The 72,089-nt window shown below is 33.7% G+C and overlaps 1 protein-coding gene across 5 annotated transcripts; it reads left to right on the top strand.

The window, feature by feature from the left end:
• The first annotated feature begins 42,344 nt into the window (after nucleotides 1-42,344).
• Nucleotides 42,345-49,336, top strand: LOC131064638 (vacuolar protein 8). 5 transcript variants are annotated; one of them, XM_057998842.2, is made up of 5 exons: nucleotides 42,345-42,377; nucleotides 42,551-42,619; nucleotides 43,847-44,368; nucleotides 46,533-46,953; nucleotides 48,147-49,336. In XM_057998842.2, exons 3-5 carry the CDS (start codon nucleotides 43,908-43,910, stop codon nucleotides 48,945-48,947), a joined length of 1,683 nt encoding a protein of 560 aa, XP_057854825.1. In that variant the 5' UTR covers nucleotides 42,345-42,377; nucleotides 42,551-42,619; nucleotides 43,847-43,907; the 3' UTR covers nucleotides 48,948-49,336. The 5 variants fall into 5 exon arrangements, with proteins under 5 accessions (XP_057854825.1, XP_057854822.1, XP_057854824.1 ...); XM_057998839.2 differs by having other exon boundaries at nucleotides 42,356-42,429; XM_057998841.2 differs by lacking the exon at nucleotides 42,345-42,377 and having other exon boundaries at nucleotides 42,451-42,619.
• Nucleotides 49,337-72,089: the final 22,753 nt, after the last annotated feature.

Raw genomic sequence — 72,089 nt, 5'->3', positions numbered from 1 at the left:
CGCTGCGGAACCTGCATGCACCACAGTGGCGCTGCCCGCGTGGGTTCCCTGCGGCTAGGGTTTGGGTCGCCCAACCCTCCGCGTTGGGAGGTGGTCCCGGCCTTCGCCGCCCTATATTATATATATATATTTTTTTAATTAGTTTTTAAAAAATGTTTTTTTTTAATGTATTTTTTTTTATTATTCAAAAAATTATATATATATAGTATTTTAATATTGTTCGAGGTTAATTTTTAATTGAGTTTTTAATTATGATTAATGTGGCGTAAATCGTAAGTAATGATTAATTTGATATTAATTAATTGTATAAGGGAATTTATACGTTAAATTAATATTCGATTTCATTTTATGATTAATGCAATTTTTTTTAATTAAATTCTAGAATTGCTATTTCGCAATTAAATATTAATTGGTTATATTTTGATTAATCTTGGATTAATAAATATATACCTTGATTAATAATTGTTTGAGTAATTTTCTTTTATGCTCAAGGAAACCATCTGTTATCTGGAAATGTTAGAAATGAATATTTAACCTGGGACATGATGAATTTAAACGATGTGCTTTTGGAAATTTAATTAAGTACCATTTGGGAAAATTGATTAGTTACTGATATTCTCATTTAGTAAAATGAATGGTTAACTTATATTTTTCCTCTGTTTGAGAAATAGATAATGGTACGATTGCAAATTGTGATTTTGTATTCACCTTGCAATGATGATTTCCTGCTAGTGTATTTTGGAAACATAGATCATGTAGAAAACTTGATCGACCTTTATTGGTTTAAGCTATGGGAAAATATTGTCTTTTCCAGTTATTGCTTATGCGAGTTTAATTTCTATATTCGCTTTTGTTTAAAGTAATGGCAAGTCGTGCTTGTTTGATAGGACCCTATTGAATGGATTGATTTGGGGTACCTGTTTCAGTCCTCGGTCCCGAGTTGACTATTGTTTTGTGGTAGTGTCGTATTTGGTCATATCCTTTGTGTGGGTGTCGAATGTTGAATTGTGGTTGACCATTGTTGGTCGGGTCTCTAGTTAGAGTGCTGTCAGTAAGTGTACCTCTTTCGAGTCATGTTTGACCAGATGGTTGTTTCCTCCTTTTTGAACTTCGTTCGTCTGACCATGTGTATTCCTTGGTTTTTGAGTTCGTCTGAGTATAGTCTAGTGTCGTATGGGAAAGTGGCTTTCGATTGGGGGCCGCGCCCAAAGTGGCTGCTGGGTAACCCGTCGAAAGTGAGTCTAATAAGTGATAACCTATCAGTAGATTAGGATGTAATCTCTAAGTAAGATACTTGTGCCTCACACATGGGATGAGTGCTAACACAGACTCGACATGCTGTGAGAAGGCCTGAAATGGCAAACCATCATCCTTGTCTTCACGAGAGGATGTGTGGGTCCACATGAGGCTTGGATGGGCCGGAAGCTCGAATTAGGTTGCCAGGGTAACCCAGTGTATGGGGTCGGGACCTATGAAGACCTGCCATGGTAATTATACCAGGTTGTGTGATGACACTTGTCCCTACGTTCACTAGTGTGTTGTCGTTTTGTCCTGTTAGGAGCATGTTTGTGGGTCGTCCTATTGTCCTTGCCCTTGTGAGTATCGGTTTCATGTTAGACCTTGGGTGGTGATGGCTCAGTGTTGTGGATGCTCTTCTGGACTTTTGTTTTAGCTTTGATTTTTGTTCAGCTGGATCCTTTCCTTTTCAGGGATCGTTTATGTATTAATTGACCGATGTGGTCGTTTGTATATTGTTTATATTTCGCCTTGATGGCCGGATTGTAATGGTGTAACCTCTTGTATTCCTAACTTTATTAATTATCAGAGGGGTCTTGCAGTTGAGCAGACCCGGAGATGTAGCCCTTTAGGGGTGAACTCCGAGATCATTATGGTGTTATGTGATGTTATTCTCTTATGTTTCCGTTACTCAACTTTATCATGTATGAGTAGCTTATGTTAGAATTTATAAGTGGATAAGATGGAATTAACTTTAAATGCTTGTATGCAGTTCTTTCTTGAATGCCTTTTTGATCGAATGCATAAGTGGTTTAGATGAGATTTATCGTAGATGCATGTATGCAATCATCTTTTAAATGCAATAAACTGGAAAATGAAAGAATGTAACTTAAAGTAATGGAATATATTCAGTTGTTGTTAAGGAAATTAAGTATGCTTGAAAAGATCTCATATGTTTATGATGAAATTCTAGTGTGTTAGAATATTAGATGTATGGCTTGTATTTTTTATGAAAAGCTTAAATGTAAAGTATGAATAGATCTTAATGGATGAATCTTTGCTTGTGATTTATATTTCCATCTTCTGAAAGAAATTATCCTGGTTAAGAATTATCTCGTTATTAAGATAATCAGCTTATTGGATTAATTGTGTGAGTTAAGTGAATTGTGAAATTTAAGTAATCTCGTTGGGAAACTCTTTAGGTGTTAGTTGATGTTTTCCGCTATGTAATCTAAATCTTTGATATCTTGTTGTATCTTAATGTGGTGTAACTTAAAAAAAAATAAAAAATTATTGCACTCTAATCTTGTATTTTGGCTTATCCCTTCGGGGTTTCCTGGCGGGGCATTACAGGTACCACGTACATTTCATCACCCCAAATGTGATGTTGAGAAATTAAGGATAACTTGATAGTGCGAGAGTCCAATGTGTAAAATGTGCTACTTCAAAACTTCTTTGTCCATGTTCACCTGCATAACTTTAATTTTAAGCGCTTCCAAGTGATCGAAGCAGACTGCTAACATTGATTCTATCCTTGCCACTTTGGAAAAGTCATATGTAGTTAGAGAATTTGTCTCTTTAACAAGTTGCACCCTTTCTTTAAAGGTTTTGACCATATTTGTCACTGGTTCAATCGTCTGTCCATCCTCCTTCAAGAGTTGTATATCGATGCATTTTAGATCTTTTTGCATCGTATCAATAAGTTATTTTAATCCTTTTAGTAACTTGACAGATTCTTCATGACCATGTTTAATGATAGAGTTCCTCCATTCAACATTCTTTCTTGATACATATAGCACGTTCTCATCTAGGTTATCCACTGGCTTCTCCATAAGAAATTTCATAACGCCAAATTTATGCACATCATTCATCTGTGCCAAGACTGCTACCCATTTAGTTCTTTCTTTATCCAATGTGGTAGCTTCCAGTTCTAATTCTTTACTCACAGTTGTGGCGTTATCATTGTAGACGCCTAAAAATGTCTCCTTGATCATGTACTAATTATTCGTCTAATTAATTAAATAATTATTTAATTATTTAATTAAGTTAATTAATCTTATTCTTCTAATTTCATATTTCCTCACCATCTCACTAATTATTCTATTTCTTATTCTATCATTATTTAATCATTTTAATCATTTTAATCATTTTCTAATATTAATTAAATATTTATTATTTAATTAATTCTGATTAATTCCCCAATTTAAATAATCTTTATTATTTAAATAAATTCTATTTTCAATTTCTATCTCTAATCAATTAATCACTAACCCTTTTCTAAATATTTATTATTTAATTAATTATGATTTAGTCCTTTAATTTAAATAATCTTTATTATTTAATTAAATTCCATTTCTTAAATAATTAAATAGTTTCTTTAAATTATTTAATTAGCTAATTAATTCTTCTAATTCCATTTCCAAATCCCCAAATTCTAATTTCATTTAATTTCAAATTCTTCTAATTTCTTCTAAATTCAATCACATGTGCATGATTTCAAAAATCAAATTGAAAATCAAAGTCAAGTTCTAAATATATTCAAATACTAAATTGAATTTAAAATAAATTCAATTATTTGAATAAATCTCATTCAAAGATAAATTGAAAATCTAAGTCAAAGTGCAAGCACATGCTAAATTAATTAATTTAATCAATTAATTAATTAAATCATTTATCTCTCCAATCTCTATTTTCATCTTCAAGTTAGCTTTTTCTAAATGAAGCTTTCTTTGTCATCAATTAATTATCCTCCAATCATTCTTTTTTCTTCCTTCAATTAGCTTTTTCTCAATCAGTTAACTCATTTAATCTATTCAATCTATTTTGTTTCACCTCCAAATCAATAGTTCAACTATCAATCAATATGTGAGCTCACCTGAGTTCCACCTCTTGATCAATTTGTTCTACCTTTCAATAAATCCTCTCCAATTATCTATAAATTGAGCATTCGATCTCCATTTTCAATCCTCCTCAATCTTGGACAATTACTCTCAATCACGAACTTTGAATCTTTGTGTCATTTGCAAGTTGTCAGTGTGATATCTGAGAGCCACTATACCACAAAGAGGAGAAGAACAATGGAAGCCATGATGCACAATAGGGAGTTTTACATTGATTAATTTTAGTCTATTTTGTATCTATTTCATTGGTTTGTGTTCGAATTGCCTAGATAGTTAAGGGATTCATGATTTTCCTTAATTCCTATTTAGCAATGATGAATTTGAGCATATCACATTTTGGTGAACCCGGCGTGAACAACAACTAATTAACCTTCTCTGTTTTCTGTATTATTTTTGCAGATCGTACGGATTTTTTCCTTTTTTGTAGGTTTTGCATGGATTTCAAAGCAGATCTATTCATCACGCAATCATGTTTGCATCATCACACAATTGCATAGATAGGGCTACACAATCAAGTAGACAGGGTTACGCATTTGTGCAAAACCCATCATGCAAACACCCTTACAGAATTACGCAATCGCCTACACGTGCTCACGCAATCGCTCTGACATTATTACACATTCGTTAGGAATATTGTTGTTCTGTTATTTTTGTTCTTATTTCTTTTTTGTTCTCTGATCCGTGTAATTCTGGATGAAATTGGGTAAATCTGGAAACATATTATTTTTATTCCATGTTTTTGTTATGACAGTTTATGGCACATAAGGTACAATTCAGAATTTCAGGTGCCAGGAGGACAAAGGAGCAAAGAAGACAAGCCAGATGCCATCAACAAATTCTCAAAGTGGAAAAGAAGATACAAGATCTAGAAGACCAACCAACCATCGACAACTACAATATCTTAGTTCTCTCATATAGGGTGAAATATGATTTAATTAACATCGAATGGATGATGAAGGACCTTGCTAGAGCCTCATAATCTATTTTGTAGGTTTCTGATCAAAATTAGCTTCAGTTTTTATTTTTTTGTGTTGTCTGCCCGTGTATCACATAATCATGTTGTTATCATCACGCAATCACTCTATCAGGATCATGCAATCGCCTATGCAGGGTCACGCAATTGCGCAGGTAACATCATGCATTCGTCTATGTCATAATTGAGTTTTTTATTTTCTGTGGATTTTATTTGGTTACTAATCATCTATTTGTAGTCTGTGGTGAATTTACAGAGAGGATCAAATTAGCATTAGATCATAAACACTCATGCTCTCACACTTCATTTTTTGGGCTTAAAATTAACAATGGTTTAAAATGGACATGTATGTGTAACACTTCAGTTTGGGCTTAAAATTAACAATGGTTTAAAATGGACATGCATGTGTAACACTTCAGCTTGGGCTTAAAATTAACAATGATTAAAATTGACATGCATGCCTTCACATTTTAGTTTGGTGTTAAAATTGGCATGCACATGCGTATTCAACACCTCAATTTGGGCTTTAAAATGAATGTGAATCAGGCTACACATAGATTAACTCAAATTTGATTTTCTTAAAGGAAATAACTTTTATCGTGTTTGGGGTGGACCTACTATTGCATTAACTACCTTTCCACCCGCCTTTGGGATCTTGGGAGAAAGGGAGAAGGTGACAACGATGCTCAATTTTATTTTATTTCAAGTAGAGAGGGGTATCTTTGACTAGAGATTTCATCACCCCACAGAGGTACTTCGAATTGGGATGTGTTGGGGATATCATCTCTCCAGGCGTACTCTCGAGCGGGTTTTTTGAGCCGCTATATAAAAATACTAGTCAGGCAGCTAGAGTGTTGAGTGAATTCGACATATGTAGGGACCTTCCCTACACTGATAAGCTCAACTAAATTCTTAAGTGGTTTTCTCTAAGAATCCGTCGTTGGATCGGGGCCCCTCAAAATTTTACAATAAGAACCAGCTTAGTAGCCCAAATCCTAAATTCAGTGATTTTGGGAGTGCAGATCGTACCCCATAGATACCCTTCATGTACCTTTCATTATGATACATAAATCCCTTGGTGATAAGGTCTTCGGATCTTCGGGGTAAGAGAGATTGGCATGCCTGAGAAGTGTGTATCGTGGAGTGGAGCCAATGCTACCAGACTCTCTATCTGTTCATTTTGTTTCAGTATTTTATTATAAGGGCCTCATTTGAATGGTTTCCACTTTCCAGCCTAAGATTGTCTTCTGTGTCTTTTTATGTATCATTGTATCAAACCAGTATTGAGTCAGTTATTAGGGCTATTTCACGCCCTATCCTACGTATCTCTGAATTTTCTAAGATTGTTTGAAAACCAGTTCATTCAGCTATATCTACCTCCAAACAATTGTTCTCGGACTTAGAAAACCACAAAACTTGTCTTACACATGGAATTACTGAAAACAAAGTCCATTTTTGAAACGTCAAAACTCAAAAGTTTACACACTTGTGACCATAGGTAGTCATTGCATAGTCCTCATTTACATCATCCTAGGTCCTTGCATAGTCCTCATTCACGTCCTTATTATTGTCCTTAGTCCTTGCATAGTCCTCATTATCATCCTCATCTGCGCCCTTAGTCCTTCCATAATCTTCATTTACGTCCTTATTATCATCCTTATTATAGTCCTCATTTACGTCCTTATTATCATCCTTATTATAGTCCTCATTTACGTCCTTATTATCATCCTCATTTTCATCATTATTATCATCCTCATTTATAGTCCTTGTCTAGACTTCATATATGTCTATCTTAGTCCGTCATCATTTGCATAATCATCCTAAGAAGTCATACCCCAAACATCCAAATCACAATCAGAGGATCGATCAAAATCAACCTCAACTCAAACAAGTTGGTCAAGTTCAATCAAACATTATCACATTCAGAGAAATGGAGAAAACGTCTTACATGTTGGGATCCTAGGTCCAAACCAATCAAGAAAACATCATGGATTGGCATTATACATTTTGTAGAGAAGGTGGATGATTCATCCCTTTCATTCCTATTCCATCGCCATCCATAGAAACCTTAGCTCAACAAATCAATACTTTGCAACAACAATTGATAGACATGACTTGTCTTAACAACCATAGGGGTTGGTTAGAAAAAATAATGAGAGAAGCGATGACCACGAGGGAATCAGTATCAAGTCAACCTTCTTCTTCTTGTGAGACCATTCAAACATGCCAACCTTCATTCTGCAACAAAATTGTTCCTACCTCAGTTCAACCAACATTAGAGTCATGTAAACCTTCTTTTTCTTTCAACCCACTATATCAATCATACCAATCACACCAACCCAACATTCAAACCTCGTTCAACCAAAATCAAACCCCTTTCAACCAAAGTCCAAATCAAAATTCATAGCAACCCAACATTCAAACCTCGTTCAACCAAAATCAAACCCCCTTCAACCAAAGTCCAAATCAAAATTCACACCAACCCAACATTCAAACCTCTTTCAACCAAAATAAAACCTCTTTCACCCAAAATCATACTCCTTTCAATGAAAATGAAATCCCTTTCAACCAAAGCCCAAATCAACCATATATATCCACCATTTCATCATCCCTTGAAGTCACACAAGACCAATCCATGCCATTTCTATCCAATAACACAACCTCCCGATGGCTATCCATCGTACAAATCCAATCTAATTCAAGTCATGATTCAAAGGATCTCATTCAAAATCCTTTCTGATCAGGCCAATGTGTTGAAACATTCCAAGAATCTCCCATGCATATCCAAACTTCTTCCCCGAGTCAACAAGATGATCCAAAATCAGAAGAAATGAGTCCTGAAACAAATAAAGATCAAGAACAACCACTTCCATCCTACCCAATTTTTCATCAAGATCCCACCAACCAAGAATCTTATGATGATCCCCTCGCTCTTTTCTATTCCATTCATAATGATACCCTTTTATCTCAAGAACAAAGTGTCCTTTCAAGTCCCATCCAACATCCACCTCCTAAGCAAGATCGAGACATCCCTTCTATCCTTCATAATAATCCCTTTCCAAGACAATATCAAAGCATACTGTTACCTTCATGTCCTAAACAAGATCCCATTATTTCTCCAAATCCTGATCAAGATCCCTCCATCCCTTCATTTCCATGTCATAGTCCTCCATTTCTCTCACAAGATTCTCTCTCAAATGAACTTACCATTTCTCCTAATGATCCCAATCCCTCTACACAAGTTGTTCATGAACCTCTTATCAATGAAATCACCAATCTAGATCATACTACACAGAGAAACTTGTCAACAATTGTATGTGTGCCATCATCAAATGCTAATGTAGTGACAAAAACAAGCATAATACCAACTAATGAGATCAACACATGGTTGACTTCATCATCCTCTTCAAGTGCATCAATAGAAACAAGCATAACACCCGCTCATGTCACAACTTCAGAACTAGAATCTATTTGCCTCATATGCCCACACTTGAAAGACTGGGGGCAAGCGAATCTACTACAGTTGGATTTCTTTAAAAATAATTTAAGGCTATAGCTGAATTCATGGGTTCCAGAGATGGATTTCTATCTGATGATCCACAAAATCCAAAAACTAAAGAAATCAACATTAGAGATGTTGAACATGTATACTTAGTTGAGTCCTTATATCCTATTGGAAAAGACATCTTTATCCGACTCTTCAAACAAAGACCAATGAACTATCTACACAAAACTCTCTGACCCTATGAACAACATGCACCTTAAATAATATTATACCTAAGGGCTCGGTTAGTATAGGTTTTACTTTTTGTATTGCATATCATTGACTTTCAAAGCACTGCACCGCATATAGTTTCTTTTTCAAGCACATCATATTCACAGATTTCATGGCATATAGTTTCTGCATTTGCATATAGCAGCATCAATAAAACAAGGCAATTGTCCAAGTTTGTCATTCGTTTGCATTCAAGAGAAACAAGGGTCATCTCCTTTCTTAGATATTCAGACATGAAGTCTTTGAGGTCCTAAGGTCATTCATTTTAAACATTACCCTATGACGATGCTTTACTTATGGTTGGGTAGTATTTCACTATTTGAGACTTGTTAACCCAAAATCTATCAAATGCTATATCTCGAACATATTAAGAAAATATCTAATTCATTCTAGACACCTAGGTGATCATATGACTAGTGAAAAATCTAAAATTTCACTTTAGCATCGTTATAATTGTCACACCCAAGTAGGTTTCATTACTTACAAGTCAAGGCAAGAAAATTAAAAAAATAAAAAAGGGGAAAAAGTGTTATGCCAAATATTCATCTCAAGGCGAAAGAGCAATGATATATAACTGAAATATCACACATACATAGTGCAACAAAAATCTTGACTATGGGAACATGCAAGTAACTCCATCAGGGCTATGAACACCTGTTGGCAATGGAGCAATATTTAAGAAATTACAGTCTATAACCTCGTCGGAGCTCTAAAAGCTTGTTGGCAGCGAGGCTCTATTCAGGATGCTTTTGAAGTTAGGATAATCCATGTAGCTAGTCATATAGGATGCTAAGGATCTTTAGTGAACACAAGAACAAGAATTAACTCATTTGCACACACATGGGAAAAAGAAGATCAAAGTTTCAAGAACCAATGGGGAAGTTTTAAGTGTCTCCATTTGTAAATCCTAGTCACTAAGTGTGTTAATTTGGATGTTCCAAAGGACCTTAAAGATGGATTGATCACTTATCTACTAAATGTTTTGTACCTCCATTTCAATTGGTGTATTACAAAATGCCAAACAAATACAATCATCCTTGTTCGAATAGGAAATGCATCTTCATCATGCATATTGCATTAACATAGGTCATGTCAAAAATTCAGTGTCTCCACATGCATTCTATAGATCATCTTGTCATATAGGTTTGCACACTGGGGGCATAACTTAAAAAAACCTAAAAATCATATAAAGTCCTGAAAAAATCCTAAAAAATCAAATAAAGTCCTGAAAAAAAATCCAAAAACAATGGGAAAACACAAAATATTACAAATAAAAAATGTCTTGAAAAAACCCTTAAAAAACAAAAAATCAAAAACTAAAAAATCAAAGCAAATCAAATCAATAACAAACAAACTCTCAAATTCTACAATCAAACTGATCACATGTCTTGTTAATCAATTTATCGAATAAACTCTATCAAACATCAACATGTCTTATAGAGGGAAGGGTACACTCGAAACCAAACAAATCGGTCTTATACGAGGTACTCACTCTTTGAAATCAGACATTCCTATCAATGATCACACAAATCAAAACAACAACATAGATCGGTATGACTGTTGGATTTTGTCCAAGTTAGTCTTATCTTTATCAATTAATGGCAGGTCATGCTTCAAAAATATCAAAAACATGGGAAAATCCTTCAAAATCCAAAAACATTTGGAAAACGTCCAGACAAAAATCCAAAAACATTGAAAAATCCTTCAAAAAATAAAAAACATTTGCATAATGCCCTGAAAAAATCAATCAAAAACATTCAAATATCGATCCACATAATCCAAAAACATCGAAAAAGCTCTTGGAAAAGAACTAAAAATTGAAAATCAAACAGTAAAAAAACTTGCAATAAAATGTCTCGCAAGAAACAAATACTTGGAAAAGAATTTTTTGTTTTCTTTGAAACAACGTCATTCTGAAATTGTCTCAAAGAGGGGCAAATGTAGACACCTAAAAATGTCTCATTGATCATGTACTAATTATTTGTCTAATTGATTAAATAATTATTTAATTTAGTTAATTAATCTTATTCTTCTAATTTCATATTTCCTCATCGTTTTGCTAATTATTTTATTTCTTATTCTATCATTATTTAACCATTTTAACCATTTTCTAATATTAATTAAATATTTATTATTTAATTAATTCTGATTAATTCCCCAATTTAAATAATCTTTATTATTTAAATAAATTCATTTTTTAATTTCTATCTCTAATCAATTAATCATTAACCCTTATCTAAATATTAATTAAATATTTATTATTTAATTAATTATGATTTAATCCTTTAATTTAAATAATATTTATTATTTAATTAAATTCTATTTCTAAAACTATTAAATAGTTTCTTTAAATTATTTAATTAGCTAATTAATTCTTCTAATTCCATTTCCAAATCCCCAAATTCTAATTTCATTTAATTTCAAATTCTTCTAATTTCTTCTAAATTCAATCACATGTGCATGATTTCAAAAATCAAATTGAAAATCAAAGTCAAGTTCTAAATATATTCAAATACTAAATTGAATTTAAAATAAATTCAATTATTTGAATAAATCTCATTCAAAGATAAATTGAAAATCTAAGTCAAAGTGCAAGCACATGTTAAATTAATTAATTCAATCAATTAATTAATTAAATCATTTATCTCTCCAATCTCTATTTTCATCTTCAAGTTAGCTTTTTCTAAATGAAGCTTTCTTTGTCATTAGTTAATTATTCTCCAATCATTCTTTTTCTTCCTTCAATTAGCTTTTTCTCAATCAATTAACTCATTTAATCTATTCAATCTATTCAGTTTCACCTCCAAATCAACAATTCAACTATCAATCAATATGTGAGCTCACTTGAGTTCCACCTCTTGATCAATTTGTTCTACCTTTCAATCAATCATCTCCAATTATCTATAAATTGAGCATTCAATCTCCATTTTCAATCCTCCTCAATCCTAGACAATTACTCTCAATCACGAACTTTGAATCTTTGTGTCATTTGCAGGTTGCCAGCACGATATCTGAGAGCCACTATACCACAAAGAGGAGAAGAACAATGGAAGCCATGATGCACAATAGGGAGTTTTACATTGTTTAATTTTAGTCTATTTTGTATCTATTTCATTGGTTTATGTTCGAATTGCTTAGATAGTTAAGGGATTCATGATTTTCCTTATTTCTTATTTAGAATGATAAATTTGAGCATAGCACAATCATATACCTTGATCAGGCTAGCAATGTAGTTTGTGCCCTGGTGCACTATGGAATCAAGCCACTCATCAAAAACTTTAGCTATCATGCGGCTTCTCTGGACCTGATCCAATAGCTTTTGATTCACTGGTGATTTGGGGTCAAAGGACAATGTCATCTGTGTCAAGGGCTGAGGACTCGGGTGATGTATGACATTGATATATTCTGCCATCTGAGTAACAACTTGTTTCAACTCCCATTCGTCCTTTTCATCTTTCCAGGTCCTAGATATCATTCTCTTAGTGGAGGATTCTAAATTTTTGGCATCCACAACCCTTGAAGAAACTCCCAGGTCGATTTTCTCAACAATAAAATCATTCTTAGTGGCTTTTTTTGGATCTCTATCTAAGATAGGCTTAGCTACTTCCGCTACCCAGTGGCCTGTTTCATCATCAACTTCCATCATTGCCTGTGTTTTGAGCTTCTTGGGTTTGGATATTTTCCCAAGGCACTTACTTACCATATCCTCCATGGGAATAGTAATAGGGACAATTATGTGTTTATTCCCAATTGAAGCTCTAAGCCATCGAGAAGTACTGGAAGTTTCTTTGGGCAGAGGTGTCTGATCATCAGGTAGGTTGACAACAGTCATAGTGCTCATTGGATTTGGATCTTCTTCAGGTTCTTTCCCTGCATTTGTATCTTGCACTGAAGGGTTATTTGACACTTGTTGATCCATGATCACCTGGGTTTCTTCGCTTGAATCCAAGTCCACAACAATTTGATTTGCCACTAGTTCCCTATTTTTCTTTTTGCTCCTTGAATGGGTGATTTGAACTACTAAAGAACTCAATGGGGATCTCTTTGATCTTCTGGTTTTAACCTCTCCAATTTTTAGCCTTGTGGCACCTGCAACATCAACAATTTCGTTAGAGGATGAAGTGGGAATCTGTGTTGTAGCAAGTGGACCAATTGTTAATTCATTAAGAGTGATAATCGACTCCTTTCTAAATTTGTGGTCCCTTAACCACTTCTCCATTCTTCTTATGACATTGAAAGACTTGGCTTGAATATTTTCCTCTTCTCTCCTATCCCAGTCAATTTCAGGGATAGATTGCCCTTGAACCCTTTCATTGAATTTAGGATCCAATACATCTTCTTATTCCTCTTCTTGTACTCTTGAAACATTAATGGATAACTTCACTGTAACAACTTGCTACAGAGTGAATCTTGATCACAATCTCCTCCTCACTTCAAATTCATCACAATAATTTTCCCAGTAATCTTCTAATCAAGGTTCATGGAAGAAATGGTCATCAACATTTAGATGTTCTACATCATATCCCCTTCTATCAAACTTATGTCTAGCAATGTAGGGTTGCAGATTCATTTTCTTGAACTCTAATTCTAGGTTCAAGGCATCAAATACAGATTTATAACTATAGTATCCAAGTTCAATCGGGAAGGCAACCCTGGATTTACCCTTCATCCCTAACCTTTTGTCAATGTGGGCTAGCTGTCTACAAACTTCAATAAGCACATAACTATCAAAGGCATACCTGGGCAATTTGAATGGTTCACCTTCAAAGCCCCCACTCTAATGTATGTAAATCTGGGAAATTAGATAAAGTAGCTTCCATATATACTAACCAACTCCATGGCCTCAGCTGAGATTCTTTTATTTATGTCTCCCTGCAGCTCAAAGGCAAGCCTTCTTGCAAAAACATCATTCCATCATGTGAAATTTTTTGCAGGTATGGGTAATAATCATAAACTTTCATGTCATCCACCAAAGGCTCATTACGCAACACTTGCCATTCTCTGGTACAAGTAAATATATAAAATAGATATGAGGACATGTAAAAACTGGACATTCCAACAAAGTTACTCAAACCCTCATGGAGCCTTTCAGCAATAACCTACACTCAATCAAGATATTTCTCGCTAGCTAACAACACTTGAATATAAAAGTACATCCAATCTTCCCAATAGAAAGCATGTGAATTTCCTTTGAGTCTGTTCAAAATATTACAATATCCCGCACCTTCATGATGAAATGCTCTCTTGTAAGAGGCATGGATAACTAGGACCCCCCTTTCCGAACCTTTAGAAGCCAATTCCTTGCAAGGTACCAATTTACCAATCTTCATATGGCTCTTTATGAGGGATTCCCATTGCAGCCATCGTCGTTTCTTTGTTAATTTCTACTAACAATTCACCACTGCTGGTCCTAATGCACCTGCTATTAACATCATATATGTTCATACATGCTACACTGATTTTAGACAAGGAGCAACAATTGGGAAAGCAACAGATTCAATCAAGTCACTTCTAACTATTCTTTCCATCATTGAGTCAGCCCTAGGGTTTCTATCTCTTTCTAAGAAATCTCCTAAGTCAACTTAAGCCAAAGAAGTTGGTGCAGAAGCACCTAGTTTTGTTTTTACTCTCCATTTTTAGTATTTTCATGCTTAAGTGTTTGTGAGTCTTGTAATAGGTTTTGAATGTTGTTATAGGTTGTTTTTAGTCATTTCATAAGTGTTTGATCTCATTTTGTGCTTGAGAGATCAAGTTTTGTTTCTTAAGGTTTGTGTTGTCAGTTTTGTGCTCCTAGGCCAAATAAGGCTAAAAAGTCAAAAATCACCTTATAGGCTTAGCCATGCTTTGGAAAGAATTGAAACAAGTTTATAAAGTGTTTTTAGTCATTCCTAGGTGATTTTGGAAGGTTGGTTGAGTTAGGTTGCTCAAATTGCCACTTGGAGCAACAAAAGTTGTCATTTTTGCTTGTAAAAGTTGTCATTTTGGACACTTTTTGTAAAAAGAAGACAAAAATGCCTTATTTCCATACAGGACTTGATAACTACCTCCAAATTCTATATATTTGCCTACCTCTTCTTGGTATAGGGTTGGATTTTGTACTTTCTTTCATAATCAATTAAAGAACAAGCATTTTTATGACTTTTCTCATGTTTTGCACTCCATTTGTATAGCAGTCCATACTAGGACTTCTCCTTTCCATACTGTACCTTTTGGAAAGTGTATCTATTGTATATTCAATTCTCTACATGTAATTAGTTTTGCAGGTTGTGCATTTGCAAGTTGGTTTTGTAAAATTGTTTTCATTTTGCTCCTTGACTGCCCTGTCAAGGGTTTTGGACTCCAAAATACATCAACTTGTCTAAATCCAGGTTTGGGCTCCCATGGGTGGACTTATACAAGTTGTGTTGCATATTTACAGTGTAAATAAGTCATATTTTAGCTAGGGTTGTGAAAAAGAAGTGCTTTTGAGCATATGCTAGGCAAGTTGGAGATGGATTTGGCTAGCAATGTGAACAAAGACCAAACTTGTTTATGCTCAAGGATCAATTTGAGTAAGAAAACTTAAGGTAGAGATCTGCACTAGTCTCCTTGGAGTTTTAGATGTATTTGGAGCTCCAACCAATGTGTATTTCACCTTGCAAATGTGTTGAGTTGTGGATGGCAACAAGTACCCAGTTTTGGGAATTTAATGTCTTTTTGAATCCAAGTTTGCTTTATGAACATATTCATGCTTTGACATCTTGTGAAAAGTGCTAACAAAGTTGCTTGGAGGTTGATATATGCATTGGTGAATTTTTCCATGAAGTTCTAACCTTGCTAAGTGCAGATAAGATAGTGATATAACAGTGACAGTGTTGTTAACAGTCATTTTATTGTTGTATGGCAAGTGTTTGGTGCAATGTCATGTAGGATAGAGTTGAAGAATAGTTCAAAATGATGTGGCAGAGGTTATAGAAGAGTTTGGAATACAACAATAAAATGGAGAGTATAAGAAAAACTAGGTGCTCCTGCACCAAAAGTGTCACCTAGTTCTGGAAGTATACTAACTAGGCATGATGTGCAACCAAGTTTTGGAAGATTTGGCCTCATAAGAGCCACTTTTACGTTCATCAAACAGTTCCTAGAAAGAACAGAATTCTATTCCAAAACAAAGAATTTTCCTACATAGACTTTCTGAGCTAGTAACACAGCAGAGGGGAAATTATCAAAACTCACTTGTTACCACCATCAAATTTGTGAAACCCTCGGAAGTATGGAGTTGAAATTACCGTCTTTCGCTCCTCCAACAACAAAAGCTACCACTTTCACAATTTGAGAATTCACATGTTAAGAAGCGGAAAAGATGAGTAACACCTACACAAGCCTCATAATGATTCATCCAAACATGTGAGATAACTAATGATTTGATGGGAACCTGACAACTTTCTTAATTACACATCAACTCTGCATAAACGGCTTGAGTTTTCATGATTTCTTTTCAAAATTAGAATTTTAAATTATAAGATGTCCGGAATATTCCTTTTGTCGCGCCACCTTTTGTGTTATTAATGTCCTTGGGACCAATCTTGGAATGAACCTTTGAACTTTGAACCATTTCACAAGAAGTTCAATGGTTCAAGTTCAATCCTGAGAAAACAAAAGAACTTCCAACTTGCGGCTCAACACAACACCGGGAACGAGCGAAGACTTTTAACAAACATAAAGGTAGACTTTGAACCTTGAAACTTGAACCGGTTTAGAAATGGTTCAAAAGTTCAAGTTCAAGACCGACTTAACACATTCACGCTCGCTCGCTTAACAACATAACAAAGTCGTGACCCACACAAAGGCATCAATTGAACTTTGAACCTTGAACCAATATGCATGTTCAATTGACGGGTTCATTGGGGCAGAAAAAGTGAAACATAAAGGAACTGTAATGTCCCTACTTAGTACCTTGGAAAGAATACAAATAGTTCGTGAACTAAGACAAGACAAATTACCTTCTTACTTAATACCTCTAAAAATTCCCTATAAATTACCCTGTTAGTAAACATGCAGCAGTGGTTTCTATTTCTACCCTTGTTGTTCGCAATCTGCTCCTTTCCCAGACTTCCTTCTAAACTATTTTCCCTGTCCACCACTTCTCCCCTTATCCTTAGTTGACCTCCCTTTTTATATATCCCGTGGAGGGGGAAGGTTGCATCTCAAAATCACATCCTAATATCCATCGCAAAGAGTACAATAAGTCCTCAGCATATGGAGGGAAAGGAAGTGGAGGTTGAGGATGATTGGAATGTAGATGGAGCCACAGATTGCATCACTACCAATGCAGCAAAGATCATAATATCCAATTACAGCATAAATGACATAATCAATAGTATGAATCCATTAACATCGCTTGCTTTTCTTAATGCAATCAACATAGATGAAGGCCAAGTCGATTATATATTTTAAACTTTCCCTTTCACCTATTTTGATAAGGGATAAAGATTGGATGACAAAATAGAGTTGTGTCTGATAAGATCTTATGAAATATGCCAATTTATGGTACTCCAACCTGCAATGTGTTCTTCCTGATATATCGATGTGTCTTATGTAGTAAAAAGTAGATGATATTTCTTATAGCAATATCAATTGTTGTTACTGACTGGGATCCATTATATCATGCAGTGGCTGGTATATAATACCACTTACAGTGATATAACTGCGGTGTCGAATATGGACGTTTTCCTTGCAACCATGATCTAATGTTATGTCTGATGTGAATTTCTACGCATGTAATTGAGAGGGCCACAGAGACTAATGCTCCAATAAGCCAAGCCGAATTGGATACCCGTAATCAAAACCCCAAAAAACTATATTCCCTTTTTGAATGACGACTGGTCTCTTATATCTCCATCCTTGAATGAGGGGTTACGTGGGATAAGACATATCCCATGTCCTTTGACAAACGCACCCTTCCTAACAATTCTGATTTCACCTCTTGAGTTATTGATGAAGCTTGTACTCTTAACTGATTTTATCTAATGATAATCACATTCATTCATGATAATTATCAATCACTGCACTCTAATCGTTTAGTTTTCCTTATATATCATTGTTACTGAAGATACTAAATTGTTGTCTAGATGTGCCTTTTCGGATATCAACTATAACAGCCTCCTTAATTGATGCTGATAGTAATATTCTCAAATAATCAATGTGCATTAGTTAATATGACAATAATCCCGCTCCTTGGTTTGCTAGATATCATAGTTAATCGCCTTCTCCCATGACTTAGTCATTATCGTATCATAATTGTTGTTCCTCCATATCCATATCGGCTATGATCGCTATATAATCTAACATCATTATCAATGTAATTGCTGCCCAGTCATACGTTGATTTCCGTCATCTTAATCATTGTCTCCAACATATATTTATTGATACTTGCCAATGCTTATCAACGTCTTAGCATATTGTAAAATTTATTTGATAAATATGAAATTAATATTAATATTTAATAAATATAAATTATATATTAAATATTATTTATTATCATTTAGTTCATTATATATTAAATATTGTTTATTATTATCATTTAGTTCATTCTATTCATTTATTTGGTTATATATATATATATATATATTAATTGTATTATTATTTATTATTAAGTTCTATTAGGTCTGATGCATATGGGTTATACAATATGAATTAATAGTCAAACACTTCTGATAATTGATTTATCGGTATTTATAATGATTCCCGTGTTTACCTGTTCTCATCACGGTAAACATTAAATTTTGGCTTCAAGAGATATTTTCGATTTTGCTAATGGGTTCTCAATCTATTCCAACGCTTATTGCATTATAATTGTTTGGTAGTTACTATATAAATAATAATAAATAATAATCATATATAATAATAATAATAAATAATAATCATAACAAATAATAATAAACATTAATAATTATATATATTAGAGGAAAATCGTGAAGTCTCATAAATGAGACGATTTTCCAATATCATTAAATGTTAATTAATAAATGTTTTAATTATAGTATTTATTTAATCCAATGTCCAAAGAGGGGTTATGACAGTCCGCCCTTCTCAAATTTGCTTGTCCTCAAGCAAATGTTTATTTTAATTTCCTCAACTAAGCCATCTACCAACATGAGTTAAACAACACAAAGCATATACATGGGAAACACGAAGCATACATGTGGAAGGCACAAAGCATACATGGAAAACACAAAGCATACATATATGCAAACACAGAGTATACATATGAATACACACATTGTGAAATTTTCTTCTTGTTATGAGTAGAAACAAAAATCAACACCAGCTCGATGTAAGAACATAAACATTCAATCTAGTTTGTGACCTCAGGTAGAGTATTTAAGAATTTCAAATGGAGTAAATATAATGAGTCTGATTAGCCATATCGAAAAAGAGGATAGATAGCACAATGTTTGGAGACTTTCCTCAAGTATTAATTAAATGGACTATGCTTAACTCCCTATTCGCCATTAATGAAAGAGAAAAGATTTAGACACAACGAGACGCCCGTAGCGCTTATCAGGCCCAAGAGCAGTACACTCCCCCTTGGCCCAACTGATGGCAGATTTTTAGTCATCCACAGCGGGTTGCCTACCTGACAGAGGCCTAGTTCCTGGTGACCTCATTGCTCTATCTCTCTCCCACACTAGTGGTGAAGTATACATCTATTATTAGTCAATTTTCTTTAAGATTATACTGTTATCAATGAGATAATTCCATACTCATTCCCTAGTGAGACCAAGGAGAAGTAGGTGCAATAGGATGCCCGTAGCGCTTATCAGGCCCAAGAGCGGTACACTCCCCCTTGGCCCAACGTGTGGCAGATTTTCCGTCATCCACAGTGGGTTGCCTACCTGACAGAGGCCTAGTTCCTGCTATCCCATAGCCCTATTCCCTTGTATCTTACTGGGTTTGGGTGTGCAATTTATCCATTCATCATTACTTAATAATTAATCCATGGTTTCTTTATGGGACTAATCCTTGTGATCTTAAAATCACATTAATAATGCAATTCAATATTGACTTGTAATTTCAATAAATATTTGTGTATGCATTAGCCTTCTCCGTATTCACTTCCTCAGTGAGATCAAGGATTTAGACGCAATGAGAAGCCCGTAGCGCTTATCAGGTCCAGGAGTGGTTTATTCTCCCTTGGCCTCACTAATGGCAGACCTACAGTTGCCATAGCGGGTGATGTACCTAACAGAGGCCTAGTTTCTGCTGACCTCATTGCTCTACCCCATTTCCTCACTAATGGTCCATATGGAATTTATGATTAATTTATTCTCAATTTAAATGCCAACTTATTTGTCATTATTTTTTTAATTTTATTTATTTATTTATTTATTTTTTATCATATATATATTAAGTATTTTAAATGCCACATAGATATGCTTAGGTATCCATATTCTAATTCGAATTACCTTGAAGTCATACCCATTCAATATCTATTTTGGCTAATTATAATATATTTTAAATTCATCTTACGAGATGGAACCCTCGTTGCTTATCGGTCATGGTATTTGCCTTTGTTTATTGACTAGAATAATTTGTTGATTCAATCTTACCCTACAAGATGGCAAGATCATAGCTCTAATACCATTTGTAATGTCCCTACTTAGTACCTTGGAAAGAATACAAATAGTTGGTGAACTAAGACAAGACAAATTACCTTCTTACTTAATACCTCTAAAAATTCCCTATAAAATACCCTGTTAGTAAACATGCAGCAGTTGTTTCTATTTCTACCCTTGTTGTTTGCAGTCTGCTCCTTTCCCAGACTTCCTTCTAAACTCTTTTCCCTGTCCACCACTTCTCCCCTTATCCTTGGTTGACCTCCCTTTTTATATATCCCGTGGAGGGGAAAGGTTGCATCTCAAAATCACATCCTAATATCCATCGCAAAGAGTACAATAAGTCCTCAGCATATGGAGGGAAAGGAAGTGGAGGTTGAGGATGATTGGAATGTAGATGGAGCCACAGATTGCATCACTACCAATGCAGCAAAGATCATAATATCCAATTACAGCATAAATGATATAATCAATAGTATGAATCCATTAACATCGCTTGTTTTTCTTAATGCAATCAACATAGATGAATGCCAAGTCGGTTATATATTGTAAACTTTCCCTTTCACCTATTTTGATAAGGGATAAAGATTGGATGACAAAATAGAGTTGTGTCTGATAAGATCTTATGAAATATGCCAATTTATGGTACTCCAACCTGCAATGTGTTCTTCCTGATATATCGATGTGTCTTATGTAGTAAAAAGTACATGATATTTCTTATAGCAATATCAATTGTTGTTACTGACTGGGATCCTTTATATCATGCAGTGGTTGGTATATAATACCACTTACAGTGATATAACTGTGGTGTCAAATATGGATGTGTTCCTTGTAACCATGATCTAATGTTATGTCTGATGTGAATTTCTACGCATGTAATTGAGAGGGCCACCGAGACTAATGCTCCAATAAGCCAAGCTGAATTGGATACCCGTAATCAAAACCCCAAAAAACTGTATTCCCTTTTTGAATGATGACTGGTCTCTTATATCTCCATCCTTGAATGAGGGGTTACGTGGGATAAGACATATCCCATGTCCTTTGACAAACGCACCCTTCTTAACAATTCTGATTGCACCTCTTGAGTCATTGATGAAGCTTGTACTCTTAACTGATTTTATCTAATGATAATCACATTCATTCATGATAATTATCAATCGCTGCACTCTAATCGTTTAGTTTTCCTTATATATCATTGTTACTGAAGATACTAAATTGTTGTCTAGATGCGCCTTTTCGGATATCAACTATAACAGCCTCCTTAATTGATGCTGATAGTAATATTCTCAAATAATCAATGTGCATTAGTTAATATGACGATAATCCTGCTCCTTGGTTTGCTAGATATCATAGTTAATCGCCTTCTCTCGTGACTTAGTCATTATCGTATCATAATTGTTGTTCCTCCATATCCATATCGGCTATGATCGTTGTATAATCTAACATCATTATCAATGTAATTGCTGCCCAGTCATACGTTGATTTCTGTCATCTTAATCATTGTCTCCAACATATATTTATTGATACTTGCCAATGCGTATCAACATCTTAGCATATTGTAAAATTTATTTGATAAATATGAAATTACTATTAATATTTAATAAATATAAATTATATATTAAATATTATTTATTATCATTTAGTTCATTATATATTAAATATTGTTTATTATTATCATTTAGTTCATTCTATTCATTTATTTGGTTATATATATATATATATATATATATTTAATTGTATTATTATTTATTATTAAGTTCTATTAGGTTTGATGCATATGGGTTATACAATATGAATTAATAATCAAACACTTCCGATAATTGATTTATCGGTATTTATAATGATTCCCGTGTTTACCTGTTCTCATCATGGTAAACATTAAAGTTTGGCTTCAAGAGATATTTTTGATTTTGCTAATGGGTTCTCAATCTATTCCAACGCTTATTGCATTATAATTGTTTGGTAGTTACTATATAAATAATAATAAATAATGATCATATATAATAATAATAATAAATAATAATCATAACAAATAATAATAAACATTAATAATTATATATATTAGAGGAAAATCGTGAAGTCTCATAAATGAGACGATTTTCCAATATCATTAAATGTTAATTAATAAATGTTTTAATTATAGTATTTATTTAATCCAATGTCCAAAGAGGGGTTATGACAGGAACAAAAGGTGCATGGCTAAACACGGATCAAACCGAATGAGAGAAACAAAATTAAATACCCATTATTTTGTTCAAAACAAATAATGGGGTAACATGTATAAAAATCCTCCTGTTCCTTTCCACCAGATTGACCAAATGTCTGTCGCTGGAATACATTTCCATATACATGCAAAAAGAGAACTAGAAAAGAGGGTAGGCCACGATTGGAAAAACTCCCATAAAGTATAAAGAAATGACATTAACAAATTAAGTTTCCTCAAAACAAAAGACCAACATTGTTGAGCAAAAGGACACCTTAGGAGCAAGTGATCAACAATTTTAGTCTCCTCCTTGCATATTACACAATAAAATGAGTTGGCAATGTGTAATTTTTCCAATTTGTCACTTGTTAAAATCATCTTTCTTAATGCTAACTAGACAAAGCAACCAACTTTAGGTAAAACAACACTATTCCAGTAGAAAGAGAAGGCCCTACTTTTAGTATGTTGAATTTCCATATACCGGACAGCCTTATAACCAATTTTGATAGAATATTTACCATCCTGTGCAGGAGCCCAAATCAACTTATCTTCCTAATTTGTGATGTATACCCTTCTAGTAGATAATATCTCCTGAAAGTAGAGTTTTTGGTCATCTATGATGGGCAATTCTGAAGGGTCCTTCCAAATGACTTTACCTAAGAAGAATTCAACTCCACATACATACTCAATCAAAAAATAACCCCAACAAGCTTTAATGGTCGGAATAAATTCCAATAAAAGATCAGTATGTTTCAATGGTGAGAATTCATTTCAAGAATCCTTCCAAAACTGAATGCTTTCACCATTATGAACCTCCCAAGACACATATCTTGTAACAACCTCTCTAGAAGACATCATAAAATTCCAAACAGCTGATCCCTTCGGGGGGTCAAAGATAGTGATAACTTGAGACAGATTGAGAGAGTCCAAGTACTTTTCTTGCATAATCTTACACCACTTAGATTCTAGTTTAGAGACCATTTGCCATACAAGTTTACCCCCAAAAGCTATGTTTCTTTTTGAAAGATCATGTAATCATACTCCACCTTCTCCTTTATCATGTGATGTTTCCTTTAAGGATATAAGAGGCACCTTTTTCTCTTTTGACATGTTGTCCCTCCATAAGAATTCATACAAATAGTTAACTCTTCAACTAATTTTGTTTACTAATTAATCAATTTGAGTTGAGTAATAATAATTATTTTATTTATAAATAAAAAAATGTGCAACTCTTCCATGTTTTCCACCTTTCCTTGTTAGCTCCCCCAAGCTTAGATCAAACATAAGAATAAATATTGAATCTCCAATATCCATTTGATTTTCCTAAAATTCTATAAATCAAACTTCTCATTCATCATTTTGATAAGTCACTCTTTTATGCACATATATATTGTATCAATTTTATCATCTCGGGAATGTAATTGTTATGTTAGAAAAATGAGCACCCACATTCATCATGAACATATTTCTACATGGTGCTCAATTTGAAGTTCACATTAGTAGAGTAAGGTGTTTTAATTATTTGATTTCAATGATTGTTTTGCTCTATTTCTATGTATTCAATAGTCATGTTCCATAATAAGAGAATGTTAAACTTATGCATAGTGATTCAGTATATACCAAGCATGCAAAATGGCATGAGGCCAATGATGGGCTATTGTGTCTTGGATAACATAGGTGGATTATGCCCTGATAAAAGGTGTGCTTGATATTGTAAAGAATATAGTTTATTGTTAAGGTACTAAAATATATGATCAACTATTGTCAAAGTACTTTAACACTAAAGAAAACACCACATACTTATAAGGTACTAAATTGCCTAAGTTGTCATTGTGTGTGAACTTGAAGTTTGATAATTAGGTGGGTATGCCATGAAACATGAATATCTCAAGCTGTCCATATTTCTCTTAACACAAGGAGTATAAATCCCCATCAAAATGACACAATTTCTAAACATATATAGAGCATAATGATTGATATTAAATATTATATCTTCTTGTATTATCAAAAACATTTGTTATATTCAAATTTTAAAAATCTTGATCAATTTTTGAATATTCAATATTATACATTAAATTCTAATAATTACAATTATAATATGAACAATACAACAAATATATATAACCAAAAATAAACCATACAACATACTTGTATTTTTAATTATCAAGCCTTCAATAATACCTATAAATAATCTTTATAGTGTTTTATTCTCTTGTGAGAGAACCAAATTTAAATATACATGGAGTAAAGACAAAGAATCCCTTTCCCAACTTTCTTCCAGTAGGTACCTCGAGAGAAGAGAAATTAAAGAGTAATGTTGTAAACAAAAGATGGACCACCTAATGAATGAAGTGTATTTTGTAAGTGTGCAAATACGTCCCAAACTATGATGCGCAAAGAAATGATATAGTATGGCAGCTTTATAAATTAAATGTGAGGGACGCCCCTCCGTGTGGAGGACCCCCCTTTGTCGGTACGTAAACAACTTTTTTCCCAAATGCCCTTCTTTTCCACCTAATATGATGCTGCAAGCTACCTATCACACTTCCACACTCCTAATCATTTTCCATATATATATATATATATATATATATATATATATATATACACACACATACGGAGATGTCGTAATGTCTTATAAGTAGTCTTGATGTATGTCGTTTGTGGGCAATTGCGTGTTTTTTGAGAGGATTAGTCTCACCCTAATTCGCCCCTTCTTGATCTCAACTTGGCAATAAGTAAGGCAGGGTGGGCAAGGTAAGGCAGGGCAGGCATTGGGCTTGGTTGTGGGGATACTACCTTTGACGCAACAAAAAAGTATGTATTATAAGTAGTATATATTTATCAATTAAGTTTGTTTTGCGATCTAATTTTTATTTGTCGTTTTTCTTATTGATGAATAAGTGGCATATATTAACTTATAAAAAAGATTAAAATTACAAATATTTAGAGCAAAAAGAAAGTGGGTAAAAAATGTCACACCCCAAAGTTCACGAGGGGAGTGACCACTGCTAGAAGGCGACATTTGCAAAACTCTAACAATTGTACATTGGGCTTAACGCAATGATCTATAAGCATCTATGTATGGGTCATTTCAAGTGTAGCTTTATTTTCTTACCGTTGAATTTGCACAAGAACATTAAAAAAATTCATAGCCTTAATATAAAGTGAGAAGTGAATATCAACATAACAATTAGAGAATATTGTTGAACTTCTATATTTTCAAATGCTTAAAAAATCCCACCTTGAAAACATGTCGAATTTGGGTAAACTTAGCAAGAAATCTAAGTCAATCTTCCAAAAGAACCATATACCATGAAAAATTCTAGGCCCTAAAAAGTCAATTTTGTAGATCGTACAATGTTGATGTCATCATCAACTTATGTCATGCTCACATCTTGATAACATCGTCATTTTCCAAGTTACATTTGTCCCATGTTGACATATCATTTTATTGCACTATGTTGATTTCACCATTGAAACCATCCATCCACATGTTATCAAAACTTAAAAATTTCAATTCATTTGATCTTTTCTCCACTTCAACCTAGAAAGTTGCCACAAAATGTTCATCTAAACTAGATAGCAAAACTTACAAGCTTAGCTCACTTGAACTTTCCCACAAATCCACTTCAACCTAAAGTTCTTGCAAAACAATGATGCAAAATCAATTGCAAGAAAACAAATTGAAACCAATTATGAAAATGACTTAGAACTAGTTGTGGTAAAATGACAAGAAAATGACTCCATCTAGTTGTGAGAAAATTCTTTTGAATAGGTTGGTAAAATGACTTAATACTAGTTGCAAGGAAATGACTTAGAACCAATTGTGGGGAAAATTCCTTAAAACCAATTATAAAGAGATCCAATTCCACATTGAAGTTCTGCAAACATCTAGTTAGAGGCTTAAAAACTTTGAATTATCATAACTAAGCCAATTTTAATCCAACCTTCACCAAATTTAAATGGAAAGCACCCATTAAGCTCTTTTACAAGGTGATGTCCTTAATTTGATCAGTTTGTGTCTATAAATTCTCTTGAAGCAAGTACCAAAAAGCCAACTTGAACACAAGAAAACTAAAATAAAATAAAATAAAGTTCTTGAAATATTTTTGGTTGATACAAGATTGCTCATGGACTTGGATGCTCCTGCAACACTTAGCCCACCTTTATATTACCCCCACTATTTTTTAAACATTCATGGATTATATATTTTTCCACCATTGCATTTCTTCTTCCATTGTTAGGTACTCAAATGTTGTCATGCTAATGCTAAAAGGAGTCATAATCAAATTAGGATGCCTAGGCCTAACTAAAGAAAGTGACCTTTCAAAACCATGTGGAGCGAGATATAGAACAAGTAACAAAGATATGGATGATACCTTCAAAAGATAATTGATCAATAATATCCATGTTAATGTTAAATGATGATAAGTGCTAATAAGATGAATTAGGTACCATTTAAGCTTTAAGACTAATAACCATGGGTGTATGTTGCTCACCATAGGTAAGAAAATTAGACCAATAAGAATTTGGTACTCTTGCAAAAGGTATGCACGAACAATGGTTGAGTTAGAACTATGAATCATGAATATCTTAGAATCTATCACTATAGAAGCAAATATATGTGGGGAAACAATAGGAAGGTCTATATCTACCCTAATAACATATGAAGAAAGATATGTAACTTCATAGGAGCCATCATTAGAAATGAGATGAATTTCCTCAAATGTGTCCTCCACATCTACAAGAAGAGAATCACAAACTAAATATTCAAGATCAACTAAGTACTCATCCCAAGGAGGTGTTCTAGGAGGACAATTAAGATCCTTCAACACTAAAGCGTCATCAAAGGAAATACTAAACTCTAAAGAAGGAGAAGATTGAAATGAGATATCATTACATGCCATTCAAAAGTACACTACTCATGCCATTACGATGCAACCACACAAGATGTATTTGTATGAACACTAGATGTATCTACCAATGTTGGAATATGAAACTTCTCAACCTCAAGATGCCTAATGAAAAGTAAAAAAAATCTATCAACTTTAAAAAATGCACCTCAAAAGTATTACAAATAAGCTCAAATAGAGCCCCAAAAGTTCTCAAGATGGGAACTATTCACCATCACTTGAGATAATCTAATTTTAAAAAAAAACTAGATACAAAAATTAGGACCATCTACACCAATATGAAGCTCTAAAACATCACACCAAAATAAAAATATTATCAATGAAAGGAGCCAATAAGACTAAGCATGAAGTCTATAAAGATGGACAACCAAAATCAAAACTAAAATGGAGATGGGTCAAAATTGGAGAATAGTACTAAAAACATGTCATCTAATGCTACTAGACAAAATATTTCTTATAAATGGAATATGCCTCCAAGATGCCAAAAATGTCGATTGTTTCCAAAAGATTGCCTTTTATAGCATAAAGTGTTATCTTGAAGTTAAAAAACCACTCAATTCTAGCCCGAAACCCCTTTTAAAATTTCAACAAAATATTTTGCTGGGATATATTGTGTAGAGTGGTAAGATAGGTGGTGTATAATGTCATCACCAATGGTGGTAGAGTTGTAAGAAACCTCCAGTGATGGATGAGACAAAGGTTACCACCCTACTAAAAATGTCATCAAGAAGATGTTTTTGCCGCCAATAATAAGGCCATTAGTGGTAGAACTAGTGATCAAGCTACCCTTGTTGTTATATATGTCAACCATCGTATATACAACGACAATGGTAGCATCAAGAATTGACTTCTCGATACCCTTTTTGTACTATAAGATTTGTGTAGCGTACAAATAATAACCTACCAATAGATTATTCTTTTTACGTAAAATATAAAAATTAAATAAAAATCACCTCCTACATGTAGCAATGTTTATGCTAACCTACACAATGGATCTATCAACACTGCAAGGATATTCCATGGTACAATTTGTAAGATGATGACAAGGATAATTTTTTTAAGGCCTGGGAGTAAAGTTATCAGATTTGGATGTAATAAAAAATGATCCTAAGGTTTTGTTTCCTTCTAGATGTAATGGCAAGGTCATTTTTTTGCCAAAATGTTCCAAATGATGAATGATTAACATATGCCCAATAAAAACCCTTCCCTTAAACCCTTGAAATATTTCACTTATGAAACTTAATCCAAATGAAATGAGAGGTCCTTTAAAATCAAATTAAATGTACTTCCAAACCAATCCCATAAAAAATGAAGTGCAAAATCTCAATTTGTTTCAAACTTTTATTATTCTCTAGATCATTATACAAAAGAAAAAAAAAGAACATACAAAGTTGTCATTAAAACTTATGACTATTTTTGGAAAAGCACAAGCCTTGAGCCACTAACAACACTAATACCATGTAATATTTTTCATTGGGGTAAACTCCCAAGATTTTATAACATGAAAAAGCCGCAATAGAGAAAGCACAACTAAAGATGACAAAAAAAATAAGATGACTGCTATTCTAATATAGTTGTTGCAAAATTTATTTTTACAAGGATGCTCAAATGAGAGAAAGAGGCGGGTTTATTAGAATACACGAACAAAATATAGTGCATGTACAACCAATGTGGGATAAAAGGATATGTATTTTTGTGTACACATCTTCATCAAACTTGGAAATACAATTCACATAATGCAAGTATAACCTACCTAAGTAGGCTTATCTTATTCTAAGTGATATAATGCAATAAGATATTTGAAAAAATATAAAAATAATGCATCAACAAATCTAAAAATCCTCCATTTAAAGTTATGAACCTTGAAATGGCCCAAAAATTTATGTTTGATAAGTTCACTAGTTCTAACAAGAGGCAACTATGTGTTTATTATTAAGAAATTAAGAAAAAAGTTACAATAAACCACTTAGTGATTAGGATATGATTCAACATGTTATCTTTAATGGTCTATAGGATTTACTTCATAAGTTGGGAAAGGTTTAGATGTCAAATTTGGTGGTGTGAACCCATTGTTGAGTATTTTTAAAGTGAATATATTAATGTAAGTGTGTAATTGTAAGTGTGATGTAAATACAACCAGAGATCTGTAGTTTGTGTTGGAGCTAATTTATGTCAGTTTGAAATTTTTAGCATTTTTGATAACTTATTTCATAGTGGATTGAAATATATATATATATATATATCTGTGTGTGTGTGTGTGTGTGTGTGTGTGTGTGTGTGTGTGTGTGTGTGTTTAAACTGGAGCTTTTTTCACCACAGTTGGGTTTTCTCCAAGACAATTTGATTTGATTTTAGGTTGTGCATATTCTTATATGTATTTATTTCCATATTCATGAGTGCGAGGATACTCTTTTACTTGATATATACATGTCTAAAGTTTTATTTGGCACCTATAGTCAAGTGGTATTAGTTCTTGATAAGAATTTGCTAGAGTTATTCATTGCTAGTATTCATTACCCATATAATAGTATGTCATATTATTACCTATATATAGAGAAAGTGGTATAAGATTGATTATATTGTTTGTTTGTTTTTCTTGTTTACTTGGTTGTAGGATTGCAAGTGTATGAAATCTACAAGATCAAGTGGGGAAGGAATTTTAGCTCATTTCGAATCCAAATTGAATCAAGCTTTACAATTAAGAATAACGAGGACAAATATGATAAGAGAAGAAAAAGAAGCTACATTTTGAAGGTTGGAAGATTATGTGACCAAAATACCCATTATAGAATGAATATAAATATATTGGAAAGCATGTTGATTTTCTTGATATCAAAGATACACATTTCTAAGGAGTGCCAAGAAGGGGGAATTGAAAAGGCACGTGTCAAGTAATAGGAATCTTCTAAATAAATAAAAATCTTTAAAATTGAGACCAAGATAGGTATCCAACCATATGACAAAGAGATAAGCATATAAATTATGAACAAATGAGTGTCCCAAATGAAGGTTTACTTTAGTTTTTACCAACTTTCTCCACACCAATAAATCATGTTTACAAGCTTGAAACTTATAAGGCATGTTCTTACTTATATAAGAACTTTATGCACACCTTTTGCAGGTTTGGAAAGTATTAACAATGTCTAAGTGGAAGGACATCATTATTCCATTAAGAAAATAATTCTAACATAATTTTTTATGAAGAAGAAAAGTGATGAAATGACATAATTTAAAGCAGGAAAATGGGTAAAATGTATAAGCTTATGTGATTAGGTTAAGTAATTTAGCTGGGAAGGACATCATAGAGTGTGAGGTGTTGATTTAATCTATGAGGTTGATTTAATTAATTACAAAGGGCAATACTCATGTCCAATTTCCAAAACATGAATGAGTTGTGTGCTCAAGCACACTACCTTAAATTAGACAAGAAGGGGTCTTTTTTATCAAGGGGGTTGAGTAGTAATATGGTGGCAAGAAGAACCCAAATGAAAAGGGTAAAAAGAAAGGTACTTCCATGGAAAAAGAAAAGGGAAAATTTTAACGTTCTCATTATGATAAAGATGGTCATGAATATGTGAAATGTTAGAATTTGCATCTCAAGACAACACCTTTGTGTTTAGAAAAAAGTGAAAGACAAGAAAACAATCTATGTGAATAAAGTGATATAAATAGATGGTTATTCCAAAGTTATAAGCATATTTCTTATGCAATGTTAAACAAGAAAGCTATTTTGTTAAGTGGAGGAATTTTGAGTGAAGAAGAACTCACTAAAAGTTGTTTCACATCAAATTTCAAGTCAAATTAAAACATCTGATATTTTGTTTAATTAATGTTCTTATGAAATTTGATTTCTCGTAAGTTTCAATAAGATTTATTTTTTCACAATGATAAATTAATATACAATTTCTAATATTTTCCTTTCAAGAGAGTTTTGGATGTTAGGTTTGTGATAATATTGGATTAAACACAAATATTTGAATCTCTTACATATTACAAAACGTTCAAAGTATTTACTATAAGACTAAATTCAGTCAATTTAATATTTACCGCATGGAGCCACCAAGAATAGCAACAAGATCCGTTACTACTTGGATTACATCAAGTTTCAAGTTCTCCAGCACTAGAAAAAAATCATCCATGTTCAAGACAACTTCAAACTTTGTTCAAATTTAGTCTATAGATGCAAATTTCCATTGTTAATGGTTTCATGACAATTTGCAAACTTTAATATCTACATTTAGTCACTAATTGTGTTGTGTTGACACTTGTTTTCTCTCTTGGCAATCTATGGACTGCACTCCTTTCTTTGCATTATTCAATACCAAAAAAAAATTTAAAACAATATTATATCTTTTTTGTTTTTAAAAAGATGTCAGTATAAAACATTTAAATAGTAGTTTGAAATGCACAAAAGATTTGTCAGTGAAGTCTTCATTGCAAAGTCAGACAAGCAGAAAATGCCAATATCTAAACGGCCGAATCAAACCTCGTGGATTCAAAAACAAATTTCAAAACAACCTATCCTATTCAAACAGTCCACGTCAACATTAATGCAATCCACAACATTCATAATTCAACACGTCACGTCAGCATCATAATTCGTACGCGCTCCTCTCATATCCAAACCCCCGCGCCAATATCACTTTATGATGACAACTCAACACTGCCACATCAGCATTTTATTGCCACATCAGACATTCATGAGATAAAACATATGCCGCCGCCGCATGCGCGGAAAGGTCATAAAAAGTACAAAATTCCCTTCCCGAGGTGAAACACTTCGAAAACAACTATCCATTATTCTAAATTTAATAGTTTTTTAAATCCCGTTTCCCAATTTGCCAGCCAGTTTACCACAATAATTTGCAAACCTTCTATTCTACGTCGGCGTATCGGACAAATGATAGCCGTCGATCTACACCAGCCGACACAGACAAAAATATTTTGAATTGCTACTCTTGATCCTCGAGTCAATGTCTACAATGTCAAGAATTATATGTGGCTTTTGTCTTTTAAATTGGTATATTACATTTGAAATTTAGATTATGTTTTTGCAACGTTCTTATGTCTTTTTCATTAAGTTGTGAGTGTATTATATGGTAATATTTTGATATGTTTATATAATGACAAATCATATATATCAATGACATAAGATTTCCATAATCTATTATATTAGCTTTGTTGTATTTGGATTTGATTGTGTGAGAGTTTTTTTGTAATGTTCTCTATTAGGACTTAACTTGATTTGTCCTAGAATTCCTAATTGAACCCTAGATTAATGTCTTGATTTAGATCTTGCAACCAAGTTAGTCATCAATAGAAAAGTAAACATATATTTCAACAAAATTTCAAAGGATATTCTACTCATCATTTTAATACTCTTAATGTACATGAGATTCCCTTAGGGTTTTTCCCAACATTTTGTCTACACTATGAAGCACCTATGAGATCATACAAGGTGCATTGAGCCTAATTATCAAGCCTAGGAGCTCGTTAATGGCATCCTTCATTCGGCCTCCCAGTCCCATTCAAGGTTACTGCTACTTGAATGGACTTTTTGCTTTATCCCTCCTCACATGTCCTACCTCCCCTCCAGAATGAGCTGGTGAATCCGCATTAACCATATGTTAGAAGCAATAGAACCTCTACAAACATTCCTACTTCTTATTAATGACAATCAAATAAAAAATTAGTCCAATTATATTGTTATGCAATCTATTTCACTCCACAATATTAGATAATTATATAATTGTTGCTTAATATGTATGTTATGGATCTGCACTCTTATCAATTCAAATGCCTAGTGATTCTCCTTCCTCCATGGTCTTCACTTGATTGCTTGGATTGGATACGTATACCTTCCTATTGATGGTGAGAAGTCATAACCCATCATGTTGGTCACAATTGTTTGTAAGAGAGGCAACTCCTTTTGATTTGACGGTGACTATTCATAACAAATGCTTGGCTTAATCTTATTGAACCACATCTTAACATCCCTTCAAATTGCATCTAAAAATTTAAAAACATTATCATTAGGAAAGGAGGGATGATTTGTTATTCACTATTTGCTATGAACTGTTATTACCATTATTGTTGCTTTCATTCATACTAAGATTGTTGTTGGATTAATGATGAGATTGTTATCTATGCACTAGTTTGGGGTTAGAATGTTTTCTTTCTATTTGTCTGGGTCTGATTTAGATCACTAAAAATTATGGTCCTATATAATAAGACAATTTTCTATTTGTGGATTTCCTTAATGTACTTTAGAGGTAGCATTAATATTGGCATCATGGGAGGGGCATGACATTTTTTGCATCAATGTTTCATTTAATTAGCTTTTACTTAGTCTCATTTACATATGATTTTATGTTTATTGGTATATCTCTTTCATTTGCACATGTTTGGTACATCTAATCTCTCTATTTGATTATCCATATCGATCCATATACCAATTTATGGATTGCCTTTATTTGTTAGAATCCATTCTATCTATGTGATCCTAGGTCAAGTTTGCAATCATTGGGTCACCATTGTGAGTATGAAAATTAACACCCTTTATCTTTCCAACCTAGAGTTCACCATATACACTTTTGTGTAATTATTGTCGTGTGCTTGTATAAAAATAATTTTGTTTGCATTCATTTTAACACCAAGGAATCATCCAATATCAAGAGATTTGTTATTCATTATATGGAAGAATTTAGAAAGGCAATGAGTAGTGGCACGGGTTTGCTTTTCATATTAAAAAGCAATAACAAACCTGATTTCTAGGTGAATTGTTAGTTATTTTATCATTTATATAGTCATTAATTTGACATTCTTACATGGTTTAACATGACAAGAAATACAAGTATTTCATCAATTACAAGCCAAAAAAATTGTATTACCTTTTTTCTAATGAGAGATCAAATTCTCAATTTTAAATTACATAGTGTAGAATTCATATATTATCAATGGTCAAATTTACAACAATAAACCAAATACACAATTGTAAATATAATTTGAATCCACAAACTGATGTAGGGGCACCAGTGTAGTTTTTACCAATTGAGCAATTAACAGTGAAATTGCTTGGAGATCGTGGCATTTCTTCATGTTTGAGAGTTTAGCATTGTGGATTTGGATTTATTCCCTTGAGTTCGTGGTCTTTATCATGTCTGAGATTCATGGCATTTGGATTTGATTCTGGTGAGATATTGATTTTGGTATTGCCTCGATTGATATTTTCTTACCGGTTAGTCTTGCAGTGTGTTGAGCGAAGTTGAATCGGGTTGTGGTTGATTCCTGTGACTTGCGGATCATTGATTTATGTTTCTTGTGCTTCGTTTGATGTTCCTGGAAGACCACGTGATATTTTATGCATTTTGGAGATGTTCTTAGTGATTTGAGCCAGCTTGTTATTGTTTACACGTTTCATGAACTAGTTGGTCTTTGGGCCGACTTGATTGAGTTGTTATTATTTACGGACGGTATAAATAGAAGTGGGTGAATCATTTGAGAAAACAAAAAAAAGAAGATAGATAACAGAAGTTCGAGAGCGAGCGAAGATGTAGAACCGACGAGATTCTGGTCCGCTGGACTGAAGCCGAAAGGGCTGAGGTTTAGATTAGCATAGAACCGACAAACTATTTCCGAAAGCCGATTTGATGTGTAGATGATCTACGGATCTTATATCTGTGTTGTAAGCATTGTTTGTATCCTAGACTGCGATCTAGCATGTGGCATATGTAATTCTTCAAACTGTTATAAGATTTGTTCATATTGTTTACCGGTTGTGTATTTTGTGATGTTACCAGTTGTTCTTTCTGCTTTATCTGGTGTTGTGTTACCGGTTACCGATATATCTTGCATGGTGTTTGTGTTAGGTTGCAAGGATGGGTCGTCCTTCATTGGATCTCCCTACCTTGACTACATCACAAACTTAACTCAAATAAAGTAGAGAAAACCATTTTGATTATAATCCATAAATTTGATTATCATGGAGCATATAATAAACACACTTCTGGTTTAAATTGTGTATGTATTTTTTCTTGATGTTTCAAATCACACTGAGTGATACATCATCAAGAAGAGAAAAATGTACAATGGGAATGTAATTGTAGTTATAAAAGAGAGAGGAGAGGTTGGATGAGGTTAAGGATTAGAAAAACAACAAAAAATTAAAATAAAGAAATGGAATAAACGAAGGAAAATTAGGATGGATTAAAGAAAGATGAATAATAAAGATGGATATAGTTAGGAAAAGATAGACTCATACTCTTTATTGTTTGGCAAGCATAGAACCTTCCAAGTCCCAAGGTGCTTAGACTCTAAAGTCTTTATTATTTGGTAAGCACTCTCTATTCATGAAGTGATCCATCATTCCAATTACTTTCTATTTAGCAAATCATACAATCGTCCAAATGTTTATGATTTGAACTATTCAAATCCTATCTATAATTAGTCTTGATTGATTATGTTAATGTGTATACATTTTATTGGATTAAACTAGACTAAACATTACGATTATCTTTTTCCTTTCATTTGGTGACCTCAACCATTCCAACATCAACTTAAACCTAATTAGAGTTTTCAATTTGTTTTAATTTTTCACTTTAATTTTTAGGTATAGTCTATCCATTTTGTTTATAGTTTGTCGATCATTTTCATTGCTTATCATTTTGCCTACCCTGCCTTCAATTGTCTTGACCTGGAATTTGCTCAAGTTTTATCTATTATTAGCTCTAATTTACTTTTTATATTCTATTTAATTGAGCATTCATACTCATATTTTCATTTATGCCAAGGGTTCCCTAATATCTTCATCATCCATTAAGAAGAAACCCTCACCTAAACCCTAATATGGTGACCCAATTTTGTGATAGTGAATAATCACTCTTGTTCTCATTTTTTATACTTGATTTATCTTGAGTTTGAGGCCATTCATGGAATCTCTATCCTTATTTTAAATAATTCATGAGATAACATACACATGAGGCATATTTACATGATATGCATCCTATACAATCTATTACTTTATACGCATGTACTCTTCTCCAAGCATCTAAATATGTACTTTGATACAAATGCATTTTTTTGAGTGTTACATACTTAGATATGCACAATTCATTTAGGATTTGCATGTACCTCAAAGTGAGTGAAAAATGTAATAGTGAAAAATGCACTATGTTGCATTTTCCTCTTTAATTTTGTGTTTATTTTTTGTGAATGCACTGATATATGCACATGATGACCAATGATGCACTTTTCTAAAAAAATGGACCCGTTTACCTAACTTCTACAGTCTCTTCCACTTAAATTATCTATTTAATAACATATCCCACTCTTGTGTGCATATCTTTTGATCCATTGATTGTTAGCTAATTTTTAGATTTATAGATTTTAACAAAATCATAAGTAGTAATCATGAGGATCATAGGATAAGGACCAAGGATCAAATTATATGAAATGAGGTTTCAAGAAAAAGGAATAGAGTAAGATATATGACCAAGTAAGACTGGCTAAATAGACACAACAAGATAATGTAAAGACTAGAGGTCCAATATGTAAAAAATGAAGACTATAAGATTAAAAATAGAAGAATGACAAAGGTCAAAGGAAAAGTAAGATAATATGTGACAATCAAGATTTGAAAGAGATCCAATGTGACCCTAAAGTGGGGTGAATTTATATGAAGCACACATGAAGATAAAATAAAGCACACATGCACAACAAGTGCAAGAAAGGCGTAAAGAAACTATAGTGATCCCAAAAGATAAAGTAGATCTATGAAAATTGAACAAGACCAAAGACAAGATAAAAATTCAATGAATAAAAGACAAAGAAAAGTAAGAATGATATCTAAATAATGAATTCATCTCTTATATTAAGTGGTTTCTGTTTTTATGTTATGTGCAACCTTAACATTTGTATTTCCTTTGCATAGATATTCTTGATTTTTTGTTGGAATGCAATGTATTTATGTGTAGAATATCCATGTGTATGATAGGAAGAATATTTAGTATACAGATTGACCATATGGACATTAGGAGAAAAAAGATCAAGATATAAATAATTATATATCATCACTAAGTTCATGGTATTTTTATGTGAGCCAGTGGTAGAGAAATAGTTGAATCAAATTATAAAAAAGAAGTAACAAGCAAGATGGATTAAACACACGACATAAGTACAATATAAACTCACTAATCAATAAAATATCATCACCTATATGCATATAATCAACGAGTAAGAAGTATTGCACATATAAAGAAATGCCTATAGATCCATCATAATCATCATGTAGTGATTTCTTAGTAAGGCATGGTGTCATCATATATAAAGGCAATAAAATATCAATAAATAATGATGAAAACTAATGTTTAGTATTTTTTGTTTTAAGATTCAACTATGTAGGATTTTTTGCATCGACATTTTAGATCACAGTCCATAATCCATTATCAGAATGAGAGAGTTGTAGGAGAAAAAAACAAGGCATAAATAATCACATCACATGAAATATCAACAAAAAGTAATGAAAAATAATGTTTAGTCTCTATGAAAACTAATGTATCATCATCAAGGCATAAACAATCACATGAAATATGACAAACAAGAGAATAATAATCATAAGGCTCATCATTTGTGTAATTGAGTTAACTAAAACACGTGTATCTCTAGGCTCAATGGTATCGTGATATAAAAAAGATGCGAGAGGCATAAAAATTCTATAATCCATCTTAGTGATGCAAAAAGCTCTCATATAGTTAAATTGAGAAGCACACATGATAAATAAAGAAGATGTTTAGTCACTAGGTATGTTAACACCATCATTACATAAAATGGATATAGCATATCAAAGGGATGTAGCTTTATAGATTCACCATGATATATAGAAGGGGTAGGAAAAAGATAATCAATATAATGTACAACTCTAGGGTTGTCATCATAAAAAGTAAATCCCAAACTAACAAGGACATCCTTAATTTGGGATGATGGTGCATAGTGTATCATATCATCATATATGTCATTTTGAGTTGTAAGATTAGCTTTAGATTTCATTGAGGCATAAGAACTATAACTAGGTTTATTATAAGCTAAACTAACAAGGACATCCTTAATTTGGGATGATGGTGCATAATGTATCATATCATCATATATGTCATTTTGAGTTGTAAGATTAGCTTTAGATTTCATTGAGGCATAAGAACTATAACTAGGTTTATTATAAGCTGTAAAATATGACGAAGCATAAGCCACATGACATGTGGAAATAGTATTGCAAATACACACTAGGCCATCATCTCAAGATAGATCATATGAAGTAAATATGTTCAAAGATAATATCTCATTAGAAGCATGCACAAAAAACATAGCTTTCAAAAGAAGAAGTAACACATTACAACTAGGAGGAGTGAATTGGGGATTTCGAATAAAGTGGGAAGTGTGAAAGGTAATACCCCAAAGGACTAAAAGAACATTGATAGTTATATAATATTTTCATAGACAATTTGATCTCATTAACATGATCAAATTTCATGAAAGAATCAATAACAATGGGATCACATGTCACAAAATGTATAATAATGTTAAAATCAGTGATGTAAGAATGTACAGATCATGCTAAGGATTAAGGACCATGAGAATCCATAGTGTGGAAGAAAGGGTTTATATAAGGACCTCTATAATTTACATAGTATACAATAAAATTCATGCTAAGGATTAAGGACCATGAGAATCCATAGTGTGGAAGAAAGGGTTTATATAAGGACCTCTATAATTTACATAGTATACAATAAAATTGCAAATCTCTAAAAGAATAAATTAAACAACACAAAGGAGATATAAACTATCATGGCCCACAACATGTCCCATATTAGATTTGAAATGTGTGGGAAGAGTTAACATTAAGGCAAGGCTAGGGTAGGTAGGGTGGCTAAAGGATAATTTGTTAAATACCACTTTTTAAATCATTTATTTTGGACATATTTATTCAATAATTAATTGACTACTTAATATGTATTTACTTTTAAATTATACTAAAATGATAGCATTATGTTTTGCATGATATCTTACAATTTGATCATTCATTACCTTTGTGGAATGTTCTTGATTTAAATTGATCTAGCTAGATTGTACATAGCATTCATAATTGCTTGCCATTCTAAATTGATGGATGTTTGTTAAATTATATGTAATTTATATCTTCAATTTTTTATTAGTGATTTTTTGATGATTACAAGGAGTAATATTGTTTGGATACGAGTTACATGCAAGCTAGTTTCTTTAGCAATGAAGGTAAACTATCATAGTATGGAAATATGAAAATATGTTACAACAAAGAAAACAACTTAGGAGATTTGCACAACACAATATTTATGTATGTGGAGAAAACAAATTATCTTGAAATAAGATTACAATATATTCACTTCATTTCTTGTAGTTAAATCAATAACATTTGTGTACCTATGTAATCTTTTAGTTCTTCACCACAAGCACCTATAAGACCAAGAATAATTCAAATGAATCTCAACCTAAAAAAATATGGCATCCAAAACATAGCATTTCCAAGTGCCTCATTTTGAGCTTTATCTATAAGCTAAAATTTAAATATTAGACATTAAATATTTAAAACAATTTAAAAATTAAAATTAAAATGATAATATTCAAGTGATTTTAAGTAATATTTTGTTTGGTATTTTTAGCCCCACTTCAAAGTAGGGAGTAGTGGAGATTTTAGTGAAAGTCTTTATATTAATGATTAGGTGTAGTGGTCCAAGCCAAAAAAATAGAAATAAGCAACCCATTTTGAAGGAAATTTTAAGTAATATTTTGTTTGGTATTTTTAACCCCACTTCATAGTAGGGAGTAGTGGAGATTTTAGTGAAAGTCTTTATATTAATGATTAGTTGTAGTGGTCCAAGCCAAAAAATAGAAATAAGCATCCCATTTTGAAGGAAAATACATAGGAGGCAATAGATAATAGAAATTAGCATCTCATTTTGAAGGAAATTACGTAGGAGGCAATAGATAATAGAAATTAGCATCTCAATACATACGAGGTAATAGATAGAGGGAAAAGGAGACAATAGAAAATAAATAAATTGGGCATCCATTTTTCTATTAGTTGCATAGTTTTCTTTCTAATGGTGAATTTCTCTACAGTATGGATATGGGATTTTGTAGCAGTTTGGAGAAACTACTATAATAGACATTAGGTTTCCACAATCTATGAGATAGAAATCAATTGCTTTCGGAATAGAATGTGTGTAATTTTTTGTATCAACGTTTCAAATCACACTCTATGATCCATCATCAGAATGTAATAGCTAGAGAACATGCATATTGAGAAATGATCAAGAAGCAGACCAAAATAGCTAAAAAGAGGGAGGGATGAGACACGAAGATCAAGGGATGAAAGCCGATAAGATAGAGAAAAGAATAAATAAATTAAAACTAAAAAGAGACACAACCCAAAATTAAACATAAGATAAATAAATTAACACCACTTAGAGACAACCCCACACACACACAAAATAAGAAAAGACAAATAAAAATAAAAACAAGGAAAAAATAAATAAAAGAGAAATATAAATGTAAAAACCAAGGGAAAAATAAAAAATAAAAAAAAATAAAAAAAAAGAGAGAAAAGAAGAATCAAAGAATAAACAACTCAAAAAATAAAAACGAAAAAATAAAAAACAAAACAAAATAAAAAGAGATGTGTGTGTGTGTGTATGCGCATATATATATACAAACATCCACACACACATCATATATATATATAATTTTCTTTTTTTGATCAAATCTTTGCTTTCATGAGTAATCAAAGATTTATGTTTGCATTTAAATCTACATTTGCTTATTGTTGTAGATGTAGATGTTTTTACTGAATGTAATTGATTTTAAATATATAAAGTAGTGTATATATTTGACACATTTTATATTCCAATTCTGTTTGTTACCAATTAGATTGATATGACTTCAAATTAAGATCTCAAATATTCATCACATAGTATTGGAATACAAATATATAGTTTTGATAAGAGGGCTAAGCACTTAGATTTTGTTCATTTCTTGTAATGGAACTGAAATTGTGAACTATGAATATGAGATCTAAGATTAATAATATCAAAGTGATTGATTATACCAATATGCAACAAATTACTAAAAAAATAACAAACATAAATTACATATATTTTAACATTTAATCTCTCCACATCTATTACATTTTTTTAAATATAAATATATTAATTTAAATTAATAATCAAAATATTACACTTTAAATAAAATAATTAACTTACACTTATTCCATTTGAACTTTACATTCATAATTATCATTTGTAACCTCAAATGTTTTTATGATTCCCGTCCTAGTCAAAATTATCTCAAATAATGCAAACTCTCACGAAATTCAAGGTGTTCAAAATTTTATACTTTAAACATAATATTTTACTCGAGTTCACTTATTTAAACTTATTATATTTTCAAAAATGCCCGTTAATTACGTCCTGTTTATAAACATTTAACCTGCAGGTAAAAAAATTTACATAATATTTTATGGTTAAAATACACGAAAAACGTGTAAGCCGGCGTCAATTAAATTATGCTGCTACCATTGACGAATGTACGTATTTTAAAATACACGCACGCTTGAATTATAACGTAGCCCAATGCATACAGGACCGTCAGATTGAAGAGAGATGCGAGGTAGTTATGCGCATTCAAACAAGAAGGTTTATTTTTCTATTAAGGAGAAGAATACAGAGATTGTTTTTTAGGTAGAGTGACGAAAGGTAAAAATGATGGATTGTTGTCTGGTTTTACTGTATCGAAATGACCGTTCTGGTACTTTGTAGCCGTTGAATACCCACTTTAGGATCCCTTCAGTGTCTTTTAAAAGTATTGGAGAATTCTTCTCGTCATTGGATGCTTTTTGTGTTGTGACAACTTTTTATTTCTGTTGCAGAATACCTAATCGGTTTTGAAGAAGTTCACAAATTTTGATAGGAGAAATTCTGTCAAAAGTAGAGAAATCGTGAGTATTGTTCTAATCTTTGTGTGTGTGCGTTTTTTTTAACTTACCGTGCATGATTATGGAAACATGTTATTTGTGGCGGCGTCACTGTAAGTTCGTGAAAAATAGGCCGAGAAAGTGAATTTCGGTTCATTATTGCGTCGGTGAGTATTTTTTTTTTTGTGTTCTTTGCTAGACTTTTGCGTGTGCAACAGTTGAAAGGAATGAAAATGTTTTGGCTGCACGGACGCCGCTGTGTTTTATTTGTGAATTTATGTAAATGCATTGAATTTACCCGGAAAGTCTAGTTGAAGAATACATTCCAGAAAACCTCGATTCAAGTTTGTTTATAAAAATTTTGGTCAGATTTTTTGTGGGATGGTGCCTTTTCATCTTTCTTGGTTTTGCGCGTCTATTGTGCAAAGAAGCAGTTTAAAGAACAAGAAATGTGTAGTTTACTGGGCGTCGCATTAAATACTTCGAAAAATAATCACAGAAGACTTTATTTAGTTCTCATTCAGGAGTGTTTTTGGCCAGAAAAACGTTAATTTCTTGTTTATTGAGGGCTGAAAGAGGAATCTTGCTGCCAGAAAATGTGTATTTACGTTCAAATCAGACACGAAAAGACAGTTTTGCTGCGAGAGAACTTTATTTCGCGTCCATTCTGTCTGTAAACGTGAAAGAATGCCCATTTAGGGCTTAAAGGCGAATCTTGCGGTTCTTAAACGTGAATATCTGTACATTTCATCACAGAACTGGCATTTTTGCTGTCAGAAAACTTGAATTTATACTAAGTTCTGTCAATCTCAGCGAGAAAAAAGGTGAATGAAGGTTTTGTGTCCGAACGTTCTGGAAGGGTTTCATTAAAGAGAGGCACCGGCCTTCTGGATCTTTTTGCCCTTCTCATTCGACCAATTCGTGAGCTTTTACTGTCATTCTATGAATGCTAACTTTTCGTAAATTTATATGATTTATCTGTTATCCCTTTTGATTGAATGCCACGGGATTTAACATTTTATTCTGAATTCACGGGTTTTAGCATGAAATTTACCTTGAGTTAATTACTTGGATTTGTATACAAATTACTGTGATTTGGACACTAGCCCCTATTAAGAAACTCGCATATGTCTTGCAAAAAGAACATTAACCCCTAGTATATCGCTTCATAAGACGAATCTCGATTAGAAACATTTCAAGATTTAAATCTCCATTGAAGGATGTGATTTTTAATTGTATTTTCTTTTGCAGGATTGTGAAAATGCTCAAACATCCTTGTGATTGTTGAGCCGTGTGAAATTTTTTCGAAGCTATGGTGGAAGAAAAGGTCGAAGATTCCAAGACCACTGAAGAATGGCTAAAGCAAGCGGAAGAGTTGGTTCCTTTAGCTGCTACTAAAATAGAGTCAGTTAAATCTTTTAGAGGAAAATGGAAAAACATCTCTGCCAAAATAGATCAGCTTCCTTCCAAGCTTTCGGACCTGGCAAGCCATCCGTGCTTCACTAAAAATTCTCTTTGCAAGGAACAACTACAGGCAGTTGTGGTTAGCTTACAGGAAACGATAAAATTAGCTGCAGATTGTACCGAGGATAAGTATGGCGGAAAGTTGCAAATGCAGAGCAATTTGGATGCACTGGCAGCAAAACTGGATCTTAATCTTCATGACTGTGGTCTGCTGGTAAAAACAGGGGTTTTAGGCGAGGCAACTCTGGCACTAACGGTTACAAGGTCTGCTTCAGGGGCAAAGCGTGAAGCAATAAGATGGAATATAAGGTGAGGAGAATTGGCATATCTACTAAATTGAAGTTTAATTTTTATTTCGGCTAGGAACTAATTTCAGATCTAGAATTTTAATCAAAACTGCCATTTTCATTTCTCCATCTGTTTGAATAAAATTTCTTTCAAGAAATTGTTCTTGTTTTGGTTTTCATTATTCTTTTGTATTTAAACACTTTATCATGTCTTTAACTGCTTGATTTAAATCTTGGGGGAAAACATTAGAGCAGAGGTCTTGTAGAATATGGGGGTGGGTTTGGATCCTTAAGTCCCAGAGGATGTCCCTTGTGGTTCACAGCTTCAAGTTCAATCCCATCAGGTGTCCACATAGCCATTTTGAAGTGCCCTTGGGAAGAAAGTCCTGGTCAGTAAAATGAAATCCATTGTTCCTCACCACTTGCCCCAAACCCACTGGGCATTTCATATTTCATTTCTATTTTGAATTGCTTGACTTCCCTTAATTTGACTTAAATCTTATGAAAAACGTTAGGAGCTCTTGGAGAACATGAAATTGCACTTGGATCCTTAAATCCCAGAGGATGCCCCTTATGGTTTACAGCTTCAATTTTTATCCCTCCAGGTATACCCATGGCCACTTTGAAGTGCCCTTGGGAAGGGAACCCTGGTCAATGGTGGTTTCGTTTATTTTTTAATTTCATTTACCGATTTTTCAATCTTTATTTAGTATTTGAAAATCTTGTCATTTTCTTTTTGTGAAGTCATTTGAAAATTTAGTACTGCACACTACTGACTATGTAAACCTGAAAAATGGTATCAAAATGTTTAAAAGTTTAAACTTAGATTACTTAAACAATGTAAGAGTCATGAAGCTGTAAAAGTGAATGGTTCATAAGAGATAGTACTTGTTAAATGGAGGAGGAAGGCCTTAAAGAATGGTTCAATGGAAGAGGATTTTCACAGCTGTTGATGTAAATTCAATCCATATATCATTCATCTTGGCTCTTAGTATGTGATCACAATAAGAAATATCATTACCCTTGTTTAAAGGGAGAAAACAAAATTTAATTTGTAACCGTCTCTATTTTGTAATTCATCTGTTAATCTATAACTGTCTCTATTGCACAAAGTTATTCCCATGTAACAGAAAAGCTTTCAGGATTTGCTGAGTTTTTTCTGAAAATTTGTATTCATAGTTATTTTCAAGAATTTTCTGTCGACATGAATTGTGCCATTACACAGCTATCAAGGGCCAACCTGCTCCAGTTGTTGTTATAGTCTGTTGCTGAAAGGTACAATGCAATAATCTAAGAACTGCCTCCTCATAAACTACAAATATTCAATTAAAACAGTGTCATTGCCAATATATGAGACAGATTTGGTTTCTCCCTGTTAGATTACTTCAATATGAGTGGCAACCTCTTCCATGGATTTCCTCATAAAAATTAAATGGAAAACAATCAGTGGACTGCTGGCTTTATCAGCTGGTGCATTGACCATTGTGGGTGCACTATGTTCAACATGCTGGTTGTTTAAGTAGGGACCTGGATTCCCATGTAAATTGGTGGGTTTAACCTGACACATTGGCCCTTTAAGCTCTTCCATATATAACAATTTTTTGGATGGAGTAGTACTCTAAATTTGGTTCTGAACCCATTCTCCATTAATGAAAAATATGTATGCTTGTCCCCTGACTGACATTGATAGTATGGATATGGATTCAGACCTATTACTCCCCACAAACATCATCCTTTATTCAATTAAAGGCCCCCCATCCCTGCTATGCGATGCACATAAACAATCAGTGTAGTTGTGGGATGCAGGACCACTTGCCCACTGTTGCCATGCAATAATTCACTTTGCTAGTGTCAGTGTAACTGCTTCACTGCTGCTAAAATTCCAATTGCTTAGGGAATCCTTTATTCTCTTTCCAACAAACCCATTGATGCTTATGCAGTTCACAGTTCATCTTGTTAGTTTTTAAATTTTAATCCAACCGTTCTACTTCTGACATGCCCATTGATGCCTTACTGGAATAATTCATTACATTATTTTCAATGCATCTGTTTCATTGCTGCAAAAATTCCAGCTGCTTATGGATCCGTTATTTTCTTTTTGGCTTTTTCAGTCTCTTCACATCAAGGGCAGTTGTCTCAAAATTGTTATCTGCATATTAAAACTTGCAAGCATTGAATAATTGCAGGGAACTGCTAGCCCGGCTCCAGATTGGTCACATGGAGTCCAAACACAAGGCATTAGATAGCCTGGTGGAGATGATCAATGAAGATGAGAAGAACATCCTGGCTGTGGCAGGTCGCAGCAATGTGTGTGCTCTGGTACAGTTACTAAGTGCTAGTTCGCCTCGTATTCGGGAAAAATCTGCCATGGTCATATGCTGCCTTGCAGAGGCTGAAAATTGCGAGCAGCTGCTTGTCTCAGAAGGGGTCCTCCCCCCCCTGATACGATTACTTGAGTCTGGCAGCCCCTTGGCAAAAGAAAAGGCGACTTTGTCTCTTAAATGCTTAACAGTGTCAGCAGAAACAGCAAGGTCTGTTGTGGGTCATGGTGGTATTCCTGCATTGATTGAAATCTGTCAACTGGGTTCTACTTCAGCTGTTACTCAGGTAATAAATATCAAGTAGACAAATATGCTCGGCAAATGATATGCCACTATATTTCATTGACGCTTGTAATTTGGCATATACACTTTCCCTTGATTGGGGTTTCCAAGCCTGTGTTTCTTCTCTTTCCATGCACATATAGCAGCTGTTCTAAATATCAGTAAAGCTTTTCATTCTGATACATTGCTGCCATAGAAGTTATAATATGTATCCCACATCTTATTAGGAATGAAATTTTCTGAAAAAAATATTAATTTTGACACGGGAGTACAATAAATCAAATTTAAAAATAAATTACAATTGGATAGAGGTGAATTCAAAAAACGCTATATATCATCTTTAGGAGACTTGTCAGTGCAAAATTGTTACCCTGCCTTTGTCCAGGAAATTTTCAAATCTTTGGCAAAGATTACAAAGTCTAATTTAAACACTAGTCAATTGCATTTGCTTTCCAAGGCTCTCAAAACAAGCTCACTGTCCTGTAGTGATTAGAGTCCTTGAAGCCATTTGTTGAGAGATTTTGTCAAGCATTTCAGGATCTTCCTATATGCTGCAATGCTAAACATTCGTGTGAATGACCCACAAGTAGTTTGCTATTCACAGTGATAATAGAAAGAACATCACTTGCTATTCACAGAGATGATAGAAACAACTTCAAAGAGAAACCTGCGTTCAATACTTTTGTGATGGATCTCTTACTTTGGTACACATCAGGAGGTAGTTCTTTCCTCAATTTGAATGCTATGATGCTTCCTGGAGTTTTAATTTCATCACTTTATCATGTTTCCTGTGGCATCTACCTGGGTCTGGATCTTGGATTGCAAGTAAGGTGAGAATTTTCCTATCAAAGTACATATCTGAATAGTAAGAAAGAATACAAAGAAAAAGTACAGGGTAAACAATACTTTGAGACTGAGATTTGCACCCCAAAAATATGTGTGTTTCTGAAATTTATGACACAAAATCTGGTAAAATCATACAAATGTCATCTTTTGCCTTCCATGTCTCATCGGCCATCATGTCTCAATTTAAATTTTTTCTCAGTTTAAATTGTTGATTTAGAAATTTTCAATGCTTCTTGTGTGATCCTAAAGGTAGACTGAAATTCTCAAAAGCAACTTCTCCAGAAGCATTCTTGTTTGTGTTATTATAGACAGTGGAAGCTAAAAGCACTATTTTTTTCTATCTTGTAACAGACGGCAGCAGCTGGGGCTTTGAGGAATTTATCTGCTGTACCAGAGGTAAGACAGTGTCTGGCAGAAGAAGGCATTATTTCTGTCATGATAAATCTTCTGGACTCTGGCGCCAGCAGCCTATCAAAAGAATATGCAGCAGACTGTCTACAATACCTGACTTCAGGAAATGAGTCCCTTCGCCGGACAGTGGTTTCTGAAGGTGGTATTCAGCATCTTCTAAAATATCTCGACAGTTCGCAACCACAAGAAGCTGCGGTTGGGGCCTTACGAAACCTGACAGCATCAGTTAATGCTGAGGCCCTAATTACTCTTGGGCTCCTTCCCCGTCTTGTTAAAGTCCTCCGAGGTGGTTCCTTGATCGCCCAGCAAGCTGCAGCATCAACAATCTGTCGGATTTCTACATCAACTGATGTGAGAAAATTAGTGGGGGAGTCTGGATGTATTCCTTCACTGGTTAACATGCTGGAGGCCAAAGCAAACATTGCACAGGAATTGGCAGCCCAGGCTTTGGCAAGTCTGCTACAGGTCCCCCAAAATTGCCGGGAGATTCGCAAGGAAGAGAAGAGCATACCCAGTTTAGTGCAACTGTTAGATCCCATCAATCAAAATACTGCCAAAAAGTATGCTATCCAAGCACTATCCGCACTAGCCACAAGCAAGAAATGCAAGAAGCTGATGATTTCCTGTGGAGCTCGGGCTTATCTGAAGAAGTTGGCAGAGCTGGAGGTTTTAGGGGCAAAGAAATTGTTAGAACGGCTTGAGAAAAGTAAATTTAGGGGACTTCTCTTTGGTAGAAAGTAAGTAAAGGGATTTGTTTTGCTGTGCTCTTTTGCATGAAATTATTGGCTTAACTTATACTCCAACGAAATCCATCTTCAGTGTGTATAGCTTTCATTCATGCAGTGAAAGCTATGTTTTCTTGAGCATTGTAACAGTGATCGAACAGGTGGCCATATATGTAATGTAGTTTTTGATCAAAGTGCACGGCTTGTGCAGCAATATATTTGCAGGGTCTGCTCGTGTTACACATAATCTTTCTCTCTTTTCCAGAACTATAGGGTTTAAGATATTCGTGTATATAGATGTAGACAAAATTGTCTATGTTGACATTGTTGACATTTGGTCTAAAAGATGTGTAAAAACCTAGGTTTTCATGATAAATATTTTGGAGGGTTAGCAGTTTTTGAAAATCTGCGGAGTATAGCCGTTTGAATTTGAAAAATTTGATTGATGTCTTGGTTTTCTCTCTTTATTACTTTGGAATTAAAATATTAAAATTGGAAGCCTGCGCTCTGTTAAATGCTAATTTAAGTAAATCCCTGTGATGAAAGTCTGCACATATTTTATCGGGTTGGTCAATCTATTGTACGGTTATCTAGAAGAGTACAGCCAGTGACGTTCAAGTTAATGGACTGCTGTATATATAATCCTAACTATTTTGTTTTTAAACACTGGCAATATTTTACGTATACAAATAGTATTCAAAGTGTGTAGCATTGGGTGCAAATGTATAATATATGCACGTAAAATATGGACAAGCAACAGGGTAACTGGTCTGTTAAAAAGAACTGGGTTTCATATTGAGGGTTGCCTGGGCTTGTACTGAGGAATCAAGATAGTCAGAACAGAATATAAGTTATTATTATTATTATTATTCATATGATCTATTCTTAATCATTTGATTTTACTTTATTTTTAGCTATAATTATTCTTATTAGTAATAAATATTATTCATTAGTATTATTATAATCTATTCTTTTTCATTTGATTTTACTTTATTATTAGTTATATTCATTCTTGTATCTGTCATCATTAGCCATATTCATATAATTTATTCTTATCTTGAGATCTTCATTAATTTGAACCTGGCGGGTCAATTTCTAGGTTTAATAGCCTCTATGGGTTTGGGATCAACCTCAAATATAATATTTAATTTCAAATTCTTGATTCTTGTTTCTTACTAATTTTTTATTCCAAATTTTTAACTTGGTGTATGTGTTACATGTTAAATACCAAATGGATGTGTGAAGGATTTGTGTGTCGAATAATGAGAATAATTCTAGGGAGTATTTAGCGTGCATTGAAAGTTGTATATACATTTGGATGAGTGAGTGAAGACAAGGCTCTTTAATATTTGTCCATGTCTTTAAATCCAATTCATTAAACGGGGTTTGTTTAGGAGAATTTGGGAATTTGACTATGGTAGATTTGTCATGTCTTTAAATCCAATTCATTAAAAGGATTTATTTAGTAGAATTTGACTTTGGTAGATTGACTATTTTTTCATTCAATGCAACATGTTCTAGAAGTCCACACTTTGCTAGGACCAAATTGTTTTGGGGGTTTGACAATTTTTTGAACTCTTTTATTCTTATACGTATATGCAACACATGTTCTAGAAGTCCACATTTTCTCATAACTAGTTTTATAGGTTATATATTAATCATTTTTAGGGGGTTGATTTTAATGGAATTGGATTTGATGTACATGTGTATTGAAGTTATTCTTTAGATTTTAAAGATTCTTTCTTCATCCATCCAATTAATTAGTCTAGAATTTCGTGTTCTCATAATGTATAAATTGACCATATAAGGTTTATATATTGAAGTCTATATATTGAGGGATATATTGAGGAATATGAGTGAGAATTAGTTGTAATAATGAATTTGAAACTCAAAAAATTAGATATTAGTGTTCATATTGTATGCAAGCTTTTGGATTTGATTGTTTTCAAAAGCTTGTGCACAATATTGACATGGATTGTGGAAATCAAATAGCATTTAGTAATGTTCATTAATAAATTAGCAAAAAAATAAAATGTATTTAAATATTTATATGAAAAGAAAATCAATCATTATTTCACATGTCTAATTTGTTTATTCTAATTTTTAAAATTAAAAGACAAATCATTATTCACAAGAAGTTTGATTCTATTTTTTAATGTAAAGATAAAAGATTGTCTTAATGACTCTTTAAGAATATAAACTATGTATTTATTCTTTTCATAATTTATAATTATATTTTTTTATATAATATCACATATATCTTCTAATCGGGATTCATTATTAAAGAGTAGAATGAATAAAAATCGATATGGTCCCCCCGACACAGGTGCATGATTTAGCCGTAGAAGACGTGTGGGCACACATTAATTGTAGTAAACTATTTGGAGGACGTCGACATAAAGTGGAAATAGCTATTTTGTGACTTTCAGAATCTTTCACTGTTTTGCTCTTTCCCACGGCACTCAACAAATTCAGGCATAAACAAATCTTTGATTTGACGTCTATTCTTTCGTGATTTGAATAGGTACCAATTTCTCTTTAGGGAAAGGCTTCACGTGAATTTGGTTTGTCGGCCAAAATATTTTAATCCATTCATTCACGAAAAGCATTGCAATTCATCCATTGTCAGGTAGATTTTATTGTGGCATGCTGTTTGAAAAGTACTTTTACTAACCATGTTGTTGCTCTCTAAATTAATGTCAAGATTTGTTCATACTCCAAGCTTGTACCAATTCGTTTATGTTTTGATGGCCGACCCCACCTCTCAACCTAAGTTTTCATGATGGTTATTTTTATGTAAAGTTGAACGAATGAGTTTTAATGACATCTAATAAGACTATTATTGTTACAAATTTCAAGTTTTTTTCATTGTTTATTTTGTTGTTGTAGATTTTGATCAAAAATCATAATTGCATTGACAAAACGAAGACAAACCATAGTTAAATGAAGTAAACATCATAGAACCTATATACAATTATTATCTTTTTTAGAATATATGTATTCCTTCAACATTGGTTGTTTTTAAAAAGTGAAAATATATATTTTATTTCTAGTTTTTAGATATTTTGGGTTTATATCAATAATAGCGTTTTTAATAGCAAATAAATGAATGATTTGTTTTTAGTCAGTGCAGGGAGACAATCTGAGTCTTATATGTTTCTATCTATACTTCATTTTTGGATCAATCTTCATCTTTAGTTTCAATCCTTTCTTATCTTGAGTTAGATCTATATTTGTGAAAGTGATCTCAATTACTTTGACGCTCATGCAATGGTCCCTTTCCTTTCAAATTTCAAGTTTTAGTAAAGTGTTGACTTGACCTATTCTTATGACTATTACATTGACCTAGGATGAGAAACACTTTGATTGCTATTTAGTGTTGTATTTAAACACGATATCACTAGATCATCTCCTAGATGTATTCTAGAACTATTATTACAACTTACACACATTATTAGGGGTACTTATCAAAGCAATTGCACTACACAAGCACTATGACATCTTGCATTTTTTAGAGGAGTGTTCTCAAGAATTTTTCATCTAGTTGTGGACTCAATACCCCTACAATGTTGTAGAAAAGGGACGCAATTATCCCTACCATGTGCAAACAACAAAATACAAAAACAATGAGAATAGCTTGACAACTTCAAAGACAAACTCAAAACAAATTCTAAAAATTAGTAAAAGATTAAATGGGAAGGCACACATAAGATTCATGTGCCAAGTTAGATTCACACTTGTGAGATTGAATTTGTAATCATGGAAGTAATCTAGAATGATGGACATAACATTTATCAAGTCAAAAACATTCATTTGAACATAATTGATATTCTTATATTTGTGGTTCACAACCCTTCCAATTATGAGTATTTAATGCTCTTTCTGACCAACCTCTAATGTCTTCCATAGTCTTTAATTATATTTGGCGATAATGTAAAATGTGATAGCTATGAAAGTTTGAGTATTTAAATATGTCCGTGATCATCATATAATGAAACCTACTTGATACTTAATGTTTTGACCAAGAGATTCGTTACAAGGTACTTGACTCTATCAGAAAGGTGTTCTGGAATAACTCATACCTGAATTATGATCATGACATATAGATGTGTGTATTAGTCACTAATGAGCTGTAAACAATCATCAATTAGCTATCGATCAGCTGTTAAAGTGTAGAGCTGTAAAAATTTATGGAGTTTACTGTGAATGAAAAAGACACAACTGAGTACTTGTACCGTTCTACTCAATGTGTTTCTGCTGTTTATTTATTTTTCTCTATTTTGGTATCAGATCTATCTCAAATCTTGGGTGCGTTACAATTAAGAATTTTTTATTTGACAACGGGAATTGCTTTCTATCCATAGCTTTAAAACAATTGTAACACTTAAAAACATGAAAATTATTATTTATTAAGAAATTTATTTTTTTTAAAAGGGAAAATTTTATTCATCATGAAGAAAATTACAGAGCAAGAAGGGCAAAAAAACCCAATAAAGAATAGAACATTAAATACCACTATCTTCATCAATTAACTGTTCCAACATGTGAGACAATTTCAAAGATAACTGTCTCCTATCCACAATATTCCTACCTTCCCGTCGATTAGAAGCCCATTTGGCCATGCAATCTGCTACTCCATTCCACTCCCTAGGAATGTGAGTAAAAGTAACAAATTTCAAAGACCTACACAATTGTAAAATTTGTTTAATGACCGGTGTTAAGTGTCAATTAATATCAACAAACCACTGCTCGTTCAACAGATTCACCGCCACTTGTGAATCAAATTCACAAATAATCCTTTTACATCCAAGAATAGAACCTCTCTCCATGGCATACGAAATGGTAAGAGCCTCCATGTAATTATTTGTATAAAAACCTTTATAAATTGAACAAGACTAGAGCTATTGCTCTGTACACAACCAATACCGCATTACCAGGGTTCCCCCTAGAAGACCTATCAGTATTTATCTTCAAAGCCCCTTGAGGAGGAGGGTTCCATTGACCCATCCAATTAATCCGTCGCAAAGGTTGCCTGCACTTATCCCTCTGAGCTTGCCTACAATCTACTCCAAGAGAAAAATCAACTCTCTCAATATGAAAATTGAACCAATTGTAAATATCAACATCTCGAGTGTCCACATTGCTAGCAAGATCACACTTTGCCAAGATAGTCTCACGTGCCAAGATAGTCTCACGAAGAGTGTAAATAATTTTCCACCACAAATGTTGAGTAACCATTCTAGCATCTTGAAAGATGTGCCAATTTCATTTCAACTAAATATGCCAAATAATGAAAGTGGGTTCAAGAACCCACACAACTTAAAGAAAATAAACTATAGGTTTACCCCAGCGATCCCAAATAGGAGACATGCCAACAGGCTTGCTTCCAAACAACCCACCAAAGGTGCCAAATCTCCCTAGAGAAAGAGCACTAAATGAAAATATGAGGAATACACTCGTCACTCCTACAACACAACACATGCATAGAAGGACCATGGAAGACCCACTTGTATAAGTTATCCCAAGTAAGAAATATATTTTGAACCAAAAGTAAATCCATTAAATTTTACCAAAAACACTACATACTAATTTAGAATGTCTAGCTAAAATTTTCCAACTATATTGGCTTCACTTGATTTCAATTGTATGTCTGACATCATTATCTATTGATTAGGTTGAAAGGACCGGAATACTGAGAGGGGGGGGCAGAAAGGGGGGGGGGGGGGGGTGGGGGTGAATCAATATTCCTATAGATATAAAATCTTTTCTCAAGTTTTCAAACTTAATAGATATAAAACAACAAATGAAGAACACAACCACAAGACAAACACTGGATTTTATACGTGGAAAACCCAAATGGGAAAAACCACAAAGAGTGTTAACTCTCAAGAGAATATAACTAGTTATATGGTGTTTACAAAAGGGGTGGGTCACTGCTAGATTACAAAAGTGACTCACTGCAAACATACAAAGGAACGACTTATTGTCGGAATGCTCACTGCATTAATAGAAAATGTTGAACTGAAAAGGATTGAATCTCCAAATACATATGATCAGTTCGAAGATTAAGCTTAGATTACTATTTACAAACTCTTATAGTACATCCAGTTAGAGATCTTTGTACAACAATCCTACAACAGATCCGATGAAGGACTACTACACTATGCAACATTGTTTGTCTTCGTTGTCTGCAACTCACACTTCACACACTACTACCTTCGTTGCTAACTCTCTTTCACATATCTCATGAACTTCCTCAATCTCTTTCTCACACACACCTTCATGCTATACCATTGCCTCATATATATATATATATATATATATATATATCACACACTACTACCTTCGTTGCTAACTCTCTTTCACATATCTCATGAACTTCCTCAATCTCTTTCTCACACACACCTTCATGCTATACCATTGCCTCATGCATATATATATATATATATATATATATATCACACACTACTACCTTCGTTGCTAACTCTCTTTCACATATCTCATGAACTTCCTCAATCTCTTTCTCACACACACCTTCATGCTATACCATTGCCTCATATATATATATATATATATATATATATATATATATATATATATATATATATATATATATATATATATATATATATATATATATATATATATATATATATATATATATATATCGGAGGGCAAAAATAACAAATAGTGTGTCAACCAAGCCCAAAACGTTAATAAGACACTCATGTCGGCCTCCACAAGATCTCTACACACTTCCTTTTACATACCTCATTTGCCAATGCATATGCTGTGATTATTGGAGTGGGGCAACATCATCCTGACCCAAGAATACTGACCATTATAACAAATTTAAGCATAATATCTCCAAACTATAAACTCAACGTGTACTAAGGATATCACAACACGAAACTCAAAGAGATACTACTAATATGATCAAAACAACTAATACTGAGACACATAACTAATACTGGGATCAATGAGAACTCAAAATTCTGGAACAAGGATCTTCCAGATATTACCATATTATATTACCTCCATCATACCACATCATAACGTCTATCCATAATAGAAAAATCTATCCATAACAAAAGATCTGCACAGACTGCATGCAACATTCGGACCAATTCAAGCTACATATATTGTCCGATCCAAACCAGATAGTTGGTTTGACATCAAGTGGACATCAATGACAACAATATCAACACGATCAACAATATTCACACAAGTCTAACATTATCCAACATACTCCTTGATGCTAAGGAGACTCACAATTGAATCTTTGCAACTCACTATCCAATATTACCATCACTCTAGCCTTATAGACCCACTTACTATACTTCTGGTAGAAGTCGATTACCCATTTACTCATCTCCCTCTTGAGAGATCACAATATTTTCCCTTCCTTTCTCTAACATAGAGAAGGGTCATAGTCTTTCAAATTACATAACACCTTTCAATATACCAATCATAACAACCATTTATCAATCACTTGACTCAAACATTCAAAACCTTGTTTGACCACTATCTCTTTTTACATGCAAAAATTTAGTCTTTACAACCTTATGAACATATTTGTTATCTTTTGCCAATTATATCCATCAATCCATCCATAATTAATATTCATACAATCTTTCTTAGATTTTCCATTCCACTCTCTATTCCAACATTACCATTTAAAGTGATTTTTCAACCTACAAATAGAACAAAGATGAAGATATTGACACTTCTCCTTTTTATATTATTTCCTATGACAATGAGAGCATTGTATACATTCCATTATGTGAGTTGATTTCCATGAACTTGCGACGCATGTTACACTAGTTCTATCTCTCTTACCATATGCAAGATCTTCATTCTTTGGCCTCGTAGTTGGCTGAAAGGGTTCTATTATTCATTGCCTATGCTTTCCCAAATATTTTCCCTCCTAACCCATTTTTTCATGATCTTTAAACCAATATTATTTTCAATATAAAATTTGTTATAAAAATTACTAGTTACAAAATTCGTGGTTTCAGTCACACCTAACTGTTGACCACTTTTGTGTCAACTTTAGCCATGCAGATAACCGATCTGAGAAATCATCACTAGCTAAAACCCGTAAGTCATAAAACCCTAAACCCTTAAGGATTTTGCCTTAACCTTTTTCAGCCTTATTCTTTTCCTTTGTTGATCAGTTGGGACGATCATTTCACTTTAATTTTACCAACCGGAGGGTCCCTTCTTCATGGCGGGACCGACCCCTTTCACCTGCTACCGGCTGGCATGAGTTCTTTTTTATCACTTATCGCGCAATGGAGAACTTTCCACTTTTGTTCCCCGTTGTGACTGTTCCACTTTCGCGCAACTACACAATAAGCGATGCTACCAGGAGGAAAGGAAGTTATTATTGCTTGATTTGCCTATCGCCCTTTTCTTGCAAACGGGAACAATGCGACTTTTCCACTTTCACGTGACAAGGTGATAAACAATGCGGTCGGGAGGAAGAGACTGGTATCGTTGTTTCGCAGCGATCAAGAATCGGGTCCCACCCTTGGCTGCAATGTTGCGATATGGTTGTTTAGTTGATGGGCCCAACCTTCGTGGCACGATCATGGTCATCCATCTGTGTGCGATAAGGAGGACCTAGTGCTTCAATTTAAACTGGAGGTGATAATTTAAATTCAAACAGTTGTCCGGTAGTGGTTGTCGACTTAATGGGTCAAAAATTAGTTTCTAACCCCATCAGCTAACCAAATCAAATCAGATCCATCTCAACCACTTTCAGAGGGTCGAGGGATGAGTGCCATTACTCCGGACATGACCTCTATAGGCTGTTTTAGATGCTACCCATGCTCATTCAATGCAGAATGAGGACTTTTGTGCCCTGCAAGTGCATCTGCACAAAGATTTTTCCTCCTGCACAGGGATTTTGTTTCTTCCCAAGTGGGGAAGATAATTTTAGAGCCATCCTTGCACGTAATCAGATCAACTTGTTAATCTGATTATTCCTCCTCTTTGATATTTTGTAACCTAACTCTATGTGGCCAGGGTTCTCCTCTTTGATATTTTGTAACCTGACCCTATGTGGGTTAGGGTTTCTAACTCCAACTTGACCTGAGTTATGCTCGAGCTTTAAAGGCAAATTTGTAACCCTTTTCAAGGATCTTCTCTTCTTTTCTTTTGCAGAATTCTTGTTTTTCTACAATTGTAAATGTTGCCTTGCCTTCCATTAATAAAGTTGGTCCTCTTGTCTTTGTTCAGTTTAAACAAATGTATGTATTTCTCTTACCTCTATGTTTGAATGCATCTCTTTCTTGTTTCCTTTTGCATAAGTGATTGTGTTGATCCCTTATTTGGGTGACATCTGAGAACTATTTCTATTCCTCTTTCCATTCTTTAGAACTCCAACCTTCACTCATATATAGGGAGCTAAATTAGGTAGAATATTGTGCAAACCTGGGGTACTTTAATTAGCGCTTTGTGCAGTCATAGGCAGGGAGATCATCATTTCAGTCTAGGTGCAAACCTTTTTCCCCCCCTTTCAAGCATCCCTTCTTTCTCCCTTTTCCCTGTTAGAATCAATAGATTAGTTTTACTAGTGTTGGGTTGGTCCAACACTCCGCATTTGGATTGGAAAGGAAGTCGGTCTTCTCCACAGACAACCTCACATGCACAAGGTCCCACACTTGGAGGTTGTTTCCATATTTCTCAAGGTTGTTGAGCATGAGTATTCAACAAGGGTGCAAACTTTTGTGACAACAATAACCTTCAACCTCACATTTTTTTATAAAAAATAACTTTACACAAATAAATGCTTTGATCAAAGGAACAACACAAATCTTCTTTGCTAACTAAGATGCCACAAACCAATGACGTTGATTTCAAACTCTCATTTTTTTTTTTCCCAATACTTTTAGTTGTTTTCCCAAATCTTCATTCTTCTTCTTAACCTCATCAAACAATTTCAATTTTTCTTCTAATTCTTTATTCTCTGTTTTAACATTTTTAAATTCTTTTTCAAGATTCTCAATTTCACATAAATATATACATCTTTCTTTTCCAAATTGCTTTAAATATGCTATCAATTTTGAATTGTATTTCTTAATTTCCATCACTTATCTTCTCACAAATTAAATTTGTATTTTCTTTATTCATCTTTTTACCATATTTCCCCATTGAAACAAATTAAATTTACTTGATAGTGCAATGCATTCTCTTGACTGCTACATGTAAATATTTGACCTTCTCCAAAATATTGCTTCACACCCAATTCTTTAGGATCTTTTAACACTTGTCTAGTTGTCTTCTCCTTTAAACAAGCTCCAGTGACTCAAACTAGTGCTCTCTCCTTTAGCTTCAAAAAAAACTATCACTTATTCAGGCAATAACTATATCAACACCTTTGATCTTCTCTGCTAATTTCTTCAAACTTTGCAAATTTTTAATTTTACAATCTTTTCAATCTAAAAGTAGCCAGAGCTCCCATAATCTTCCAATATTTTCCAGGATCTTCCTTTTGAATTATTGACAAGCCCTAATCTTCTTTCTCTAATACCAAATGTACATTTTAAAAACATGCAAATAAACACAAGTTGCTATAGCAAACCAAAAATTTACAACATCAAACATTTTTATTGTACACACGAATAAAAGTATTTTTCATTTATTCAAAACAATTACATCATGCTTCAATATAGAGATCTTATCTTCTACTCAATACACAAATCATACTTTTAGACTTGACAACAAGGGGAACTCTTTATAGAGATTACAATCCCTAAAACAAATAGTAAAGATAGACTTTCTTCCCAAGTATAGATTTTAGATCAACTAAAGAGCTAAAAAATATGGAAATTACTATCCATTAAATGCTACAAAACCACTAAAAAATAATTAGGAATGTCTTCTTAAAATTTCCAATTGCATGGCATCACATATCTTATCTTCAATTGCACACTTAGCATCATTATCCAACATGGACTACCCACGAGATTTGGGGACTTTTTATCGAGTATTATAGAGAGATTACATTGGACGTGCACTATTATTTTCTCCTCAGATAAGACATCTTGTAGCCATTTATTAATCTCTTTGGATCGAATGCAACCATGGTTATTGAGATGTTTTTGAAGTACATTGACAAAATGATGGACCAAAAAATTGGCTATCCAAAAGAGAATTTTTCTTCTTGGTGAAGGAGATTGTGCATGGAAAAATGGAGCAATACATCATACAATATTTTGAAGATACCAACACTTAGAAGATGGGGAGTGATGTAGCATAGGATAGTGTAATGGTGAAAATATTAGGGTTTCACCCAATTATGTAGTAAAACCACTAATATTTTTCTTAGGGACCACCACATTAAAGAGGGCTGAACTCAATAGATATAGCATCTTATCAACAAGGATAGGGCTGAGAATTCTTAATGGATTCACTAGATTAGGATTTTGATAACCTCTTTAAGTTTAACTATGAAAATGTTGAAATTAGGGTAAATATGTTGAAATTGAAGCATTTATGCATAAACAGTGAGCTACAATCATTGGACAGAGCCACGAACCTGGATCTAAGTAATATGTGAGTGTTCAAATCTATTCCTAGAAGGTCATCCTCAATTGTTGGGACTAAAATGTCCATCGCTCTGGTCCTCCACACTTTTGACCATCCAAAGGGGAACTTGTTTGTCTTTGTGAATAAAGTTGATCCTGAGAATTGCAACTCTATACATGTTCCTGCACACAATAGAGGAGGGAAAATGGTTGGGAATAAGGTCAAATCCAGGTTTCAGAATTAACCATGAAATATAAATGAAATGCAATTGAATTGTTGTAATGGAAATGATTTCCTTTTGAGAGAAATGTTGAATAATACCTGAAACACTAATGTTATGCCTTTTTCTAGAGTTTTGTTTATCTATACAAGGAATTAGGGTTTCATGTAGTCTTCATAAACATAGAACATGAATGTCATCTCCAATGCTTGAATCTTGACCTTACTTCTGCTCCAATGATTGAAAGAAAACTGATTGCTTGCTCACTTGAATTTGCTAGGATGTAATTGGGATCTTGAATTCGTTTCTTCTTGAAATGAGAGGGGTAGACCTCTTTTTATATTGTATGCTTGTCGAAAAATAACTTAATTTTCTAACCTGAGTCGACATGGGATCTAAGTTCCTGCCCAAATCATGTTACCATTAAGAGGCCCCAAAATGGGAGGACCAGAGCACTATCACCCTGGTTTTGACCAACTAGGGACACATAAAATTTGGGGAGAAAGTGTGCATGATGAAAATTTTGAGTTTAGTGCATGGTGTGAGTAGAATCAGGGCTTCGATCAGGCCTCGGGACACAAATGCCAAGGTGAGGGCCCAAATAAGGACAAAATTGTTGAATGTTTGGGGATATTTTTGTAAGTATGTTGCAAATATGTGCTTTAGTGATATTTGAGAGATGTGTTGTCATTGATGTCAACATATTTCTCTTTCTGTGACGGTATTGCAATGAAGGTCAATGATTTTTTTTGTTCAACACGGTGATGATCAGCCTTTGTGGATTAAAGGGTTTGTAGAGGATTGTGTATAGATGATTCAGTATAATTTTTAGAGGTCCGCATGAAGATTTCAGTGAGTTATGGTTATCTGTGTTGAGACAGGTTTTTCTATGTTCGATTGTGACAGAGTGTCAGTATTTTGATATGCATTGTTCCGCATTGTAATATCTTGATTTTTTGATTTGGAGGAATGTTTGGGATGTTGATGTGTATCTTCAAGTCAAGTGGTTCGTGGTTTGGTGCTCCGCAAGTTATTTTTCCAGGTTGACAGTCATTGCAATTATTGTTCTTGAAGTTCGGTATAGTGATGATGTGATTCTAGTAATTTGAGTTGTTGCAGAAATTCATGATGGTTGTGGATGTTTCTAGATCGTGTGCCTTTTGTGTTGGTGGTCCGCATTGATCGTTGTGCGTGTAATTGATGATTTTCTTTGGTGTGTTAGTGTTCTTCATATTGTCGCCAACCAAATGCTTGTAGCGTGTTGTGGATGTTCGATGCATAATTCTTGGAGGTGTTTCACATTTGAGGCATATGATATGGGTTTGTGCTATGTCTTAGCCGACATTGATCGGTTCGCATGTGATTTTGTAGCATGTATGGTTATATTTTGGTAATTAGATGGTGAGTGTTGAACCAACCTTGTTGAATCTTCTCAAGGTTGATGTCATGTATAAATAAATGTAATATCTTTGTAATTGAGTGTGGAGAGGTAATGTGTATGGATAAGAATCAAATGTATGAGCAAATAATGTATCAATCTTTCAAAGGCAGAGAAGTGTGAAGAAGAAGTTTTGCTTAATCAGAACTGTAACCAAGCATTAGGAGAAGCTATTCTTCAGTTCATGATCTTTCAGATGTGATCTGAATGTGTTTGTAAGATAGTGAGTCTTCCTGGGTTGTAGCCCTTTCTTGTTTTTGAGTAGTGAGCTCTAGGCAATGTGCCTGAATGCATGTGCATTCCCTATTGCAATAATAATTCTAACAAAGTATCATCATATTGTGTGTAGGTTCCCACCGTAGTTTTTCCCTTGACTGGGTTTTCCACGTCAAAAATCTTTGTATTATGTGTTGCTGATTCATGCTTTCATGGTTAATAATCAGATCTAACAATAAGTTTAATTTGTGTAAGGTTTTGTGATAACTTATTCACCCCCCCTCCCCTCTCAATTGTCTGCCTGGAATCAAACCTATTTCATCAAAAACTGTAAGGGAGTACACTTTAGGACACTATAGATAGATAAATGTTTAATTGTTTGAGGTGCTTTTGGATCAAATAAAATATACCTCATTGAGGTTATGAGGCATAAATGTGAGAATTTATATCCAATAGTTCAGAGGGAGATCCAAAATTTAAAAGTTCAACTTTATACCTTTATGAAAGTGATGAGACACTTCATGTGCAGATGGTGTCCAATGATGTTGGTGACTTGGATTATAATTAGGTGACTATACATGCGATTGGGAGTACCCTAAATAAGTATTAGTAGTCTGAGAACTATTTATAAAGAACAAATTTTGCATAATATATTTCCTATTTTTTGTTTTATGTTGTTAGTTGGTTTAGTCTCTAGTTTGTACTATGTAGAGATATGTTTTTGATATTAAAAGCAACCAAAACAAGGGGGCTGACCCAGGAATAGAACAAAGAAACAATGGCAAGCCAACTGTCAGCAGAACATCAACAAAATTAGCTATGTAAAGATATGTTAGAAGTCAATCGAAATTTAGTTATTCATTAAGGGGGTGCTAGAGAATAAATCATAACTAAACTATGTCTATGATGTAGATGTGTTTGTTAGTTTCCTAATTAGCTATTAATAATAATCAATTAGTTTGCAATCAACTATAATCAATTGTCAATATCTACAATAGTTTTACAAGAATAATGTGCCTTTTGTATGTATAAAAACTTATTATAGCTTATTGTTAATGAAGACAACACAAGAAATTACTTTTATTATTCTACTTATTGTCTTTTGAGCATGAAGATGGTGTCCAATGATGTTGGGGACTTGGATTACAATTAGGTGACTATATGTGTGTTTGGGAGTACCCTAAACAAGTATTTATGAAAGTGATGAGACACTTCATTGCAGATGGTGTCCAATGATGTTGGAGACTTGGATTACAATTAGGTGACTATACGTGTGATTGGGAGTACCCTAAACAAGTATTTATGAAAGTGATGAGACACTTCATTGCAGATGGTGTCCAATGATGTTGGAGACTTGGATTACAATTAGGTGACTATACGTGTGATTGGGAGTACCCTAAAGAAGTATTAGTAGTTTGAGAACTATTTCTTAAGAACAAATTTTGGATAATATTTTTCCTATTTTTTGTTTTATGTTGTTAGTTGGTTTAGTCCCTAGTTTGTACCATGTAGAGATATGTTAGAAGTCCTTCAAATTTTATCTACTCATTAAGGGGGGTGTTAGAGAATAAATCATAACTAAACTATGTCTATGATGTAAATGTGTTTGTTAGTTTCCTAATTAGCTATTAATAATAGTAATCAATTAGTTGTCAATTAGCTACAATCAATTGGCAATGTCTATAACAATTGGCATTGCATCAAGATTGCATTGAAGAAGTATAGTGTTGTTATTGATGTCAATAGCAACTAGTAATGAAGCAGTAAAGCAACCGGTAATGAAACAATGAAGATCAACCAGTAACCCTAACCAGTTGAGAAGTATAACCCTAACTGATGGAGCTTGGAGATCGGTTGTGATGATCTATGATCGAATGATGATCGGTGATGAAGATGCCATGTAAGCATGTTGCACATGATGAGTTTTGAAAAGGTTTTGGCACGTAAAGATAACCGTTTATCTTGGGAATGATCAAATTCATAGTATGAAGTGAAAAACGTATGATGTGTTACAAGATTCAAAGTGCGGTTATCCAAGAGCAGTTGTAGATGCCTAGAATAATGTGAAGTTGATTGCATGTAATCTAACAGTCAAGATTGAACCGATATGTTTGTAATCTCTATGAGATTGTAGGGTTTGTGTTCTATTACTAACCTAATGTATTTTCTTATAAGGTCGATGATTTGATTCAATGAGATGTTGGAAATTTGATTAAGTGTGAAAGTGATTGTTGTCGAACCAGGAGGTGTGTCTGTAGAATGATGTGAAGGCAGATAGGAGCAGTAAAGGATCTGATTCAACAAGGAAGTTCTATTTCCATATTAGTCAAGAACCTGTTGTTCTCTAACCATTACAACAATAAAATCCCTTAATCAGGTAAGCTTTAACAGGGTTGTTGTTAAAATCCTATAACCAGGTGATCCATTAGCTTGGATTTGAAATCCTTCATTGAGGTTACCTTTAACAGGGTATTTGTAGTAAATCCCTTAACCAGGTGGTCCTTAATCAGATCTGTTCCTAACATAACATTATTGCATAAGCTTCTAACAAGACTTGGCTCCTAATAGGGCGAACTTCATAAGAGTTCAAAATACTTGTGGGTATTCATCCCCACCGTGGTTTTTCCCATTTGGGTTTCCACATGAAAAATCATTGTGTCAAGTGGTGAATGATTTTGTGGATGTATTTTTGGTATGGTTGATATGAATGATTGGTACATCTGCATAGATATATCTAAATGATTGGAAATGATCTAAAATATGTTACTATTGTTATTAGTGAAGTGGTTTAAGGTTTTGGTCAAAGGATATTTAAGTTTCAGATCTGTTGATTTATATCACTGAAGTATTAGGTCAACCGGTAAGGTTTGAGAGTGTTGCTACAAATTGTTTTAGTGACTAAACTGGTAAAATTCGTGAGTTGTTTTTGAGTTGGAAAGAAGTTTGGTGAAAGCCCAGTTAATTTTCTATCTACTGATTCACACCCCCCTCTCACTAGTTGACCGGATCTTTATAGTTTCATCATATTATCAATTGTTATCAGAACATTTCAGGTCCTCTTGAGTATAAGCCGAACAACTTGAGGAAAAGATCTAGGAGAAAATAATGAAGAGAGAAGGTCCGAAGTTTAATAAAGATAAATACAAAATCTGGAGTGATAGGATGAAGATTTACATCAAGAGCTTAGGAAGTCAGTATTGGGATCAGGTTGTTACTAAGTATAACTTGCCTAGTGGAATTCTGATAGATGATCAAAAGAAGGAGAAACAAGAGAACAACCAAGCTTGGAAGCCATCATCAGTACCTTTTCTGATTCAGAATATGTTGATGTTCATTGATTGGAGATTGCATATGGAGTTTGGAAGAAATTGGAAGAGATCTATGGAGGTGACGAGCATGTAAAGATAGCTAAGGAAGAGAGTCTCAGAGGAAAATTTGATGACATGAGAATGATTGAAGGTGAAAACATTCAACAGTATGGTCAGAGAATCAAGGATATAGTTCAAGAAATAAAAAGTACTAGAGCTACAGTGGAGGATGCCACTGTGGTTAGCAAGGTATTGAGAACCCGTCTATCGGTCTACACTATCAGAGTTGCAGCCATTCAAGAACTCAAATCTATTTACAAGACAAAGGTAACTCTTGACTATATCATTGGTAAATTAAATGAATTTTAATTAAATGGTTTTGATGGAAGTGTTCAGAGGTCAGAATCTTTATTTAAAGCCTTAGTCTCAACCCCACCAGTAAGGAAAAATAGAGAAGTAAGTTATATTCATGAATCTAGATCCAGTAGAAAGATAGATGATGAAGATAGCTTGATGGAACTTGAAGCATTGTTGGCCAAGCGGTTACCTAGAGGTACCGGTAAGTATAGAGATAAATTACTACTGAAATGTTTTGCATGTAATCGGATAGGACATATTGCTGCTAACTGTCCTAATGGGGATAATGAGGGAAAATGAGAGAAATATAGGAAGTTTAAAGGAAAAGGAAAAATAAATTATTTCATTGCAGTGGATGGAGGTATTACTGATGAAGAATTTGAGAAAGATACAAATGAGGACATTATCTTTGTTGCTTTCAAAGATGACATATCTGATCAGAAGGCATTGGTCTCTCACTTGGATAATTCAGATGACTGGATTATAGACAGTGGTTGTTCACACCACATGACTGGTGACCGGAGCAAGTTTCTAATAGTGAATGAATTTGATGGAGGTGTTGTCAGATTTGGGAACAACACTCCCTGCATGGTGAAAGGCAAAGGAACCATTTCCCTTAACGGTAAGCGTAGTGCAGATGATGTCTACTGGGCTCAAGGTCTAAAACACAATCTTTTGAGTGTTGCTCAACTCAATGACAAAGGTTACCCATTAGAATTCAAGAATGGAATTTGCAAGATCTTTGGAAGCAAAGGTGAATTGATTGCAAGTGGCAAACAAACCAGAGGTAACTTATTTCACTTAAACTCTAAAGTCAATAGTCGTTTGATTGAAAAAGTTGAAGATAGTTGGCTTTAGCATCAGAGGTTTTTCCATGTGAACTTTGATAACATTGTAAGAGTCAGCAAGTCAAAATAAGAGGTTTGCCATAGTTGGACAAACTGGTGAATGCTTTGTGCAAGGAATGTCAGTTAGGGAAAATGACATCCTCAACCTTCAAGAGAAAAACTTTCTCAGCTGAACATTTGCTAGATTTGGTTCATACTAACCTATGTGGACCAATAAGGACTAGGAGTATTCATGGAGATCGGTAATTCATGATATTTATCGATGACTGCTCAAGGATGATGTGGGTCACATTCTTGAAAGACAAGACAAAAGCATTCAACAAATTTAAGGCATTCAGAGCCTTTGTTGAAAATGAAAGTGGAAGGAAGCTAAAATGTTTGAGAACTCATCAAGGTGGTGAATTTACTTCAGAGGAATTCACTAGATACTATGAAAACAATGGGATCAAGAGGCAGCTATCTGCACCAAGGACACCACATCAGAATGGTATTGCAGAAAAGAACAACCGGTCAGTGGTTGAAGCTGCTAGGACTATGTTAATTCAAGGAGGTGTAGCTAAGACATTTTGAAGAGAAGCTGTCAGCACAACTGTTTATACAATGAAGCAGATATTGGTCAAAAGAGGTAAAGACAAAACACCCTATGAATACTGGTATGGTAGATCACCAAATGTCAGTTACTTCAAAAAAAATTGTAGCAGATGTTTTATTAAAAGAAGTGATTATATTGGAAAGTTTGACATCAAAAGTGATGAAGGCATATTTCTTGGTTACTCCACCAAGACAAAATATTACAAGTGTTACAACAACCAGACTAAAAAGATCATTGAAAGTGTCAATGTCCGAGTAGATGAATTTCCTAAAAAATCTAATGAAAACAACAAGAAAAAGGAAGAAGAAGAACCAAACACACTGTTTTTGGAATCGAAACTAGTAAAGCCAAAAGTTGGAGAAATGAACACAGAAGCCCCGGTTCAACCGAAACAAGAAGGTCTAGCAAAAGATGAAGAAAGTGAAGACGAAGAAGAACCTGAAAACCAAGATCAAGTTATTCCAAGGTATGTTAGGCTTAATCATAACCCCGATCAGATAATTGGAGACACAAATGCAGGTGTGTTAACTAGAAGAAGGCTAAGAGAAAACTCTTGTATGATCTCCACCATTGAGCCGAGAACAACAAAAGAAGCCTTTGCAGATGAAGACTGGATCAAGGCAATGGAAGAAGAACTTGATCAGATAGAGAAGAAGAATACATGGTCATTGGTACCCAGACCAGAAAACAAGAATGTAATAGGTACAAAGTGGGTATTCAGAAACAAACTGAATGAAGATGGAGTAATGGTCAGGAATAAAGCCAGACTAGTATGCAAAGGATATGCACAAGAGGAAGGTGAAGATTATGGTGAGACATTTGCACCAGTAGCAAGATTGGAAGGAGTAAGGACTCTACTTGAATTTGCAACATACATAGGATTTAAAGTAAGGACTCTACTTGAATTTGCAACATACATAGGATTTAAAGATTATGGTGAGACATTTGCACCAGTAGCAAGATTGGAAGGAGTAAGGACTCTACTTGAATTTGCAACATACATAGGATTTAAAGTATATCAGATGGATGTTAAATCAACATTCTTAAATGGAATATTGGAAGAAGAAGTCTACATAGAACATCTAGATGGTTGTGCATTAACTAAAGAAAATGATATGGTGTGCAAGCTACATAAGGCAATATATGGTTTGAAACAAGCACCAAGAGCATGGTATGAAAGATTACACTCTCACTTAGTAAAGATATGTTTTCAAAGAACCAGTGAAGATAGTAACATATATCTCAAGACAAAAGGAGATAAAATACTGGAAAGTGAGGTATTTGTTGATGATATCATTTTTGGAAGTAATGATGATATGTGTCATGATTTTGCTAATGAAATAAAGAATGAATTTAAGATGTCACTGGTAGGAGAGATAAAAAATTTCATAGGTTTGCAAATCTAACAGATGAAGGAAGGAATTTTTATCACACAATCCAAGTACGTGTGAATATTTTTGGAAGGGGAGATTGTAAACCAGTTGGAACACCAATGGTTATAGGCTATAAATTGTCAAAGGAAGATGATTCTGCACCAATTGATGAAAAGGAATACAGATCCATGATAGGTAAGCTACATTATGTTGTCCACAATAGACCGAACATTGCTCATGCGGTAGGATTGGTTGCTAGATTTTAGAAAGATCCAAAGGAGTCACACATGATTGTAATGAAGAGAATTTTTAGATACTTGAAAGGCACAATAGATTATGGATTATGGTATCCATATGCAGGAGACTTTGACTTAAAATTCTATACCGATGTAGATTGGGCAGACAATGTTGATGATAGGAAAAGTACAACCGAAGGAGCATTTTTTCTTGGAGGTAGATTAGTGTCTTGGAGCAGCAAGAAACAAAGTTGTATCTCTCAATCAACAACATAAGTTGAGTATGTTGCAACTTAGATAAATTGTACCCAAGCAATTTGGATGAAACACATATTGGAAGGTTTCAAGCTGAAGATATTAGAACCGGTAAGAATTAATTGTGATATCACTAGTGCTATAAATATTTCTAAGAACCCGGTGTTGCATGCTAGGACAAAGCATATAGAGCTGAAGTATCATTTCCTAAGAGAGAAAGTTCAAAGCAAAGATGTATTAGTGGAGCATGTTTCCACTAAAGAACAACTAGCAAATATTTTTACTAAACGTCTACCTAAGGCTACATTTGAATATCTTAGAGGTGAGTTAGGGGTTGTACCCCTACATGAAATCAACTAAGCAGTTGTGGAAGACATCAATCCCAAAGCCTATTGAAAATCTTGAAGAAGGATTGGTGAAGAATGAAGCTACTCCATAGGGGGAGCAACTAATTGCAGATCGGTGAAGCATGGATAAGAACCAAAATGGTTTACCTTCACTTTGGCATTGCTGTCAAAGGGGGAGAAGAAAAGTAAATGATTGATAGTCTTATATGTTAAGGAGAGAATACAAATTGCATACCATTTACTAGCTGAAGATATGAAGATACAATTGAAGGAGAGTATATGTTGAAAAATGTAAACCAAGATTCCTATACCTGTGTGTGTATACTTTACTCTCAATCATGACAATCAATTGGTCTTGATATTTGTATTTCCATCAATGCCAAAGGGGGAGAATGTTGGCATTGCATGAAGATTGCATTGAAGAAGTATAGTGTTGTCATTGATGTCAATAGCAACCAGTAATGAAGCAATGAAGATCAACCAGTAACCCTAACCAGTTGAGAAGCAAAACCCTAACCGATGGAGATTGGAGATCGGTTGTGATGATCTATGACCGAATGATGATCAATGATGAAGATGCCACATAAGAATGTTGCACGTGATGAGTTTTGAAAAGGTTTTGGTGCGTAAAGATAACCGTTTATCTTGGGAATGATCAAATTCATAGTATGAAGTGAAAAATGTGTGATGTGTTACAAGATTCAAAGTGCAATGATCCGGGAGTAGTTGTAGACGCCTAGAAGAATGTGAAGTTGATTGCATGTAATCTAACGGTCAAGATTGAACCGATATGTTTGTAATCTCTATGAGATTGTAGGGTTTGTGTTGTGTTACCGACCTAATGTATTTGCTTATAAGGTTGATGTTTTGATTCAATGAGGTGTTGGCAATTCGATTAAGTGTGAAAGTGATTATTGTTGAACCCTGAGGTGTGTCTGCAGAATGATGTGAAGGCAGATAGGAGCAACAAAGGATCTGATTCAGCAAGGAAGTGTTATTTCCAGATCAGTCAAGAACCTGTTGTTCTCTAACCATTACAGTAGTAAAATCCCTTAACCGGGTAAGCTTTAACAGGCTTGTTGTTTAAATCCTCTAACCAGGCGATCCATTAGCTTGGATTTGAAATCCTCCACTGAGGTTACCTTTAACAAGGTATTACCTTTAATAGGGTATTTGTAGTCAATCCCTTAACCAGGTGGTCCTTAATCGGATTTGTTCCTAACATAACATTATTGTATAAGATTCTAACAAGGCTTGGCTCCTAACAGGGCGAAATTCATAAGAGTTCAAAAAACTTGTGGGTATTCATCCCCACCATGGTTTTTCCCATTTGGGTTTCCACGTGAAAAATCATTATGTCAAGTGGTGAATGATTTTGTGGATGTGTTTTTGGTATGGTTGATATGAATGATTGGTACATCTGCATAGATATATCTAAATGATTGGAAATGATCTGAAATATGTTATTATTGGTATTAGTGAAGTGTTTTAAAGTTTTGGTTAAAGGATATTTAAGTTTCAGATCTGTTGATTTATATCACTGAAGTATTAGGTCAACCGGTAAGGTTTGACAATGTTGTTGCAGATTTGTTTTAATGACTAAACCGGTAAACTTTGTGAGTTGTTTTTGAGTTGGAAAGAAGTTTGGTGAAAGCCCAATTAATTTTCTATCTACTGATTCACCCCCCCTCTCAGTAGTTGATCAGATCTTTATAGTTTCATCATATTATCATATAACAGTTTATAAGAATAACATGTCTTTTGTATGTATAAAAACTTATTACAACTTACTGTTAATGAAGAGAAAACAAGAAAGTACTTGTGTACCTATGAACAACCTCTACCTTCACTTGTTCCAACCTTTTTCTACATCTAGGGAGATGAATTTACAAAATTGAAAAAAGGTCTTATGTACCAATCTTGGCACCCAAAGATTAATCTTCATTCCAGATGTTCCATCCTTTGATTTTTCTCCTAGGAATGTGTAAGGAGACATGCTTTGGATTCAAAAAAATTCCTCCAACCTAGGTGCCCAAACTTGGAAATGAAACATCACATAAAATGTTGCAAATGAAGGAATATCAAGAGATAATTGTTTCCTCTTTTCAATCATTCACTTGGAGAAGCTCAATAGTCACATTTTTGTCCTCTTTACTTGTCTTTTACCATCCCATTATAGGCATCCACATTTGAGAAAAAAATGGTTAAATATTTATTTAGACAAGTCATCTTTAACAATGCTAGTAGAGTATAAAGGGTCAACACCCTTGTTTCTTATCGAGTAAACTATTGAACCAGCCTATCTAGTAGTGGTTTTAGCAACAACTAAACTAAGACACTACATGCTGACACACAAAATATAACTCATTGCCAAGATAGATCAACTCAAGTTCCTACTCAATAAAGAAACACTAACAGGCCGCTTGGAAAAAT

The sequence above is a fragment of the Cryptomeria japonica genome, chromosome 9 (genome assembly GCF_030272615.1).
Source record: "Cryptomeria japonica chromosome 9, Sugi_1.0, whole genome shotgun sequence".
In the NCBI taxonomy this organism is placed as follows: domain Eukaryota; kingdom Viridiplantae; phylum Streptophyta; class Pinopsida; order Cupressales; family Cupressaceae; genus Cryptomeria; species Cryptomeria japonica.
The sequence above is the reverse complement of the archived record's forward strand: the minus strand, read 5'-3'. Positions and strand labels throughout refer to the sequence as shown.

Excerpts from the sequence above, each read along its gene's own strand:
- LOC131064638 (XM_057998842.2), top strand. The coding sequence starts at position 43,908 with ATGGTGGAAGAAAAGGTCGAAGATTCCAAGACCACTGAAGAATGGCTA. Across the intron at positions 44,369-46,532 it reads GCAATAAGATGGAATATAAG|GGAACTGCTAGCCCGGCTCC; the intron begins GTGAGGAGAATT and ends GAATAATTGCAG. Across the intron at positions 46,954-48,146 it reads CTACTTCAGCTGTTACTCAG|ACGGCAGCAGCTGGGGCTTT; the intron begins GTAATAAATATC and ends ATCTTGTAACAG.